The sequence below is a fragment of the Somniosus microcephalus genome, unplaced genomic scaffold (assembly GCF_052327205.1).
Source record: "Somniosus microcephalus isolate GS21.2 unplaced genomic scaffold, FLI_Smic_1.0 unresolved_chr1, whole genome shotgun sequence".
NCBI classification, from domain to species: Eukaryota; Metazoa; Chordata; class Chondrichthyes; order Squaliformes; family Somniosidae; genus Somniosus; species Somniosus microcephalus.
Genome location: NW_028225179.1, coordinates 44,416,477 through 44,487,770, shown reverse-complemented (window position 1 = coordinate 44,487,770; position 71,294 = coordinate 44,416,477). Strand labels below are relative to the sequence as shown.

Sequence of the window (71,294 nt, the reverse complement as noted above, 5' to 3'; positions counted from 1 at the left end):
GCTTTAAAGGAAGCGGTTGGAGTTTTCTGGGTCTGCACCCCATTATTCTCTCCTCTCTTTGATTGGAAAGTCCCGCCATGTTGCTGTCGGTCAGAGTGAAGAAAAGCCCCCACCTCCCTCCGGGAGCAGTTTTGTTGTGGGAGGAGGAGCGTTTGTGATCGATCGTACTTTTTTTTTGATCACAGTCAACCATTTTGAGCAGCGTGGGGGGGAAGCTCTGAGCTGCCGCCCATGTCGGGACGCAGTATGAGTTCCAACGAACGAGGTTCCTTTTTCCTTTCTAATAAGTTCAATATTTTTACGCAGTGCCTGAGGATGACGGTTATCTCACTTTCCATGCTTTTTAAAAAATAAAAAAAAAATGCGTGGAGCCTGACCGACTGGGCGGCCATTTTCAACGAGGCAGCCACCGTTTATTTAGGCCATTCCTTTCCCGCTACCCCCAAACACCACCAACCCCCCACCCCGCCCAACCCCAATTTGGAAGTGATGTGGTGAGGAACTAAAAAAAAAGAAAGTTGGGGGGAATTTAAAAGTCGAACTGTTGGCTACAGATTTTTAATTTATTGTTTTTCTGTCGGGCGCTGAGAAAAGTGCTCTGTGTTGGTCTCTGCTATTTTTACTTTTTGTGTTGCTGCCTGAATAAATCTGAAGCTGCCACCACTTGTGTCACTCGGCCTGTTACTTCCTTTCCTCACAAAGATAGACTTGCATTTCTACAGCGTCTTTCACGACCTCACGGACGTTTCAAAGCGTTTTACAGCCTTTAAAAGTGTGGTCCCTGTTCTAATGTAGGAAATACCTCGGCCAATTTGCGCATAGCAAGCTCCCGCAAACAGCAATGAGATAAATGACCGGATAATCTGGGGGGTTTTTTTAGTGAGGGTTTTTGGGATAAATGTTGGTCTGCTCTTCTTAAAAATGGTAGCCAGCGGATTTTTTACGTCCACCTGAGAGGGCAGATGGGGGCCTTCGGTTCACCAACTCGTCCAAAAGACGACACCTCCGACTGTGCGGCGCTACCTCAGTACTGCCCCTCCGACAGTGCAGCGCTCCCTCAGTACCGCCCCTCCGACAGTGCAGCGCTCCCTCAGTACTGCCCTTCCGACAGTGCGGCGCTCCCTCAGTACTGCCCCTCCAACAGTGCAGCGCTCCCTCAGTACTGCCCCTCCGACAGTGCAGTGCTCCCTCAGTACCGCCCCTCTGACAGTGCGGCGCTCTCTCAGTTCTGCCCCTCCGACATGCAGCTTTTCCTCGGTACTGCCCCTCCGACAGTGCAGCGCTCCCTCTGTGCGTTTCCTCAGTACTGCTGTGAGGGAATACGCCATGTCTCAGACAGATACACCATAATATGAACAGAATTCTGATAATACATGATATACTGGGTTTAAAAATGTAAAGCCTCAGAGACACAGGCTGTAAACAGAACAGGCTTCTGAAATAAAGATCAGTTGATAAAGTTGTAAACAAGCTTTGAAATGGGAATTAGTTAAAAATACTAGAACAATGAAAGATTGAAGCAAACCATTGGTGCTTCCGAAAGGTCTACGGTTTGCAACGAACACCATGAGCATGCCCAGTTTAAAGTGTTAAGAGCTAACATGTAAAACAGAAACACAAACACTAAAAGAACCATGTGCCTTTGAAAACATGACATCAAGTAAAAGAAACACCTGCTGGTCAAATAGTTTTATGTTAAACTTGGAAGACAGGAAACACGATTAAATATGCAACCAAATGAGATAGCTAGAAATGCATGAAACACTCTGGTCAAAGTGTCTTTAATAAATACATAGTAAAAACCATACCAACAAAAAGACTTTGAAGATATGACTTCAATAGAAGCACCAACCAATTACATTGTGTTTGTATTGAACTTGGAGCAGCACAGAATCAAAATGTCTGCTAAAAACCAGTAAAGCCAATATTAAGAATTGAAAGAAAGCATTTTGTAAGAAAGACATCAAACAGAAACCATAGCTGTCATTGCTTTTATGATGGTTTTTGGAACACCTAAAGGTAGAGAAATAATTTATGCATTCAATAGTTGAATTGACAGTAATAGAAAGCATTCGAAAGGTATCAATAAAGACAATTAGTTGACATCAGCAGAGAACTTCAAAGAAGAAACCACTGCCAAAAGAGTATAAAACATAGACCTCTTCAACAGAAAGGCAGAACTCGCTGAACAGACAAAGCATTTCTCAACTCTTCAGAGGCAGCTCTGTAAGTCTTTGAGTCTCGGGAAGTCAAAGTAATTGATTTGGTGGATATTCTGGATTTAGAAATAAGTAAGAAATGTAACGAAGTAAAGATTTGAGAATAAGGATCTCTGAGAAATAAATGTAAGCTATCTGTATTTTGAATTTTTAATGTTGCGACTGATTCAGCAGATGTTAAATGAATGTCGGCTCTTAAATAAAACTTTTTAGAATTGTCTCAGAGTAATTCTGTATAAACTCGCGAACCCAAGTTCTGTACACTCTTTTGTAAGCAGTTGCAGAATTCTGGGGGGTATTCCGGACTCTCATAATATCCGGAAGGTTACAGTCTAGTTCAACTTATTAAAAGTACTATCTGGAGGACGGTAACATCTTCATCTTCTAAAAGGTCTAAGAGTGTTAAAAAAAACAAGCCTGAAGGCTTTGGCCTAGAAATTCGGTATAGCCGCGTTTGGGCCGCTAGTCCTGGCGATGCGCAAAGTTTAGCGCCAGGCGCAATTTAGCACCACCTAGCGCGATATTGGGTTGCAGCGCCCCTAAAGGTGATTGCGGCACTAAATCAGGCGTTGCACGCTACTCTTAAGGCACTAACCCGGCGGTGCAACACAATTTCGCAGCGATGGTGCTGTCAATAATCACTTACCCTGAGACACACTGGCGCCGACCAGCTCTTAAAGGGGCAGGTCAATTGGCATCACCAGACACACTCACTGACTTGTAGGCCTTCAAAGCGGTGGGAGCCTACCTGTGGCGCACCAGCCTAGCAAGACATGGAGAGGGTGAGGCAGAAGGCGGAACGCCTCACTGATGGGGCATTGGATGCTTTGGTTGGTGCAGTGGAATCAAGACCAAGGAAGATGGTCGGAATGTGATTTATGTTTTGTACAGTCTCCCGGGTGTGAGAGGCAGTTATGTGTCAGTGTATTAGTTTTGCTTTCTGTTGCCATAGCTTTCTCATGTTTGAAGGAACCACATTTTGTGTAATGAAACACTTTCTTCATTTACACTGGCCATGCCTGCTATTTACATGCATCTTGCCCTTCACAGGCTTGGGGGTATCAGACTGGTTCCATTCCTGTTCTTGGAATGGCAGCAAGCATTCCGTGAGAGGGGCCGAGAAGCTACTTCTGAACAGCCTCTGACGCGCAGCCTGAGAAGAGCCGCTCGCGTAGAAGTTCAGGCCAGCAGGCATCTTCTCAGCCACCGACAGAGATGTCCTGCACCTTATCTGAGGCTGCAGATCTGGCTGAAGCAGCTGGCACAGCTCAGTCACCACCTCCTTTCTAAATCGCAGCCTTCTGACACACATGTTCATGTTGGAAAACCCTGCCAGCATAAGGTCTGCTGTGGCAACGTCTGTTGGCCCTCCTCCATCTGGCCATGCTCGCCCCCCTCTCCCAGCGTCTCAGTGCCCTTTCCAGATGACTCAGCAGCAGAACATTCCCCTCCAATGCAGCCCCCATAATAAGTGCCCACAGGAAGTTCCCCATTGTCAAGGCTCACCAACAGCAATCTGATGGTCAGAAGGCTGAAGATCGTCTGCCTGCGCTGGCTCAGTGGTCAAATGGCTCTCAGTGTGCAGCTCAGCAACTCTTTGTAGCTCTCGAGGAAGTTGTGCTCCAAAAATGGCTGCCGCTTTTAAACCACACCGGTCCCCTTTAAATAACGCTCCTCCAGCCCGAGAGCGACTTGGTAAGGTTCCAGGTAAGCTGTCACTATTAGCGCCAGGCACTACGGAGGGGGGCGCCACTGAATTTCCGGTCCGGGACGCCCAAAAGGCGTTGCACACTCAAATTATGTCATAATCAGCCTGCGCCCATGAGCGGGCGCTAAGATTTAGCGCCGGTGCTAAATGCATGCTCAATATGGGGCTAGGCGCCCTGCACCCACCTGGAAATTGGCTAGCGCCCCACTTCTCGGCCTCTTTAGGCGTTAATCGGTGGAGCTAACAACTGAATTTCTCCCCCTTTGTGTCTTAATGCGAGGAGCATTCGTAATAAGGTGAATGAATTAGCTGCGCAAATAGATGTAAACGGATATGATATGATTGGGATTACGTAAACATGGCTCCAGGGTGACCAAGGCTGGGAACTCAACATCCATTCAATATTCAGGAAAGACAGACAAAAAGGAAAAGGAGGTGGGGTAGCATTGCTGGTTAAAGAGGAGATTAACACAATTGTAAGGAAGGATATTAGCTCTGATGATATGGAATCTGTATGGGTAGAGCTGAGAAATACCAAGGGGCAGAAAATGTTAGTGGGAGTTGTATACAGACCCCCAAACAGTAATGCGGAGGTTGGGGATGGCATTAAACGGGAAATTAGAGACACGTGCAATAAGGGCACAGCAATTATCATGGGTGACTTTAATCTACATATAGATTGCTCTAACCAAATTAGTAACAATACTGTGGAGGAGGAATTCCTGGAGTGTATGCGGGATGGTTTCCTGGACCAATATATTGAGGAACCAACTAGAGATCAGGCCATCTTAGACTGGGTATTATGTAATGAGAAAGGAATAATTAGCAATCTTATTGTGCGAGGCCCCTTGGGTCGGAGCAATCATAATATGACAGAATTCTTCATTAAGATGGAGAGTGAGGTATTTGACTCCGAGACTAGGGTCCTGAATTTAAATAAAGGAAATTACAATGGTATGAGGCGCGAGTTAGGTCGGATGGATAGGGGAATGTTACTTAAAGGGTTGATGGTGGATAGGCAACGGCAAACATGTAAAGATCGCATGGATGAACTACAGAATTTGTTCATCCCTGTTTGGCATAAAAATAAAACAAAAAAGGTGACTCAACCGTGGCTAACAAGAGAAATTGGGGATAGCATAAGATCCAAGGAGAGGACATATAAATTGGCCAGAAAAAGCAGCAAACCTGAGGATTGGGAGCAGTTTAGGATTCAGCAAAGGAGGACAAAGGGAATAATTAAGAGGAGGAAAATAGAGTATGAGAGTAAGCTTGCAGGGAACATAAAAACTGACTGTAAAAGCTTCTATAGATATGTGAAGAGAAAAAGATTGGTGAAGTCAAGCATAGGTCCCTTGCAGTCAGAATCAGGGGAATTTATAATGGGGAACAAAGAAATGGCAGACCAATTAAATACATATTTTGGTTCTGTCTTCACAAAGGAGTACACAAATAACCTCCCAGAGATGTCGGGGAACATAGGGTCTAACGAGAGGGAGGAACTGAATCAAATCAGTATTTGTAGGAAAATGGTGTTGGGAAATTGACGGGATTGAAGGCCGATAAATCCCCAGGGCCTGATAATCTACATCCTAGGGTACTTAAGGAAGTGGCTGTAGAAATAGTAGATGCATTGCTGGTCATCTTCCAAAATTCTATAGACTCTGGAACAGTTCCCATGGATTAGAGGGTAGCTAATGTTACCCCACTATTCAAAAAAGGTGGTAGAGAGAAAATGGGGAATTATAAACCGGTAAGCCTGATGTCGGTAGTGGGGAAAATGCTAGAGTCCATTATAAAAGATGTAATAGCAGAGCACTTGGAAAACAGTGACAGGATCGGACAAAGTCAACATGGATTTACAAAAGGTAAATCATGCTTGACTAATCTACTGGAATTTTTTGAGGATGTAACTGGTAGAATAGATAAGGGAGAACCAGTGGATGTGGTGTATTTGGACTTTCAGAAGGCTTTTGATAAGGTCCCGCATAAGAGATTAGCGTGTAAAGTTAAGGCACATGGGATTGGGGGCAAAGTACTGACTTGGATAGAGAACTGGTTGGCAGACAGGAAGCAAAGAGTTGGAATAAACGGGTCTTTTTGCGAGTGGCAGGCAGTGACTAGTGGGGTACCGCAGGGATCGGACTAGGACCCCAGCTATTCACAATATATATTAATGATCTAGACGAGGGAACTAGATGTAATATCTCCAAGTTTGCAGACGACACAAAGCTGGGTGGGCGTGTGTGCTGTGAGGAGGATGCCGAGAAACTCCAGTATGATTTGGACATGGTTGGGTGATTGGACAGATGCATGGCAGATGCAGTATAATGTGGATAAATGCGAGGTTATCCACTTTGGTGGCAAAAACAGGAAGGCAGATTATTATCTGAATGGCAATAGATTGGGAGAAGGGGAAGTGCAACGAGACCTGGGTGTCCTTGTGCACCAGTCGCTGAAGGTAAGCATGCAGGTGCAGCAGGCAGTTAAGAAGGCAAATGGTATGTTGGCCTTCGTAGCGAGAGGGTTCGAGTACAGGAACAAGGATGTCTTGCTGCAGTTGTACAGGGCCTTGGTGAGACCACACCTTGAGTATTGTGTGCAGTTTTAGTCGCCTTATCTGAGGAAGGATGTTCTTGGCATGGAGGGAGTGCAGCGAAGATTCACCAGACTGATACCTGGGATGGCAGGAATGACATATGAGGAGAGATTGGGTCGATTGGGCTTATATTCGCTAGAGTTTAGAAGAATGAGAGGGGATCTCATTGAAACTTATAAAATTCTAACAGGACTAGACAGACTAGATGCAGGAAGGATGTTCCCGATGGCGGGGCAGTCCAGAACCAGGGGTCACAGTCTAAGGATAAGGGGTAAGCCATTTAGGACAGAGATGAGGAGGAATTTCTTCACCCAGAGAGTGGTGAACCTGTAGAATCCTCTACCACAGAAGGCAGTAGAGGCCAATTCATTAAATATATTCAAGAAGGAGTTAGATATATTTCTTAATGCTAAAGGGATCAAGGGATATGGGGAGAAGGCAGGGACAGGGTACTGAGTTTGGATGATCAGCCATGATCTCCTTGAATGGTGGAGCAGGCTCGAGGGGCCGAATGGCCTACTCCTGCTCCTATCTTCTATGTTTCAGTTGTTCCTTTCCTTTAGCGAGAGATAGCCTGAACCTTTAGACCCATTTAAGCGTCTTATGGAATTCGGCTATCTCTAACTTATGTTGTGGGTGAACATCTAGGAAATACGCCTGATCTGGGATAGCCCAAAAGGGCTAGGACTGTAATTATCCCTTCACTGCCCCTCTGACAGTGCAGCGCTCTCTCAGTACTGCCCCTCCGACAGTGCGGCGCTCCCTCAGTACTGCCCCTCCGACAGTGCGGCGCTCCCTCAGTACTGCCCCTCCGACAGTGCGGCACTCCCTCAGTACTGCCCCTCCGACAGTGCGTCACTCCCTCAGTACTGCCACTCCGACCGTGCAGCACTCCCTCAGTACTACCCCTCCGACAGTGCGGCACTCCCTCAGTACTGCCCCTCCGACAGTGCGTCACTCCCTCAGTACTGCCACTCCGACCGTGCAGCGCTCCCTCGGCAGTGGCACTGGGGAATGTCGGCCTGCATTGTGGGGCTCGAGTCTCTGGAGTGGGGCTTTGCAGATGCTGCAGAATTCCTTTGTCATCTGGCTCGGGTCTGTCACGTTGGATTACATAGAAACAGGCCATTTTCCAACAGGTCCCTAAGGTGTTTCTGCACCACATGACCCTCCTCCCACCCCTCTTCATCTCACCCCATCAACATATCCTTATATTCCTTTCTCCCTCGTGTGATTATCTAGTTTCCCCTTATTCGCCTCAACCGCTACTTGTGGTAGCTAGTTCCACATTCTCAGCACTCTGGGTAAAGAAGTTTCTTCTGAATTACCGATTGGATTTATTCACCATTTGCACCGCCCACCATTGGCGGCGTGCCTTCAGATGGCTGGACCCTAAGCTCGGCAATTCTCTCCCTAAACCTCTCTACACCTCTCGCCCCCTTTAAGGCGTTCCTTCAAACCTATCTCTTTGACCAAGCTTTTGGTCACCTGTCCTAATATCTTAGCTCGGTGTCAAATTTTGTTTTGACAACGTAACTGTGAACTGTGGTGAGACGTTTTACTACTTTGAAATCGCTATATAAATACAAGTTGTTATATCAGTGACTGTAGTGTATGTGCCTTTAAGTCAGAACTACTTTTACAGCTCCTGTATACTGTAGTACCGGCAGTGACCACACCGGTATATAAGCTTTGCGCATGCCTCTGTACCCCCTGTCTTGAGACTATCCTCCTCCAGTAAAGACCTGTTTATTGTTCATGTACAGCATCCGTATGATTATTTAATAACAGTATATCCTCTGAATCACGGATCCAACCGTGGCGACGAGTGTCGATTCGAATCTACCTGCAACATAAAAAAAAAAATAGTCGAAGCCAGGAACACGGGTGTCGACCACGAGCAACCGCCCAGCCGTCAGGCAGAGATTGAACTTCGCAGGGGAGGCTGTGGAGAGCCGGGCTTGGTTCCCCAGCCACGACGAGCAACAAGAGACCGACGACAGGTCCAGCGCAGACCCTTCCCGAGCAGCGGCGGCTGGAGCCGACCGACGGCGGAGAGAAAGCCGAGTAGCGTCGACGGGGTAAGACAGAGGGTGAAGAGCGCAGGGTGCAGCCGGGGGTTGAACACCGAGCGACGTCGAGAAAAAGAAAACAAACCGGAGAGAGAGAGGGTAGAGAAACAGCCGGGTTCTAGACTGAGCGGCGTCGTAAAATATAAAAAGAAGAACGCGCAGAGCACAGCCAGGGCTCACGGGCTGAACAGGGTCCGCGGGGCAAAGAAAGGGGAGCGCGGGAGGCGCCATTGAGCTGCGGAGAAGAAAGAAGAGCGCGGGAGATGCCATTTTTAGAAGCTGCAGCGGAGAAGAAGGGCGAGCGCGGGAAGGAAGGAAAGCGCGGGAGACGCCATTTTGTGCCAGCAGAGAAGAAGGGGAAGCGCGGGAGGCGCCATTTTTGACAGTTAACTCACACCCAAGGATGCCGAAGAGTGGCAGTATCTCTACGTTCGACAATGAAGTCGAAGATTGGGCGACATATGTGGAACGTATTGAGGTGTACTGCAGGGCGAATGAAGTGCCAGATGCTAATAAAGCACTGGTTCTGTTAAATTCCATGGGTGCAAAAACTTATGGGTTACTGCGAAATCTAATAACCCCAGAGAAGCCGGTAAACAAGAATTTTGAAAGCATAGTAGAAATCCTACAGGACCACTTAAACCCCACACCGCTGCTGATAGCAGAACGATTTAAGTTCCATAAAAGGAACCAACACAAAGACAAAAGCAATGCTGAGTACCTAACGGAACTGCGCAAGCTATCGAAACACTGCCAGTTTGGAGCGGGACTAGCAGATACGTTAAGGGACAAGTTTGTGTGTGGGCTACAAAGTAAAGGAACCCAGAAACGGCTTCTATCAGAAAAGGATCTTACGCTGGACAAAGCTTTCAGTATGGCAGTATCACACGAAGCAGCCGCAAGGGGCGCTGCAGAGATACAACGGAGACCGCAAGAATATGGCACTAATGAAATGTCCTATGGAACAGGGAAGTGCTATCGCTGCGGCAGAACAACACATGACCAGAAAGATTGTTGGTTCAAGGACCAAGTGTGCAGACAGTGTGGGAAAGCAGGACACATAGCAAGAGTCTGCAGGTCTGGGAAGAAAACCAACAGTAAGAAATCTCCACAGGAGAAGTACAAAAAGGTACACCAGGTGATGGACAGTGGTTCATGTAAAGTCTGTAGGTATTATGGCGAATTAATACACAGACTACAAGAGTAACTTTAACAGGACTTTACTATTCGAAGGTCAGGGCGAATCTGCCCAATAAATCCTGACACAGCACTTATATACCGGTGTGGTCACCGTCGGTATTACAGTATACAGCAGCCAAGATAAAGTAGTGCCACACCTAAAATAGTTCTCTTAAAGGTGGACGGTTACATACAATAGTTCTCTTAAAGGTAGAACAGTTACATACACTACAATCCTCCCTTTTTAGCTTACAACATACTTATTCCCCATTAACATAACATCATAACATATATACAACTTATGCAAAACAGTTCACAGATTCAGTCTCTCTGGAGGCTTCCTGACTCTGTCCGGATAACGCCTCGGTGGTGTAGTAGTTTTCGGCAGGGTAGTAGGTTCTTCTGGCAAGGTCGATTCGGCTTGAAGGACAGTGTCAGGTTCATCTGATTCCAGTATTACCAGATCGGAGGTAGGTGCTCTGGGTATCTCTGCTTCAACATTAGCCGTGTAAGGTTGTGGAGTAGGTTGGTCCTTTGGGGATGACCCTATGATCTGGTCAACATGGCGCCTTATTATGCTGTCACCAATGTCCACGGTATACATCAGCGGCCCTAGCCTTTTCCCAATAGTTCCAGGCTGCCATTTCTCGGTACGGTAGTCCCGGGCCAAAACTTGTTGACCTATCTGAAAGGATCTAGTTGGCCTTTCATTCATGCCCTGAAATTGCCGGTTCTCTACGTCCCTTCTGACGTTTGGCTTAATCAAATCCAGCCGGCACCTTAGTCTTCTATTGAAAAACATCATGGCGGGAGTTTGGTTTGTGACCGCATGTGTTGCATTCCTGTACGCCAACAAGAAGTTATCTACCTTATGTTGTAGGTTGATGTCGTCATTACCCATGGCCTTTATGGCCTTCTTGAAGGTCTGGACAAACCTTTCAGCTAATCCATTGGTGGCGGGATGGTATGGGGCTGACGTGTAGTGCTTGACCCCATTCCTTTTTAAGAACTTCCTGAATTCTTTGGACACAAATTGCGGTCCATTATCAGAACAGATCTGTTCCAGCAGCCCATTCCTGGCAAATATGGTCCTTAATACTGTGATGGTTTTTTCCGTGGTGGTGGAGGACATCTTTATTACCTCCGGCCACTTGGAGTGTGCATCCACCGCGATTAGAAACATTGAGTCCATAAATGGACCAGCAAAGTCGACGTGTACCCTTTGCCAAGGAGATGAGGGCCACTCCCATGGATGCAGAGGAGCTTGTGGTGGCGCGTTTTGGACCTTCTGGCATCCTAGACAGCTCTTGGTTATTTCTTCGATGTCTCCATCAATACCTGGCCACCACACAAATGCTCTTGCTAGGTTCTTCATTTTCACTCCACCCAGATGCCCCTCGTGAAGCTCCTTTAGCACCTTATGCTGAGGTTTGGGTGGAATCACCACTCTAGATCCACACATCAAGGTTCCTCGGCACACTGACAGCTGTTCTTTTCTTTGCGAAAATGCGGGCAGCGTTGGTTCGCCATGTGCTGGCCATCCCTCCACTGTGAAATCGTAGACTCGTGAGAGAGTCGGGTCATATCTTGTTTCATTTTCGATCATCGAATTTGTTACTGGTAGACATTCCACTATGGATGAGTGGAACATCTCTACCGGGTCCACTGTAGCCGCCTCTTCTACTACTGGCAACGGTAGGCGCGATAACCCATCAGCATTTCCATGCTGTTTGGACCTTTTGTATTCGATGTCATATTGGTGTGCCCCAAGTAACACGGACCACCTCTGTAGCCTTTGCGCTGTCATAGTGGAAACGGCCTTGTTAGGGTTGAATATGGACACCAACGGCTGGTGGTCTGTCAGTAATGTGAACTTCTTGCCCTGCAGGTAATGATTGAATTTCTTTACTCCCCACACAAGGCTGAGGGCCTCCCTATCTATCTGAGCATAATTTCGCTCAGCGGAGGTCAATGATCGGGACGCAAATGCGACTGGCCTTTCCAAGCCATTTGGTAACTTGTGTGAAAGTACTGCTCCAATTCCATAAGGGGAAGCATCACAAGCTAGACGAAGAGGTAACGTTGGGTTGAAATGAGCCAACACTTCCTCAGAGGTAATCAACGCCTTGCTTCTGCGAAAGGCCTTCTTACAGTCCTCGCTCCACTTCCATGGTACTTCTTTCCGCAACAGAGCATTCAGCAGATGCAGCACCGTGGATAGATTTGGCAGAAACTTGTGGTAATAATTAATCAACCCCAGAAACGATCTCAACTGTGATACATTTTCCGGAGCGGGGGCCTTCACGACAGCTTCTATCTTGTCAGGTGACTTGTGCAGCCCCTCTTGGTCAATGACATGACCGCAGTACGAGATCCGTTTCTGGAAGAACTCACATTTCTGGCGATTAACTCGAAGGCCATATTCCTTCAACCTGGTGAGCACCAGTTTCAAATTTGTGAGGTGTTCCTCCTCGTCTTCTCCCGTAATCAGGATATCGTCCAAGTAACACTGCGTGCTTGGAATACCCTGTAAGACCTGCTCCATGGCCCTCTGCCAAATTGCTGGAGCCGAAGCTACTCCAAAAACCAGTCTATTATAACGATACAAGCCTCTGTGCGTGTTGATTGTGAGATACTGGCGCGACTCTTCCTCGACTTCCATTTGTAAGTATGCTTGTGCCAGGTCTATCTTGGTGAAGTGTTTCCCGCCAGACAATGAAGCAAAGATATCCTCAATCCGCGGAAGCGGGTATTGTACCGTGTGAAGCACCGGATTAACTGTGATCTTGAAGTCTCCGCAGATGCGGACCTTTCCCGGTCCCCCTGGCTTGTTACTTGATGAAGACTTCATGACGGGAACAATGGGCGTGGCTCACTCACTCCAGTCCACCTTAGACAGTACCCCTGAACGTTCAAGCTCTTCCAGTTCTGCCTCCACAGCAGGTCGTATCGCGTAAGGTACCGATCTGGCTTTGAAAAATTTTGGGCTCGCATGTTCTGCAATCTTGATTTTTGCTTTAATTCCTCTCAGTGTTCCCAATCCTTGCTGGAATACCTCTTTAGCTTCATCCAATATTCTGGACAACCGTTCAGGTTTGACATCTTCCTTTCCGGAATCTACCGTCATTGTGTTTAGTGAATGCCAGTCTATCTTTATTTTCCTGATCCACTCCCGTCCCAGAAGTGGTGGACCTCCCTTGGGCAGCACATACATGTCCATCCCTTGGTGATCTTTGTCCTTGTATCTCACCTTGACTTTTATCTTTCCGATGGGGTATACTTTGTGCCCCGTGTATGTCTGCAATACTATCTCCGTATCCCGTAGGGGAATATGTTTGAATAACTTTTTGTAATCTTGCTTATTCATGACCGTCAACGCCGATCCGGTGTCCACTTCCATCTTCACTTGGACTTTTGCAATCTGTAGTGTGACCCAGATAGCTTGTCAGTCAGCTTCTTTACTCACATTGTGAATCCTCAGACTACCCAGTTCCTTGCTGTTGGAGTCTGAGTCCGAATTCTGTTCATCTGGACTCTTCCCAGTCACCTTATGTACCTTTCTGTACTTCTTCTGCGGTGACTTATTATTGCTGGTCTTCTTTCCTGACCGGCATACCTTAGCTATGTGATATACCTATCAATTCATCCAATGAAAAGCGACGAGTTAAGAAGGTAACTATAGGTTTTTATTGGCTAAATAACAGAGCCCACCCTCATGGGTGATCGGATCCAACAAGGAGGAATACCAGCCAGTCGACCACCTTTATACCTGGGCAGGTAGGTGGAGCCATGGGCGGAGTCAGCAGTGGTCAGCCCAGGTATAACAGCGTGACAAGAGGCGACCTCGTGTAGTGATACAACAGTGCAAACAGTGATAACCATAGTGTAACAATATAGCAGTGATAACCATAGTGTAACGATAGTGAACGATAAAAGTGGTTTACCACATTCACCCCTTGTTTAGATTTGAGTCCGGCGGGGTGAAGTGTGCTACCAGTTCGGGTATGTCAGTCTGTCCGGAGGCCTCGTAAGCCTTTCTGATCGGCGCAGCAGCGGCGGCGGTGATGCAGTATCCGACGTTAATGCTGGTGTCTGCGTGGTCGGCGAAGGCTCATGGGGTTCCGGCATGCCGTCTACCTGGGCTGGATTTGGGGGGGTGGTGGGGGGTAACGGTGGTGTCTCAGGGATGCCCGAGGGTGCGAGGTCTCGTAAGGAGACTGTGTCCTCCCGCCCGTCTGGGTATGCCACATAGGCGTACTGGGGGTTAGCGTGCAGGAGGTCCACCCTCTCGACCAGGGGGTCCATTTTATGGGCCCTCACGTGCTTTCGCAGCAAGACGGGCCCCGGAGAGGTCAGCCAAGTTGGTAGCGTGGTTCCCGTAGTCGACTTCCTGGGGAAAACAAACATTCGTTCATGGGGGGTGGCGTTAATGGCAGTGCAAAGCAGTGACCGGATGGAGTGCAGCGCTGCCGGGAGGACTTCCTGCCAGCGAGAGGTTGGGAGGCCCTTAGACTTTAAGGCTAAGAGAACGGCCTTCCAGACAGTCGCGTTCTCTCTTTCCACCTGGCCGTTCCCCCGGGGGTTGTAGCTGGTGGTCCTGCTTGCAGCAATACCTCTCGCTAGTAGGAACTGGCGAAGTTCCTCGCTCATGAAGGAGGAGCCCCGGTCGCTACGTATATAGTTCGGGAACCCGAACAAGGCGAAGAGGTCGTTCAGGCATCTGATGACCGTGGTACTGGTCATGTCTGGGCAGGGGAAGGCAAAGGGGAAACGGGAGTACTCATCAATAATGTTGAGGAAGTACACATTACGGATCTCAGGGCCCTGGAGGGTCCTTGAGAAGAAGGCCACTGGTCTCCCCTCCTGGTTAAGGGTTGCGGCCAGGGCGAAGTCGGATGCATCGCTCTCCACTTGGAAAGGGATAGACTCATCCACCGCGTGCATTGTGGCCTTAGCAATGTCTCCCTTAATGAGGGAGAAGGCTGCGCACGCTTCTGCCGTCAGGGGGAAGGAGGTGGACTTCATGAGGTGTCTGGCTTTGTCCGCATAATTGGGCACCCATTGGGCATAGTAGGCGAAGAGCCCCAGTGTTCTCTTCAGCGCCTTTGGACAGTGGGGGAGGGGGAGCTCCATGAGGGGGCGCATTCTTTCGGGGTCGGGGCCGATGACTCCGTTCTCTACTACGCAGCCGAGGATGGCAAGGCGCGAGGTGTGTGATGAAATATTCCATTCATCACTGCCTGTGACTGTGGTTGGTTTCAGGTTTCCCCTCACCATTGTATTGCCTGTGACTGTGGTTGGTTTCAGGTTTCTCCTCACCATTGTATTGTATATTGGAATGTATGGAATGTGTTGTGTGTAGGGCTCCGCCCATACCTGGCCTCTATGTAAGCCAGCTCAGTCTGGCCTCATATCCAGTACTGCAGAGCTCCAGATGGAAGATACCTCTCTCCACTGCGTGTTATCTTCTAAGTTAATAAAAGCCTTGTTTTGTTCCGCTAACATCGAGTCTCGGGATTATTGAGTCACATCAATTTTATTAACTTATTTTTCAACACAATGGATCAACTCCTGAAACCCGAACGTTTGGATTTGGATCAGCATGCTCCGGACGCATCAGCACGCTTCGGACACTGGTTTATGTGTATGGAATTCTTCCTGGACAATTCCGCAGCCGTCAAAGACGCTACGGACGCTGCGAGTATGAAACTCGGAATTCTGCGGAATTGGGTAAGCCACCGGGTTTACCCCCTCATCCAAGACGCCGACACGTACCTGGCCGCCTGCGACATCTTAAAGGCGCATTACCAGCAGCCTACGAATGAGGTGTATGCTAGGCATCTGCTCGCCACTTGCGCACAGCGACCTGGGGAATCGGTGGAGGAGTTCCTAGGCACCCTGAAAATGTTTGGCAAAGACTGCAAGTGCCAAGATGTAAAAGCCGCAGTGTACACCGACGAGCTTGTTCGCGATGCCTTTATTACAGGCCTCAGCTCCACTTACATCCGGCAAAGACTGCTGGAAAAAACGGGATTGGACCTGAAACAGGCTGCGGACACCGCGCGATCCCTGGATGTGGCCCAGAGAAACTCGGACACCTACTCTTCAGCCCGCGCCGTCCACGCCGCCACGTGTACACCAAGGGCGCCGCCATCTTGGAAGGCATCTTCCCCGCCCGGCAGCCCGACACCGTCGGGGCCCCGCTCTCCCCCCAGAAGCCCTACGACAGCCGCGACGCGTCGGGGACCCAACTGCTACTTCTGCGGGCAGCCAAAGCACACCAGAAACCTGTGCCCGGCGAAAGGCACCACCTGCTTTAAGTGCGGTAAGAAGGGGCACTTCAGGAAGGTGTGCAGAGGGAACCCCGCCGGAAAACCAAAACCCGCCACCGCCGCGTGTGCGCCGTGGGAGCGGCCATCTTGGACGCCATCTTGCCCGACCTCGTGGGGTCCGCCATCTTGTGAGCAGACAGCGTGGACGCCACCTTGTCTCGATCAGGGCCCTACAGTGGCATCGGTCACAGTGGACCAGACCAGGCCCCACCCGCTATCCAAATCAATGGTGGACATCGAGGTAAACGGGTGCGGGGTTAAATGTTTAATTGACAGCGGAAGCACGGAGAGTTTTATCCACCCTGAACTGGCACAACAACTCTCCCTAAAGGTGGTCCCTACTCGGGGTACCATCTCTATGGCTGATAAAACCCAGACATCGACCATTATGGGTTACTGCACGGTACAATTGTCCGTTAACAGGACTGTATACGATAATTTTAAAGTATTAATCATGAAGAATCTATGCGCGAGCGTGATCTTGGGCCTGGATTTCCAGTGCAACCACCAAAGCATCACGCTCAAGTACGGTGGGTCCCAGCCGCCCCTCACAGTGTGCGGCCTGGCTACCCTGAAGGTAAAGCCGCCTTCGCTATTCGCGAACCTTACCCCTAACTGCCGGCCAATAGCGACCAAAAGCAGGAGGTACAGCTGGGAGGACAGGCGGTTTATCGCGACCGAGGTAGACAGGCTCCTGAAAGAGCGCATTATTGAATGCAGCAATAGCCCGTGGCGCGCCCAAGTGGTGGTGGTAAGGGGTAGTGAGAAGAAACGGATGGTGATCGAATATAGCCAAACGATCAACAGGTACACCCAACTAGACGCCTACCCGCTACCCCGCATATCAGAAATGGTGAACCAAATCGCCCAATACCGGGTGTTCTCCACCATCGACCTCAAGTCAGCGTACCACCAGCTCCCTATCAGACCAGAGGACCGCCCGTACACCGCCTTCGAGGCAAACGGACGCCTCTACCAATTCCTCAGAGTCCCCTTTGGGGTGACGAATGGGGTCTCGGTCTTCCAGAGGGAGATGGATCGCATGGTCGATGACCACCACTTGCAGGCAACCTTCCCCTACCTCGACAACGTCACCATCTGCGGTCACAACCAGCAGGATCACGACTCGAACCTCGAGAGGTTCCTGAAAACCGCACAAAAACTCAACCTCACCTACAACGAGGACAAGTGCGTTTTCAACACCACGCGCCTCTGCATACTAGGCAGCGTGGTGGAGAATGGGGAAATCGGACCAGACCCCGACCGATTGCGCCCCCTACGGGAGCTGCCCCTGCCCAACACTCCCAAAGCCCTGAAAAGGTGCCTGGGGTTATTTTCTTATTATTCCCAATGGGTCCCCAACTACTCCGACAAAGCCCGCCCCCTCTTGAAAGCATCCTCTTTTCCGCTCTCTGCTGAGGCCCACGCCACCTTCAAAAGCATTAAGCAGGATATTGAGCGGGCCACGCTACAGGCAGTGGACGAGAACACTCCATTTCAAGTGGAAAGCGATGCGTCTGACTTTGCCTTGGCGGCCACCCTCAACCAGGCGGGGCGGCCCGTAGCTTTCTTCTCGAGGACCCTCCAAGGGCCCGAGATCAGACACTCCTCCGTGGAAAAGGAGGCCCAAGCCATCGTGGAGGCAGTGCGCCACTGGCGCCACTACCTAGCCGGCAAACGCTTCACCCTACTTACCGACCAGCGGTCAGTAGCGTTTATGTTCAATAATAAACAGAGGGGGAAGATCAAAAATGATAAGATTCTTAGGTGGCGGATCGAGCTCTCCACCTTCGAGTATGACATCATTTACTGGCCAGGGGCCCTTAATGAATCCCCAGATGCCTTCTCACGAGGGATGTGTGCCAGCGCCACCGGGGATCGGCTACAGACCCTCCACAACGACCTCTGCCACCCAGGGGTCACGCGGCTGTTCCACTTCATAAAGGCCCGCAACTTACCCTACTCGATTGAGGAAGTTCGGTCTCTGACCAGGAACTGCCGCACTTGCGCTGAGTGCAAGCCTCGGTTCTACCACCCTGATAGAGCCCACTTAATCAAAGCTACACGGCCCTTTGAGCGGCTCAGCTTAGATTTCAAGGGCCCCCTCCCGTCCGTCGACCGCAATGTTTACTTCCTGAACATTGTGGATGAATGCTCCCGGTTCCCATTCGCCTTCCCCTGCCCAGACATGACCAGCGCCACGGTCATTAAATGCCTCAACAGCCTGTTCTGCCTGTTCGGTATGCCGAGCTACATCCACACGGATAGGGGGGCGTCCTTCATGAGTGAAGAGCTACGCCAGTACATGCTGTCCAGGGGTATCGCCACGAGCCGTACCACCAGCTACAACCCCCGGGGTAACGGTCAAGTGGAGCGAGAGAACGGGACAGTATGGAAAGCAGTCACTCTAGCTCTAAGGACCAAGGGCCTCCCTATCTCCCGCTGGCAGGAAGTCCTCTCAGATGTGCTCCATTCGATACGGTCGCTATTGTGTACTGCCACTAATGCCACGCCTCATGAACGAATGTTTAGCTTTCCCCGGAAATCCACCTCAGGCGTATCCATGCCGTCATGGCTCTCCACCCCAGGTCCGGTATTCGTGCGAAGGCATGTGAGGGGCCATAAGACGGACCCTCTCGTGGAGCCAGTGCACCTACTCCACGCCAACCCCCAATACGCGTATGTCCGGCACGCCGACGGAAGGGAGGACACCGTGTCAATAAAAGACGTCGCCCCAGCCGGTAACGACAACAACCACGGCAATAGCAGCAACAACGACCACAGCAACTCTTACCCACCCACTACTCTTTCATCACCCCCGGAAGAACATCGACCAACGGCACCCCCACCAACTACCCCTTCAACAACCCTGGCGGCACCCCCGGCAGAGACCCAGGAGGCCACCGGGGACACCCAGCCAACACCCGCGACACCACAACAGCCACGTCGGTCGCAGAGGACTACCAAACCCCCAAACAGACTAAATCTATAGAAGGGGTGAATGTGATGAAATATTCCATTCATCACTGCCTGTGACTGTGGTTGGTTTCAGGTTTCCCCTCACCATTGTATTGCCTGTGACTGTGGTTGGTTTCAGGTTTCTCCTCACCATTGTATTGTATATTGGAATGTATGGAATGTGTTGTGTGTAGGGCTCCGCCCATACCTGGCCTCTATGTAAGCCAGCTCAGTCTGGCCTCATATCCAGTACTGCAGAGCTCCAGATGGAAGATACCTCTCTCCACTGCGTGTTATCTTCTAAGTTAATAAAAGCCTTGTTTTGTTCCGCTAACATCGAGTCTCGGGATTATTAAGGCACATCAAGGTGTTAAACACACATTTCTCCTTATTGTAGGTGAGGTTCAGCCGCTGGGCCGTACGGAGGAATCTCTCCAGATTAACATCATGGTCCTGCTGGTCGCGGCCGCAGATGGTGACGTTATCTAGATAGGGGAACGTGGCTTGCAGCCCGTTCTGGTCAACCATCCGGTCCATCTCCCTTTGGAAGACCGAAACCCCGTTGGTGACGCCGAAGGGAACCCTCAGGAAGTGGTAGAGGCGGCCATTCGCCTCGAAGGCGGTATACTGGCGGTCCTCAGGGCGGATAGGGAGTTGGTGATAGGCCGACTTAAGGTCGATGGTAGAGAATACACGGTACTGTGCAATCTGATTGACCATATCAGATATGCGGGGAAGGGGGTATGCGTCCAGCTGGGTGTACCGGTTTATGGTTTGGCTGTAGTCGATGACTAGGCGGTTTTTATCGCCGGTCTTGACGACTACGACCTGGGCGCGCCAGGGGCTGTTGCTCCTCTCGATGATGCCCTCCTTCAGGAGGCGCTGCACTTCAGAGCTAATAAAAGCTCTGTCCCCGGCGCTGTACCACCTGCTCTTGGTAGCGACGGGTTTACAGTCGCGGGTGAGGTTGGCGAACAGGGAGGGAGGCGGGACCTTGAGGGTGGATAGGCCGCAGGTGGTACGTGGTGGGCGGTTTAAGGGATGCTGGTTGTCGACTGTGAGTGGGGGGAGGGGTCCACCGTATGCTAGAGTGACACTTTGAAGGTGGGATTGGAAATCCAGCCCTAGTAGGACGGCAGCGCAGAGTTGGGGCAGGACGAGAAGTTTAAAATTTTTATACTCCGTGCCCCTAACCGACAGGGTCACAACACAGTAGCCGCTGATGTCTGTAGAGTGGGACCTAGATGCCATCGCGATCCGGTTGCGCGTTGGCCGGACAGTGAGGGAGTAGTGGCTCACCGTGTCTGGATGGATGAAGCTCTCCGTGCTTCCACTGTCGAACAGGCAGGTCGTGGTGTGGCCGTTTACTTCGATGTCCATCATGGACTTGGACAGGTGATGCGGGCGAGCTTGGTCCAGTGTGACGGAGGCTAGTGTATGGCTGAGCGAGCTGCTGTAGTCTGCGGGTGAGGCGGTGGTCGGGTCTGGAGGCAAGGTGGCGGTTGAGTGTGGTGGGCAAAATGGCGGCGCCCACGAGGTGGAGTAAAATGGCGGAGAAGATGGCTGCCCCCGCAACTCACATGTGGCACTGCTGGTGTCGGTGGCCTTGATCAAAGATGGCCACCCCCACGACTCACACGAGGGGATACTGGCATCTGTGGCCTTGATGAAAGATGGCCGCCCCCACAGCTCGCATGAGGCACTGCTGGTGTCTGTGGCTCTCCCTCTGCAGGCCTTAGCGAAGTGGCCTTTCTTCTGGCAACTGGAGCAAGTTGCGTTTCTCGCAGGGCAGCGCGACCTCGGGTGTTTCGCCTGGCCGCAGAAGAAGCAGCCGGCGGCCCGATCGCAGGGCTCCGATGTCGCAGCCGGTACCGGGGGTGGCGGTCCCGATCGGGTCCGGGACGCCGACGCTGAGGTAGGTCCCGGAGGCGGCGCTGCGAGGGGTATTGCGGTCGGGGTCGGTCCCGAGTCCCAGGGTCGCGAATTACAGTACCTGGAGTACGCCTCGAGGTCCCGATGGGCCACTTCTAGAGAGCGAGCGAGGGCTGCAGCTGTGTTCAGGTCGAGGTCCTTTGATTCAAGCAGTCTTTGCCGTGCGTAGTCGGACCGCAGGCCTTTCACGAAGGCGTCTCGGATATTATCTTCAGTATTTTCTGCCGCCGTTACCGCTTTAAAGTCACAGTCCCTGCCGAGTGTTTGTAGCGCCCGTAAAAATTCATCTACGGACTCTCCTGGCTGTTGCGGGCGGGATCTTAGGAGATGTCTGGCATACATGGAATTTACCGGGCTCCGGTACTGTTGTTTCAGCAGGTTGATGGCGGCCTCGTATGTAGTAAGGTCCTGGATGAGTGCGAATACTTTAGGGCTCACTTGGGCGGTCAGAACTCTTAGCTTGGATCTCTGAGGCACGCCGGATTCTCCCAGGTAGGATTCGAAGCAGCTCAGCCAGTGTTTGAAGTCGAGGGCTGAGTTTGCTGCCTGTGGGTTTAGATCCAGGTACGGCGGTCGGAGGGCTCGCAGCCAGGCCAGCTGCTGTGGCTGTTGTAGCTGGGCGTCTGACTGGTCGTTTGGCTGCTCCGTCGACTGGTCGTTTGGCTGCTCAGGTAACGACATTTTAAAAATTTAGCCAATAAAATTGATATACCTATCAATTCATCCAATGAAAAGCGACGAGTTAAGAAGGTAACTATAGGTTTTTATTGGCTAAATGACAGAGCCCACCCTCGTGGGTGATCAGATCCAACAAGGAGGAATACCAGCCAGTCGACCACCTTTATACCTGGGCAGGTAGGTGGAGCCATGGGCGGAGTCAGCAGCGGTCAGCCCAGGTATAACAGCGTGACAAGAGGCGACCTCGTGTAGTGATACAACAGTGCAAACAGTGATAACCATAGTGTAACGATATAGCAGTGATAACCATAGTGTAACGATAGTGAACGATAAAAGTGGTTTACCACACTATGTGACCAAGCTTGCCACATTTTCTACATTCCTGGTTTTTAAACCAGCATTGGTTCTGGTCGTGTGTTGTCTTCCCACAACGATAACATTTCGTTGTACCCGAAGTCATTTGATCCACACTGAGTACCGCTGTCTTCCGCTGCATTTCCGCCGTGCCTCTCGCTGCGGCTTCGTGCGATGCTGCAATAAGGACAGCCTTATAAAGTGTAAGATCGTTCTCTTCGAGCAGTCGTTTTTGTGTTCCTTCCTTCGACATCCCGCACACGAACTTGTCTCTCAGTGCCTCTGTCAGATTTACCCCAAACTGACAGTATTTTGCTAGCCTACGCAGTTCAACCAGGTACTCCGCGTTGCTTTCCTCTTTTCGTTGCGTTCTCACGTAAAATTTAGATCGTTCCGCTAACATCAGCGGTGCGGGGTTAAAATGATCCTTCAGGACAGCAACAATATTAGCGAAAGACTGATCCGCCGGTTTAGCTGGTGATAGAAGATGCTTCAATAACCCGTATGTCTTCGCACCCATTGAGTTTAGTAAGGTTAGAGCTTTGTCATAATTTGCTATCTTATTGACCTTACAATATATCTCGATGCGTTCTACATACGTGGCCCAATCTTCCACATCGGAATCGAAACCGTTGATGTTACTACGCTTAGGCATCTTCACACTCCTCCTGAGAAACAACAACGAAATAATTCTTTAACTTTTTTTTTTCAAAATGGCGGTTTCCCGCGCTTGTCTTCTTTCCCCGCCCACTTTCAAAATGGCGGTTTCCCGCTTCTGTCTTCTTCCCCGCCTACTGGCGGCTTCCTGTGTTTCTTCCCCTGGCGGGAGGGGTAAGCTTTTCCCTCGGGCGACGACCGCTGGCTTTCGGGGTTCGCAGCCTGCGCGTCGGCTTCAGTGTGTTCCTTGTTCCCTTTTTTTTTCGGCAGGGCAACCGGCGCTGGGTACAACCCGTTGACGGCGAACAGTTTCAGCCGCTGGGCTGGATCTCGCTCAGTCTCCCTCGCTCGGGCTCTGTCTCTCCCGCTCGCTCGGGCTCTGTCTCTCCCTCAGCGGCTTCCAATCGCACCTCCCAGCCCTCTCGCAGTCCGGTGCTTTCCGCCCCGGCTGCGGCTGAGTTCTCCGCGATTTATTTATTTTTATATCTTCCCGCGCCTTACGATCCCGGTCGCAGCGCTTCGTGGCCTCGGTCGCTGCCCGGCCTTTTTCGCCGGTCGCGGTCTAGCTGTCTCACGACGCCGTTGCGTCTCCCAGCCCACTTGTACCGCGGCTTCCGTGCTCCACGCTGCCCCAGTCTCAGCGCCTCTGGGCCCGACTTCTGTCCGGCTCCTTTCCCCCGACCGTGGTCGAGTTCACCGCCCTTATCCTCCGTTTATTTTTTTATTTTCCCTTTACTCACAGTCACCGTGGCCGACTTGCTTCTCGTGCTGATCGGCTCACTCACCACCGTGGCAGAAGGAACAATCAGTGCCTATTGCTGATGGAAGGCTTCATGTCTGAATTCTTCCTTCTTCCTTGCTCTGCAGACTCGAGTTTTCTCTCAGCAGAACGACGAGGGCGGGTGCCTCTTCTCGACGCTCGTTCACTGCTTCGGAAGTATTGTTGCCGCAGGGTAAGATCGAACTCGTCGCCACTGTAAAGTCTGTAGGTATTATGGCGAATTAATACACAGACTACAAGAGTAACTTTAACAGGACTTTACTATTCGAAGGTCAGGGCGAATCTGCCCAATAAATCCTGACACAGCACTTATATACCGGTGTGGTCACCGTCGGTATTACAGTATACAGCAGCCAAGATAAAGTAGTGCCACACCTAAAATAGTTCTCTTAAAGGTGGACGGTTACATACAATAGTTCTCTTAAAGGTAGAACAGTTACATACACTACAGTTCAGATGAACAGAAAAGTCACACAGACTCCGGAAGCAAGGAGCTGGGTTGTCTGAAACTACATAAGGTAACCGAAATGGAGGATCACCAGACTATCTGGGTTACACTCAAGATAGACGGAGTCCAAGTGAAAATGGAATTGGACACAGGGTCAGCTCTAACAGTCATAAATCAAAGAGACTACAAGCGGCTATTTTCATACATACCCTTGAAACCTACAGAGATTGTCTTGAAGACGTATACGGGGCAAAAAGTCTACCCCAAAGGAAAAATAAGGGTGAAAGTGACATATAAAGGCCAGGAAATACCTAAAATGGATATATATGTATTACCAGATGGAGGACCACCACTGCTAGGACGTGAATGGATCCGGAAGATACAATTAGATTGGCATTCCATACAGGCACTGAAGGTTGAGGCCAAAAAGGATGACGACGTCACACCTGGACGACTGTCAAAAATGCTAACTGACGCAAAAGAAGTGTTCCAGGAGGGACTAGGAACACTAAAAGGAATAACAGCAACGATTAAAATAGAGGAAAATGCAAGCCCAAAGTTTCTGAAGGCCAGACCAGTGCCTTATGCGATCAGACCAGCTGTTGAAGCAGAGCTGGAAGGGTTGAAACGTTCAGGAGTACTGTCCAAAGTGGACTGGAGCGAGTGGGCTACACCCAGCATTCCTGTAATGAAGAGGTCGTTGAGTAATACGCCTGGGGAACCAAAGAAGGTCCGCATCTGTGGGGATTTTAAGGTGACAGTGAACCCAGTCCTTCACACGGTACAATATCCGCTTCCACGAATTGAGGATATTTTCGCCTCGCTATCTGGAGGTAAACGCTTCACCAAAATTGATCTAGCCCAGGTGTACTTGCAAATGGAGGTAGAAGAAGCTTCGAAACAATACCTTACGATCAACACTCATAAAGGTCTCTATCAATACAACTGGCTGGTGTTTGGAGTAGCCTCGGCTCCGGCTATCTGGCAAAGGGCGATGGATCAGGTCCTGCAAGGGATTCCAGGGACCCAGTGTTATTTGGACGACATCTTGGTCACGGGCGAAAATGACGGTGATCACCTCGCCAACTTGGAGAAGGTGCTCACCAGATTAAAGGAGTATGGGCTACGAGCTAATTGCCACAAGTACGAGTTTTTCCAGAAACAGATCTCATATTGTGGCCACGTCATCGATGAAGAGGGGTTACATAAGTCCCCTGACAAGATTGAGGCAGTAGTCAAGGCTCCAGCACCGGAAAATGTGTCACAACTGAGGTCGTTCCTTGGGCTGGTAAACTACTACCACAAGTTCTTACCAAATTTGTCTACGGTATTACACCCACTGAACACCCTACTGCAAACAGGGGTACCATGGAAGTGGGATGACAAACGTAGACGAGCTTTCCAGAAGTGTAAAGTATTGATCACATCAAAAGAGGTGTTGGCCCATTTCAACCCAGCACTACTAATTCGTTTGGTATGTGATGCATCACCCTATGGTATTGGAGCGGTGCTGTCGCACAAATTCCCAGATGGGTTGGAGAGGCCAGTAGCCTTTGCGTCTCGGTCACTAACCTCAGCTGAGCGCAACTACGCCCAGATTGACAGGGAGGCCCTCAGCCTAGTATGGGGAGTAAAAAAATTCAACCCTATCTGCATGGGCAGAAGTTAACCTTGCTGACTGACCACCAACCACTTGTCTCCATCTTTAATCCTAAGAAGGGCGTTCCAGTGATGACTGCACAGCGGTTACAAAGATGGTCCCTGTTTCTAGGGGCGAATCAATATGAAATAGAATATAAAGGCACGAAACAGCATGGGAACGCTGATGGGCTATCACGCCTGCCACTGCCTACTGTGGAGGAAGCACCAGCAGTGGACCCTATCGAGATATTTTATTCATCAATAATTGAACGATTGCCAGTAACAAACGCGGATATAGAGAAGGAGACCCGAAATGATCCGACGCTGTTGCGGGTATATGAATTGACGGTGAGGGGATGGCCAACACATGGCGACTCGCTGTTGCCAGCATTCTCATCCAGAAGAGAACAGCTGTCATATATGCCAGGGGACAGTGATGTGTGGATCCAGAGTGGTGATTCCACCCAAGTTAAGGGAGAGAGTGCTAAATGAGCTACATGAAGGTCATCTGGGGGGAGTGAAAATGAAAAGCCTTGCTAGGGCTTATGTGTGGTGGCTGGGAATCGATCAACAAATCGAAGACCTAACTAAGAGCTGCTTAGGATGCCAGAAGGTCCAAAATGTACCACCACATGCCCCTCTACACCCATGGGAGTGGCCCTCCTCTTCATGACAACGGGTGCATATTGATTTCGCTGGTCCATTCATGGACTCAATGTTCTTAATAGCAGTGGATGCTCATTCAAAGTGGCCTGAGGTGATAAAAATGTCTTCAGCCACTACAGAGAAAACGATTGCAGTCCTACGGACCATATTTGTCAGAAACGGTTTGCCAGAGCAGATTTGCTCTGATAATGGACCACAGTTTGTGTCCGATGAGTTCCAAAAATTTATGAAAAGGAATGGGGTAAGGCATTACACATCCACCCCGTATCATCCAGCCACAAATGGATTGGCTGAGAGGTTCGTACAAACCTTTAAGAAGGCGATAAAGGCCATGTGCGATGATGAAATTCCACTACAGCATAAGATGGACAATTTCTTATTTGCCTACCGAAACACGACACATGCAGTTACCAACCAGACCCTGGCCATGATGTTCTTTAACCGAAGGTTGAGATCTCGTCTGGACTTGCTCAGACCAAATGTGCGAAGAAATGTTGAGGACAAACAATTCCAGCACATCAATGAGAAGCCGACAAGGAGCTTCAATGTAGGGCAACCAGTCTTGGCCCATGACTATCGAACAGAGAAATGGCAACCCGGAACGATATGTACAAGGCAGGGGCCATTAATGTACACAGTGGATGTCGGGGAGAACATTGTGAGACGCCACGTCGATCAGATCTTAGCATCACAGGAGCGCGTCAACCCCATGTCTCGAGTACCTGGGGATAAACCCGACATACCGGTAGCATCTACTTCAGACCCAATAGCAGTGGAACCCGATGAACTACCCAATGAAAAGGGGTCAGAATCGCCTCTGCACCAAGAACAAGAACCTCCGGAAAGGCGCTATCCCGAAAGGGTCAGGAAGCCGCCCCAAAGACTGAATCTATAAATGGACTTTTGTTGTTTAGTGTACATGCTGAAATGTTAATTGTTATTTGAATATTAGGGGTATTACTAATCTAAAAGGAGAGGAATTGTAGTGTATGTGCCTTTAAGTCAGAACTACTTTTACAGCTCCTGTATACTGTAGTACCGGCAGTGACCACACCGGTATATAAGCTTTGCGCATGCCTCTGTACCCCCAGTCTTGAGACTACCCTCCTCCAGTAAAGACCTATTTATTGTTCATGTACAGCATCCGTGTGATTATTTAATGACAGTATATCCTCTGAATCACGGATCCAACAGTGACTATCTTCTATTGATGACCCCTAGTTCTGATCTCGTCCCCACAAGTGGAAACATCTTCTCTATGTCTAGCCTATCGAACCCCTTTCATAATCTTAAAGACCTCTATCAGGTCACCTGTAGTGTATGTACTTTGCAGAAGGAACTATATTCTGCAGCCCCTGTATACTGCAGTACCAGTAGTGACCACCCCTCTATATAAGCCTGTGTAGTAACATTTGCATAGTAGTTCCAGGTTGCCTCCATTCAGTAAAGACCTGTTATAACCAACTCCTGCAGTCCGTGTCTCAATTATACACGGACATAATATCACCCCTCAGCCTTCTCTTTTCTAGAGAAAAGAGCCCCAGCCTATTCAATCTTTCCTGCTCGGTATAACCTCTCAGTTCTGGTATCATTCTAGTAAATCTTTTCTGCACCTTCTCCAGTGCCTCTATATCCTTTTTATAAGATGGAGACCAGAACTGTGCCCAGTGCTCCAAGTGTGGTCTAACCAGACCAGAACTGTGCACTGTACTCCCAGTGTGGTCCAACCAGACCGGAACTGTGCACAGTGCTCCAAGTGTGGTCTAACCAGACCAGAACTGTGCACAGTGCTCCAAGTGTGGTCTAACCAGACCAGAACTGTGCATAGTGCTCCAAGTGTGATCTAACCAGACCAGAACTGTGCACAGTGCTCCAAGTGTGGTCTAACCAGACCAGAACTGTGCACTGTACTCCCAGTGTGGTCCAACCAGACCAGAACTGTGCACTGTACTGCCAGTGTGGTCTAACCAGACCAGAACTGTGCACAGTGCTCCAAGTGTGGTCTAACCAGACCAGAACTGTGCACAGTGCTCCAAGTGTGATCTAACCAGACCAGAACTGTGCACAGTGCTCCAAGTGTGGTCTAACCAGACCAGAAATGTGCACAGTGCTCCAAGCGTGGTCTAACCAGACCAGAACTGTGCACAGTGCTCCAAGTGTGGTCTAACCAGACCAGAACTGTGCCCAGTGCTCCCAGTGTGGTCTAACCAGACCAGAACTGTGCACTGTACTCCAAATGTGGTCTAACCAGACCAGAACTGTGCCCAGTGCTCCCAGTGTGGTCTAACCAGACCAGAACTGTGCCCAGTGCTCCCAGTGTGGTCTAACCAGACCAGAACTGTGCACTGTACTCCAAATGTGGTCTAACCAGACCAGAACTGTGCACAGTGCTCCAAGTGTGGTCTAACCAGACCAGAACTGTGCACAGTGCTCCCAGTGTGGTCTAACCAGACCAGAACTGTGCACTGTACTCCCAGTGTGGTCTAACCAGACCAGAACTGTGCACAGTGTTCCAAGTGTGGTCTAACCAGACCAGAACTGTGCACAGTGCTCCCAGTGTGGTCTAACCAGACCAGAACTGTGCACTGTACTCCCAGTGTAGTCTAACCAGACCAGAACTGTGCACTGTACTCCCAGTGTGGTCCAACCAGACCAGAACTGTGCACTGTACTGCCAGTGTGGTCTAACCAGACCAGAACTGTGCACAGTGCTCCAAGTGTGGTCTAACCAGACCAGAACTGTGCACAGTGCTCCAAGTGTGATCTAACCAGACCAGAACTGTGCACAGTGCTCCAAGTGTGGTCTAACCAGACCAGAAATGTGCACAGTGCTCCAAGCGTGGTCTAACCAGACCAGAACTGTGCACAGTGCTCCAAGTGTGGTCTAACCAGACCAGAACTGTGCCCAGTGCTCCCAGTGTGGTCTAACCAGACCAGAACTGTGCACTGTACTCCAAATGTGGTCTAACCAGACCAGAACTGTGCCCAGTGCTCCCAGTGTGGTCTAACCAGACCAGAACTGTGCCCAGTGCTCCCAGTGTGGTCTAACCAGACCAGAACTGTGCACTGTACTCCAAATGTGGTCTAACCAGACCAGAACTGTGCACAGTGCTCCAAGTGTGGTCTAACCAGACCAGAACTGTGCACAGTGCTCCAAGTGTGGTCTAACCAGACCAGAACTGTGCACAGTGCTCCCAGTGTGGTCTAACCAGACCAGAACTGTGCACTGTACTCCCAGTGTGGTCTAACCAGACCAGAACTGTGCACAGTGTTCCAAGTGTGGTCTAACCAGACCAGAACTGTGCACAGTGCTCCCAGTGTGGTCTAACCAGACCAGAACTGTGCACTGTACTCCCAGTGTAGTCTAACCAGACCAGAACTGTGCACTATACTCCCAGTGTGTTCTAACCAGACCAGAACTGTGCACTGTACTCCCAGTGTGGTCTAACCAGACCAGATAGCTGTAACCTCCCAGTTCTGGAATCATCCTCACTCTGTTCTGTCCTGGAGCCTTATTCCGAGTTGCGGAGAGATCCTTTCATTCTTGCGCATGGATCAGTCAGACCGCAAAACAGGCACACTCTGCACGGGGTGGGGTAAATCTGCAGCCTGAATGCTCTCTTCTAGCGAGGAGCCTGGTGTTACCTCATCCACCACCTTAAACATTTGTTCGCTCCACCACCGGCGCACTGTGGTCGCAGTGTGCACTGTCCACAAGATGCACTGCTGCAACTCGCCAAGGCTTCTTCGACAGCACCTCCCAAACTAAGGACAAGGGCAGCAGATGCATGGGAACATGACCACCTCCAAGTTCCCCTCAACGTCACACTCCAGCCTGACTTGGAAATATATCGGGCCTCGCTGGGTCAAAATCCAGGAACTTTCTCCCTAATAGCGCCGTGGGAGCATAGAAACATAGAAACACAGAAAATAGGAGCAGGAGTAGGCCATTTGGCCCCTCGAGCCTGCTCTGCCATTCAATGAGATCATGGCTGATCAACCAAACTCAGTACCCTGTCCCTACTTCCTCCCCACATCCCTTGATCCCTTTAGCCTTAAGAAATATATCTAACTCCTTCTTGAATATATTTAATGAATTGGCCTCAACTGCCTTTTGTGGTAGAGAATTCCACAGGTTCACCACTCTCTGGGTGAAGAAATTCTTCCTCATCTCTGTCCTAAATGGCTTACCCCTTATCCTTAGACTGTGACCCCTGGTTCTGGACTCCCCGACCATCGGGAACATCCTTCCTGCATCTAGTCTGTCTAGTCCTGTTAGAATTTTATACGTTTCAATGAGATCCCCACTCATTCTTCTAAACTCCAGCGAATATAAGCCTAATCGACCCAATCTCTCCTCATACGTCATTCCTGCCATCCCAGGTATCAGTCTGGTGAATCTTCGCAGCACTCCCTCCATGGCAAGAACATCCTTCCTCAGATAAGGCGACCAAAACTGCACACAATACTCAAGATGTGGTCTCACCAAGGCCCTGTACAACTGCAGCAAGACATCCTAGGGATGGGCAATAAATGCTGGCCTTGCATGCGATGCCCACATCCCATAAAAATGAATTAAAAAAAAAGATGGATAGATTTTTGTTGGGTAAGGGGATCAAGGAATATGGAGCAAAGACGGATTTGGTCACCTTATCTGAGGAAGGATGTTCTTGCCATGCAGGGAGTGTGGCGAAGATTCACCAGGCTGATACCTGGGAAGGCAGGAATGACGTATGAGGAGGGATTGGGTCGACTGGGCTTATGCTCGCTGGAGTTTAGAAGAATGAGAGGGGATCTCATTGAAACTTATAAAATCTCTCCTGCAAGTTGCCACCTCCGACAGTTGGTACCTCCCTCATTACTGCACTGAAGTGCCAGCCTAGATTTTGTGCTCAAGTCTCTGGTGTGGGGCTTGAACCCACAACCTTCTGATTCAGAGGCAAGAGTACTACCCACTGAGCCACAGTTGACACTTGTCGTACGGCGGAACAGGCTCGATGGGGCCGGATGGCCGCCTCCTGTTCATATGCACAGATCAGCCACAATCTCATCGAATGGCGGAACGTGACAGACTGGTCACGAAGTTAAAAGCCCATGGGATCCAGGGCAAAGTGTCAAGTTGGATTCAAAACTGGCTCAGTCAGGAAGCAGAGGGTGATGGTTGATGGGTGTTTTTGTGACTGGAAGGCTGTTTCCAGTGGGGTTCCACAGGGCTCAGTACTGGGTCCCTTGCTTTTTGTGGTATATATCAATGATCTAGACTTGAACATAGGGGGTGTGATTAAGAAGTTTGTAGATGATACTAAAATCAGCTGTGTGGTTGATACTGAAGAAGGAAGCTGTAGACTGCAGGAAGATATCAATAAATTGGTCAGGTGGGCAGAACAGTGGCAAATGGAATTCAATCCGGAGAAGTGTGAGGTAATGCATTTGGGGAGGGCTAACAAGGCGAGGGAATACACATTAAATGGTAGGACACTGAGAAGTGTAGAGGAACAAAGGGACCTTGGAGTGCATGTCCACAGATCCCTGAAGGTAGCAGGCTGTTAAGTCTGTGAATTATTTAGTTAATTAAAACACAGACTAATGAGTAACAATAAAAACAGGTCTTTACTGGTTGGAGGTAGGGACTACACTGAATACAAGATTACTGCACAGTGCTTATATACCGGTGTATTCACCCCCGGTATTACGTCTACAGCAGCCTGAGAAAGTAGTACATCTCTTAAGGTGGAACAGGCTTAAGCTCTCTTAAGGTGGAACAGGTTACATACACAACACTCCTCCCTTCTTAGCTTTATAGTCATCCCCCCCATTTAACATAACGTAATAACATATATACATATATAACTTCATGTTTAACGTAACATATCACAGATTCAGTCTCTGCGGAAAACAGTTCACAGATTCAATCTCTGTGGTGTAGTCGGTTCACGTTACTCATTCAATAGTCCTTTCATGGATTTAACAGCTTGAACTTCCGAACTGATTTGGCTCCGTTCGGAGGGACCACGTGTGTGATCTGGTAGAGGTGATAATGGTTCAGATGGGTCATCTTCTGTTTTTACTTTTCCTTTTCTGCTTCTTGGAGACTCTCTGGGCTCCATTGTCAGTTGCCACAGCTGCCAGCTGCATGCGCAGTTCCTCCTTCTCTTCCTCCTGTTTCCGTCGTAGAGCCAGCTTCTCCCGATGTTCCGTAGACTTTTGGTGCTCCTCCATGATTTCTGCACTTTGGGAGTCGAAGTTACAAGCTGGGCAGGACAGGACAGCGTAATATTCGGTGTCGTCCACCAGGTCATGGTAATATTCGGTGTCGTCCTGAGCTAGACCAGTGAGAGGGTCGTCTATTTCCTCCATACCCAGCTGGACGTTAGCCAGCTCTTGTTCCAAATCCAGACATCTTTCCTGAAGAGACTTCTTCATGTGTACCTCTGCATCCAGCTTTTTCTGGGCTTTCAGCAAGTCGTTTACTAGTGACCTCATTTGTGATTTTAATACTTCAACTTCCTTTGGAGATTGATTGATCGGACTATGCAATCTGTCTACCGGAGCAGCTGTTTCAGCGGTCTGTTCTTCTACATTGACGTGAGTCAGCGTACTTTTGGCATCCAATGGCTGCTCTGTTGCAGTCGTTTCAGTCTGTGTCGTCACATCAGCCATCTCAATGACTTTTGAGAGCTCCGAACCCTTTTCCTTTGAAGATCGCAGCTCGTGTTCAAGTTTTTCCCATTTCAGAGTCTTGTCCCTCAGCATATGAAGGAGTTGGCTGACCGTTAACTCTTCTGACACCAGATTATGGCACGCACCTTCAGAACCTGAATCAGCTTTGATTCGTTCGGCCTCCTCGCGCAGATGGTTGGTGTGCTCCTGCTCCATTTTCTCCATCAGTTGCTTCTGTTGCCTTTCCAGATTCTCCCACTCTGTAACAAAGAACTTTTTTATTTCATTCATCTCTTGCTCAAAACGGCGAATCATTTGTTCTAATTGCTGTTGTAGTTTGAAATGGAGTTGAGTTCGAGCCCAGTGTCCCTCAAAAATGTGCATATCAGTAGACTTGACAGACTCAGAATTCTCTGTTAAACTATGTTGTTGTTGCTCAGTGGAATTCTGTGCTGAAACTTTGTCTTTTGCACATGGGTTGGTCTTACCATCATCAGTTCTAGAGTCTGGGCTGATTATCTGCACCGAGTTCTCACTCTTTATGGCTTTTAGCGAATGCCAGTCCATATTTATGTTTCTAAACCACTCCCGGCCTAGTAGTGGTGGACCTCCCTCCGGTAGCACATATAAGTCCATTATTTGACTTCCTTCGCCCTTGTTGGCCACTGCAACCTTTATTGTCCCGATGGGGTACACTCTCTGCCCCGTGTAGGTTGTCAATATAATCTCCGTATCCTGTAGGGGAATATGTTGGAATAACCTTCTGTAATCTTTCTTATTCATGACCGACAATGCCGATCCAGTGTCCAATTCCATTTTTACTTGGACTCCTTCTATCTGAAGAGTAACCCAAATTGTCTGGAGGTCTGCACCCTTACCAACGTTGAGTACCCTTAAGCTAGCCAGTTCAATACTGCTTGCGTCTGAATCGGACTCCTGTTCGGCCACCTTGTGTACCTTTGCGTATTTCCCTTGCGGTGACTTCTTGTTGCTGGTCTTCTTCGCTGACCTGCATACTCTAGCTATATGTCCAAGCCTACCACAAGTTCTACATTCTTGGTTTTTAAACCAACACTGGTTCTGATCATGCGTTGTCTTTCCACAACGATAACATTTGCCAGAACTCACACCCAATTTGTGTGCACTGAGCTCCGGTGACCGTAGCTGCATTACTGCCGTGCCTCTCGCTGCGGCTTCGTGTGCTGCTGCCATAGTGACCGCCTTCTCAAGCGTCAGCTCATTCTCCTCGAGCAGTCGCTTTTGTGTATCCTGTTTAAATAAACCACACACAAATTTGTCTCGAAGTGCCTCTGTCAGTCCCGTTCCAAACTGGCAATATTTCGCTAATTTACGCAATTCCAGCAAATATTCAGCATTGCTTTCATGCTGTAGCTGCCTTCTGTCGTAAAATTTAAATCGTTCCGCTAGCATCAGCGGCGTGGGGTTTAGATGATCTTTCAGGACAGTAACAATCTCATCGAACGTCTTATCCGCCGGTTCATCTGGTGATAACAGGTGTTTCAATTGCCCGTATGTCTTCGCACCCATTAAATTTAATAACGTTAGAGCTTTATCTTGGTCACGAATTTTATTGGCCTTACAATAATTTTTTACTCTTTCAACATATATGGCCCAATCTTCGAGGTCACTATCAAAGGTGCTAATATTCCCGTGTTTAGGCATTGTAGATTTGCAATTTCTCAGATTTTATTTTCTTTACTTGTTATCAAAGATGGCGGCTTCCCGCTCTTGCCGTCGTCCTCCGCCCACAAAATGGCGGTTTTCCCGCGCTTGGCGGTCTTCACCCGTCCCCCGACGCCGTCTCCCTTCAGCCCCCGAGTGCGGCCCTTATCAGCGGATGCGATCGATGGCCCAGCTGCGCCTCGCACTTGAAAGCGGCCCGGCCCTTATCTGCCGATCGCTATCGCCCTGTACCTCTCTCTTCCCCAGTCCTGTCTTCTACTCCGGTTCACAAGCTGATGGAGGCTTCAGGGTCCTAATGCCTGTCGCTTCCAGTGGGGTGGTGAGTGGTGAGGTTTGAAACCTCTCTTCAACCGCCGTGGAATAACTGCCGCAGGGTAAGAACCTGACTCATCGCCAGTGTTAAGTCTGTGAATTATTTAGTTAATTAAAACACAGACTAATGAGTAACAATAAAAACAGGTCTTTACTGGTTGGAGGTAGGGACTATACTGAATACAAGATTACTGCACAGTGCTTATATACCGGTGTGTTCACCCCCGGTATTACGTCTACAGCAGCCTGAGAAAGTAGTACATCTCTTAAGGTGGAACAGGCTTAAGCTCTCTTAAGGTGGAACAGGTTACATACACAACACAGGCCAGGTAGATAAGGTGGTTAAGAAGGCATACGGAATGCTTGCCTTTATTAGCCATGGCATAGAATACAAGAGCAGGGGGGTTATGCTTCAACTGTGTAAAACACTGGTTAGGCCTCAGCTAGAGTACTGCGTGCAGTTCTGGCCACCACATTACAGGAAGGATGTGATTGCACTAGAGAGGGTACAGAGGAGATTTACAAGGATGGTGCCGGGAGTAGAGAATCTGAGCTATGAGGAAAGACTGGATAGGCTGGGTCTGTTTTCCTTGGAACAGAGGAGGCTAAGGGAAGGGGTATAAAATTATGAGGGGCACAGATAGAGTGGATAGGAAGGACCTATTTCCCTTAGCAGAGGGGTCAAAAACCAGGGGGCACAGATTTAAAGTAATTGGGGGGAGGTTTAGAGGGGATTTGAGGGGAAATCTCTTCACCCAGAGGGTTGTGGGGGTCTGGAACTCACTGCCTGAAAGGGCGGTCGATGCAGGAACCCTAACCACATTTAAAAAGTACTTGGATGTGCACTTGGGAGGCTCTAACCTGCAGGGCTACGAACCAAGAGCTGGGAAGTGGGATTAGACTGGATAGCTCCTTGTTGGCCGGCGCGGACATGATGGGCCCAAATGGCCTCCTTCTGTGCTGTAACTTTCTATGATTCTATATAAGCTCGAGGGGTTGAACGGCCTCCGGTTCCTATGCACGGATCAGCCACAATCTCATCGAATGGCAGAACAGACTCGAAGGACTGAATGGCTTCCTCCTGTTCCTAGGTACAGATCAGCCACAATCACGTCGAAAGGCAGAACAGGCTCGAGAGGCTGAATGGCCTCTTCCTGTTCCGACATACAGATCAGCCACGATCCGATTGAATGGTGGTGGAACAGGCTCGAGGGGTCCGAACGGCCTCCTCCCATTCCTATGTACAGATCAGCCACAAGCTTATCGAATGGTGGCGGAACAGGCTCGAAAGGGGCCGAATGACCTCCTCCTTGGGGCGGGGGCGGGGGTGGCGGGGTGGGTAGGTGCTGCTTCTGGCTGTAGGAAAAAATATAAGCAAAAAAAACATTGGACAAAGGCAAGAAAACACACACATATATATATATATATATATATAAAAACATAAAACATTCAGCTCCTCGAGCCTGCTCCGCCATTCAATAAGATCATGGCTGATCTTCTACCTTATCTCCACTTTCCTGCACTATCCCCGTATCCCTTGATTCCCTTAATATTCAAAAATCTATCGATCTCTGTCTTGAATATACTCAACGACTGAGCCTCCACAGCCCTCTGAGGTAGAGAGTTCCAAAGATTCACCACCCTCTGAGTGAAGAAATTCCTTCTCATCTCAGTCCTAAATGGCCGACCCCTTATTCTGAGACTGTGACCCCTGGTTCTGGACTCCCCAGCCAGGGGAAACATCCTCCCTGCATCTAACCTGTCAAGTTCTGTAAGAATTTTGTATGTTTCAATGAGATCACCTCTCATTCTTCTAAACTCTAGAGAATATTGACCTAGTCTACTCAATCTCTCCTCATAGGACAATCCCCCCATCCCAGGAACCAGTCTGGTGAACCTTCGTTGCACTCCCTCTATGGTAAGTATATCCTTCCTTAGGTAAGGAGACCAAAACTGTACACAATACTCCAGGTGTGGTCTCACCAGGGCCCTATATAATTGCAGTAAGACGTCTTTACTCTTATACTCAAATCCTCCTGTAATAAAGGCCAACATACCATTTGCTTTCCTAATTGCTTGCTGTACCTGTATGTTAACTTTCAGTGATTTGTGTACAAGGACACCCAGGTCCCTCTGAACACCCACATTTCCCAATCTCTCACCATTTAAAAAATACACTGCTTTTCTATTTTTCCTGCCAAAGTGGATAACTTCACACTTCTCCACATTATATTCCATTTGCCATGTTCTTGCCCACTCACTTAGCCTGTCTATATCCCCTTGAAGCCTCCTTGCATCCTCCTCACAACTTACATTCCCACCCAGCTTTGTATCATCAGCAAACTTGGGTATATTACATTTGGTCCCCTCATCCAAATCATTGATGTAGATTGTGAATAGCTGAGGCCCAAGCACTGATCCTTGCGGTGCCCCACTAGTTACAGCCTGCCAACCCGAAAATGTCCCGTTTATTCCTACGCTCTGGTTTCTGTCCATTAACCAATCCTCAATCCATGCTAGTATATTACCCCCAATCCCATGAGCCCTTATTTTGTTTAATAGCCTCTTGTGTGGCACCTTATCGAGTGCCTTCTGAAAATCCAAATGCACCACATCCACTGGATCCCCCTTATCTATTCTGCTAGTTACAACCTCAAAAAACTCTAACAGATAGGTCAAACACTATTTCCCTTTCATAAATCTGTGCTGACTCTGCCCAATACTATTATTATTTTCTAAGTGCCCTGTTACCACGTCCTTAATAATAGATTCTAGCATTTTCCCTACTACCGATGTCAGGCTGACTGGTCTGTAGTTCCCCGTTTTCTCTCTCTCGTTTCTTAAATAGTGGGGTTACATTTGCCAGCTTCCAATCCAGGGGAATGACTCTAGAATCTGTGGAATTTTGGAAAATGACAACCAATGCATCCCCTCTCTCTATAGCCGCCTCTTTCAAAACCCTAGGATGTAGGCCATCAGGTCCAGGGGATTTATCGGCTTTCAGTCCCATTAATTTCTCTAGTACTATTTTTTTACTAATACCAATTTCTTTCAGTTCCTCATTCTCGCTAGAGCCTTGGTTCTCTATTATTTCCGGGAAGTGTTTTGCGTCTTCTTCCGTGAGGACAGACACAAAGTAATTGTTTAATTTCAAGCCATTTCTTTATTCCCCATTATAATTTCTCCTGTCTCAGCCTGTAAGGGACCCACGTTTACTTTCGCTAATATTTTCCTTTATACATACCTATAGAAGCTTTTACAGTCTGTTTTTATGTCTCTCGCTAGTTTACTCTCATATTCTATTTTCCCTCTCTTTATCAATTTCTTGGTCCTCCTTTGCTGAATTCTAAAATCCTCCCAATCCTCAGGCTTACTGCTCTTTTTGACAACATTATCAGCCTCTTCCTTTGATCTAATACTATCTTTAACTTCTCTTGTTAGCCATGGTATCAGGGGTATTCAATATTCAGGAAAGACAGGCGAAAAGGAGGTGGGGTAGCATTGCTGGTTAAAGAGGGGATTAACACAATTGTAAGGAAGGATATTTGCTCTGATGATGTGGAATCTGTATGGGTAGAACTGAGAAATACCAAGGGGCAGAAAACGTTAGTGGGAGTGGTATACAGACCCCCAAACAGTAATGCGGAGGTTGGGGATGGCATTAAACGGGAAATTAGAGACGCGTGCAATAAGGGCACAGCAGTTATCATGGGTGACTTTAATCTACATATAGATTGGGCTAACCAAATTAGTAACAATACTGTGGAGGAGGAGTTCCTGGAGTGTATACGGGATGGTTTCCTGGACCAATATGTCGAGGAACTAACTAGAGACCAGGCCATCTTAGACTGGGTATTATGTAATGAGAAAGGATTAATTAGCAATCTTGTTGTGCGAGGCCCCTTGGGGCGGAGCGATCATAATATGATCGAATTCTTCATTAAGATGGAGAGTGAAGTAGTTGACTCAGAGACTAGGGTCCTGAACTTAAATAAAGGAAACTACGATGGTATGAGGCGCGAGTTGGGTAGGATTGATTGGGGAATGTTACTCAAAGGGTTGACGATGGATAGGCAATGGCAAACATTCAAAGATCACATGGATGAACTACAGAATTTGTTCATCCCTGTTTGGCATAAAAATAAAACAAAAAAGGTGACTCAACCATGGCTAACAAGGGAAATTAGGGATAGCATAAGATCCAAGGAGAGGACATATAAATTGGTCTGAAAAAGCAGTAAACCTGAGGATTGGGAGCAGTTTAGGATTCAGCAACGGAGGACAAAGGGGAATTTATAATGGGGAACAAAGAAATGGCAGACCAATTAAATACATATTTTGGTTCTGTCTTCACAAAGGAGGACACAAATAACCTCCCAGAGATGTCGGGGAACATAGGGTCTGATGAAAAGGAGGAACTGAAAGAAATCAGTATTTGTAGGGAAATGGTGTTAGGGAAATTGATGGGATTGAAGGCCGATAAATCCCCAGGGCCTGATAATCTACATCCTAGGGTACTTAAGGAAGTGGCCCTAGAAATAGTAGAGGCATTGCTGATCATCTTCCAACATTCGATGGAATCTGGAACAGTACCCATGGATTGGAGGGTAGCTAATGTTACCCCACTATTCAAAAAAGGTGGTAGAGAGAAAACGGGGAATTACAGACCGGTAAGCCTGACATCGGTAGTGGGGAAAATGCTAGAGTCCATTATAAAAGATGTAATAGCAGAGCACTTGGAAAACAGTGACAGGATTGGACAAAGTCAACATGGATTTACAAAAGGTAAATCGTGCTTGACTAATCTACTGGAATTTTTTGAGGATGTAACTGGTAGAATAGATAAGGGAGAACCAGTGGATGTGGTGTATTTGGACTTTCAGAAGGCTTTTGATAAGGTCCTGCATAAGAGATTAGCGTGTAAAGTTAAGGCACATGGGATTGGGGGCAAGGTATTGACTTGGATAGAGAACTGGTTGGCAGACAGAAAGCAAAGAGTTGGAATAAACAGGTCTTTTTCCGAGTGGCAGGCAGTGACTAGTGGGGTACCGCAGGGATCGGTCCTTGGACCCCAGCTATTCACAATATATATTAATGATCTAGACAAGGGAACTAGATGTAATATCTCCAAATTTGCAGACGGCACAAAGCTGGGTGGGAGTGTGTGCTGTGAGGAGGATGCCGAGAAACTCCAGGATGATTTGGATAGGTTGGGTGATTGGGCAAAAACATGACAGATGCAATATAACGTGGATAAATGTGAGGTTATCCACTTTGGTGGCAAAAACAGGAAGGCAGATTATTATCTGAATGGCAATAGATTGGGAGAAGGGGAAGTGCAACGAGACCTGGGTGTCCTTGTGCACCAGTCGCTGAAGGTAAGCATGCAGGTGCAGCAGGCGCTTAAGAAGGCAAATGGTATGTTGGCCTTCGTAGTGAGAGGGTTTGAGTACAGGAGCAAGGATGTCTTGCTGCAGTTGTACAGGGCCTTGGTGAGACCACACCTTGAGTATTGTGTGCAGTTTTGGTCGCCTTATCTGAGGAAGGATGTTCTTGCCATGGAGGGAGTGCAGCGAAGATTCACCAGACTGATACCTGGGATGGCAGGAATGACGTATGAGGAGAGATTGGGTCGATTGGGCTTGTACTCACTGGAGTTTAGAAGAATGAGAGGGGATCTCATTGAAACATAAAATTCTAACAGGACTGGACAGACTGGATGCAGGAAGGATGTTCCCAATGGTCGGGGAGTCCAGAACGAGGGGTCACAGTCTAAAGATAAGGGGTAAGCCATTTAGGACAGAGATGAGGAGGAATTTCTTCACCCAGTGAGTGGTGAACCTGTGGAATTCTCTACCACAGAAGGCAGTAGAGGCCAATTCATTAAATATATTCAAGAAGGAGTTGGATATATTTCTTAAGGCTAAAGGGATCAAGGGATATGGAGAGAAGGCAGGGACAGGGTACTGAATTTGGATGATCAGCCATGATCTCATTGAATGGCGGAGCAGGCTCGAGGGGCCGAATGGCCTACTCCTGCTCCTATCTTCTATGTTTCTACAGAAGCTTTTACAGTCTGTTTTTATGTCTCTCGCTAGTTTATTCTCATATTCTATTTTCCCTCTCTTTATCAATTTATTGGTCCTCCTTTGCTGAATTCTAAAATCCTCAGGCTTACTACTCTTTTTGGCAACATTATCAGCCTCTTCCTTTGATCTAATACTATCTTTAACTTCTCTTGTTGGCCATGGTTGGACCTCTTTTCCTGTGGGTTTTTTGTGCCTTTGTCACATATTTTGTCACAGCCCCCCCCCCCCAAAAAGTGATGAAAGCTCAAGTGGGCTTCTGGAGTGGAACCTATTGACGGGGCAGCCATCTGCGCGCCAAATCAGTCATTAATTCATTCATAAAATGTGACCTCTGGTAACCTCGGGCAACCAGCTCCGCCCCCTTCACCCACCCAGGAGTAGGGACAACCATTCATCATCGAGGGGGGAAGCTATACAAACTTGGCGCATTGATCGGTGTTTTTGAACAAACTATTTTTTAAGAGAAAGCAGCATAATTAAGAACGCCTGAGAATTCCCATCGGTGATTACCATCATTTAAAATACGCCTTTGAAAGTAAGTTTTGTTAATGCATTTCCTCATTCCTACACCCCTCTCTCTCCATTATGGCAGAGTCCGTCGACTTGATTCCGGCGCGGCTCATTTAAAATGCAGGTGGGGGGATATCGTCCATGAAAAAATAAAACTTTTTATTAAAAAAATTCAATGGTTCACCTTCTACTTATATATTTTGGTAAGTATACATCAACCTACGTGGTAGTAGACTTATCACAATTTCGAGTAAATAATTATTAATTATTGGTCTTGCTGTGGTGTCCCCCCCCGACGATCCGGTGGTAGAACCCATTGTCTCCGGCCCGCCGGAGAGAGATCACGTGGGTCCGGGTGCGCGTCGCGATCACGTGGGTCCGGGTGCGCGTCGCGATCACGTGGGGCCGTGCGCTGGTTGAGATCACGTGGGGGTCCATCTTCAGGCTATACCAACATTAAGGGGAGAGAGGGGGGAGAAGACTAAAACATTCACCTAAAAAGGCGTAAATGCGAGAATAACCTGTCATAGGACACTTTATGCGATCTAAACATGTTAGAATTACTTTCCCACCTCGCCGCAAGTGAAATCAAGTTGACGAAGCGTCGCAGGCAGGTTGGCTGTGTGGCCGGTCCCCCCCTGTCAGGGCATGGCAGCGTCCGGCCGCTAGACCCGGCGCCGCTCGGGGGGGCGCGGCTCAGTTGGAGTCGGAGCCGCAGCCGAGGCAACATTATGGCGTCGAACGGTAAGAGGAAGCTGGCGGCCTCCTTTTCTTACCACCCCCCCCCACCCCTTTCTTCGCGGGGAGATCGGATCGAAAGCACAGACGCTTTGCTTAAAAAAAAAGCCCCCCCAAAGAAACATTTTTTAAAGGGAATCAGAGAATGGGGGTGACGATTATTTCCATGTCCGCCATTTTGTTGATCCCCTTCCCCCCCCCCTTTTACGGTATAGGCGCCATTTTGTCCCCCCCCCCCCCCCCATATTCCTTTAGTTTTACTTTTTTTTATCTTTACAAGATGGAAATGATTAATGTGTGTGTGTATATAGAGATAGAGGGGGCAAAACTGGGAGATTTGGGCCCAAGTCTTGCCTTTTCGGTGGAAATAAAAAGTGCGCAATGCGGTTGCCGGGGCGAAGGGGGAAGGATGGCCGCCATTTTGTTGGCAGGACCGTCGCCGCTTTCGGACAAATAGCACTGCTTGGAGTTGGGGGGTGGGGCTTTCATCGCCTTATGGCTCCTTTATTAATGTTATAATCGGTTTTGTGTATCGGAGGATTAGTAACGGTTAGTCATGAAGTTCACAAAGGGAGAAAGGAGAGAGGGAGCGCGCGAGAGATGCCGCCATTTTGTTTCGGGATAACGTTCCCACCACCAGCGTCAAGGCATCGAACGGCATCGCAACGCGGAATCCCTCTGCCTGGCGTGGGATTGACCTCTACCCGGGTCCTGGCTCGACGTTTTTGCGTGAAGGGGACGGTGGCTACCTGCTCCGCCGGCGCGGATGGCGGCGGATGATGAACCGGGGCGGGATGGGCTGGCGTTCTGCCCACAATGGCTGCCGCCGACGCCGTTTGGGGGGCTGACGTTACGTAGTGCGTCCCTCTGCTCGGCGTCTACGTATTGCGTCATGACGCAAGGGGCTAGTGTTCCCCATGATCACCCAGGCAGAATGGTCTTTAAATTCCTCTGTGCAAAGAGTGTAAGCTGGGTGCATTGTGGTCATGTTATTAGACGAATGATCCGGAGAACAACAGAAGATGCTGGAAAAACTTAGCTGGCCAGGCAACATCTGTGGAGAGAAATTAAGAGTCGACGTTACGGGTCTAAACCCTTTTCAAAACTGGAAAGGAAATGAAATACAGGAAACTTTCGTTTATCCGGAGGTTAAATGTCCGGAAAGCTCTTATCTACCGGCAAAATTCAGGAGTCTGTTCAAATTTTTTTTCTTGCTTCTTCTCCAGTCCTGGCTCTGTAAGGGTCTCTGTAGCTAAGCAACAGCTTCAGCTAGACGCAAGCTGCGCCAATTGTTTTGAAGCTGTTGCTAACCAACAGGGTTTGTTGCTTCACACGGAGCTCTGAGCTCCGTATGTTTTAACATTAGCGCTGATTTCTACGGCAGTTTTGATCTAACGGCACCAACTCGGTCCCGTCGGTGCCGGATACCAGAAAGTTTCCTGTAGATCGAAAGGCGGGCTGGGGAGGGAACAAAAGAAGTGAATAGACATTAAGAGGTATTCAAAACGAGACGAGATGGTGATGGGACTAATGAAGACAAAAGACGGCTTAGATTTGGTGTGAAATGTACTGGCAGAATGAGACAGCTGCCATGTCAATAAAAGAGGGGAGGGGGGGGAGGGAAAACCCAAAACAAAGGGGTGGGGAAAAAAATATAAGTAAAAATGTAATAGGGGCCGAGGTGATGATCTGAAATTGTTGAACTCGATATTGAGTCCGGAAGGCTGTAAAGTGCCTAATCGGAAGATGAGGTGCTGTTCCTCGAGTTTACGCTGAGCTTCCGTGGAACAATGCAAGAGGCCAAGGACGGTGAGGTCCGAGTGGGAATGGAGCGGTGAATTAAAATGACAGGCGACCGGAAGGTCAGGGTCACCCTTACGGACTGAACGGAGGTGTTCCTGTTAGTTCCGATTTCCAGCATCTGCAGTATTTTGCTATCGTGCTAATGATCCGGAGATGCGAGTTCAAATCCCACCGCAGCAGCTGGGCGAATTTAAATTCAGTTCATTGAATAAATCTGGAATTAAAGAGCTAGTGTCAGCAATGGTGACCTTGAAACTACCAGATTGTCGTAAAAACCCCATCTGGTTCACTAATGTCCTTTGAGGGAAGGAAACATAGAAGATAGGAGTAGGCCATTTGGCCCCTCTAGTCTGCTCTGCCATTCAATGAGATCATGGCTGATCATCCAAATTCAGTACCTGGTCCCTGCTTTCTCCCCATATCCCTTTAGCCGTAAGAAATATATCCAACTCCTTCTTGAATATATTTAATGAATTGGCCTCTACTGCCTTCTGTGGTAGAGAATTCCACAGGTTCACCACTCTCTGGGTGAAGAAATTCCTCCTCATCTCAGTCCTAAATGGTTTACCCCTTATCCTTAGAAGGAAATCTGCCTGGTCTATGTGACTCCAGACCCACGTCAATGTGGTCGACTCTTAACTGCCCCTCTGAGATGGCCGAGCAAGCCACGCTTAGGGATGGGCAATAAATGTTGGCCACGCCGGCGACGTTCACATTCAGTGAAGGAATAAAAAGAGTGATAGGAGCAGGAACCCGCCTCTGCCGCTACCTCAGCTCACAGGAACAGGAGGAGGACATTCAGCCCCTTGAGCCTTTTCTGCCATTCAATGAGATCATGGCTGATCTGCAACCTAACTCCATCTACCCACCTTTGCCCCTCATCCCTTAATACCTTTGGTTAACCAAAAGCTACCAAGCACAAAGGAAGGTGGTTGCTGGTGGTCAATCATCTCCACCCCAGGACACTGCTGCAGGAGTTCCTCAGGGCAGTGTCCTCGGCCCAACCATATTCAGCTGCTTCATCAATGACCTTCCCTCCATCGTAAGGTCAGCAGTGGGGATGTTCGCTGATGCTTGCACTGTGTTCAGTGCCATTCGCAGCTCAGATAATGAAGCAGCCCGTGCCTGCATGCAACAAGACCGGGATGACATTCAGGCTTGGGCTGCTAAGTGGCGAGTAGCATTCGTGCCAGGCAATGACCATCTCCAACAAGTGATAGTCTAACCACTGCCGCTTGACAGTAAATGACATTACCATCACCAAATCTGTTGTGGGACATTTTACTACATTAAAGGCGCTATATAAATATATAAGTTGTTGGAGTAGGCCATACGGCCCCTCGCGCTTGCTCCGCCATGCAATAAGAACATAGAATGGATACAGTGCAGGAGGAGGCCGTTCGGCCCGTCGAACCCATGCTGTCTCGGCAAGAGTACTGCAGCTAGTCCCACTCCACCTGCCCTTTCCTTGTAGTCCTGCAAAAAAAAAAATTCCTTCAGGTACAGGGAACTCTGTTACCCGGGACCGGCGTGGTGCCAGTTTATCAAAGTCCGGATTACAGAGAGGTATAGTTAAAAGGTACGAGAGCTCCGTACACAGCAACAAATCCAGGCTTCCCTGTTGCTTAGCAACAGCTGCAGGAACCCCGGCCACAGACCAAGCGTCCCTGATGCTTAGCAACAAGTGCAGGAACCCCGATTACACAGCTCCAGGAACGGCCACTAATATGAAGTAAAACTTAGCCGAACCTACTCCTGAATTTTGCCGGTTAACAGATTTCTGGTTATTTAGGTGCCGGTAAATTGAGAGTTTCCTGTACTCCTCCAATTCCCTTTTGAAAGCCACAGTTGAATCTGCCTCCACCACCCCCTCATGCAGTGCATTCCAGATCCTAACCATTCGCTGTGTTAAAAATTTTTTTTTTTCCTCATTTCACATTTTGCCAATCACCTTAAATCTGTGTCCTCTGCTTCTCGATTCTTCCATCAATGGGAACAGTTTCTCTCTACTGTCTAGACCCCTCATGATTTTGAACACCTATCAAATCTCCTCTCAGCCTTCCCGGCTCTAAGGAGAACAAATCTATTCATGTAATATGGCTGATCTTCAACCTCAACTCCACTTTCCCTCCTGATCCCTTGATTCCCTCAGTGTCCAGAAATCTATCGATCTCAGCCTTGAATCTACTCAAAGACTGAGCCTCCACAGCCCCCTGGGGTAGAGAATTCCAAAGATTCACAACCCTCTGAGTGAAGCAATTTCTCCTCATCTCAGTCCTAAATGGCTGACTCCTTACCCTGAGACTACAGCCCCAGTTCTAGACACTCCAGCCAGGGAGAACAGCCTCTCGGCATCTACCCTGTCAAGCCCTCTAAGAATTTTAAACGTTTCAATGAGATCGCCTCTCATTCTTCTAAACTCCAGAGTATCGGCCCTTCTACTCAATCTCTCTTCATAGGACAGCCCTCTCATCCCAGGAATCAACCTAGATTGTCTATGTAAACACGTCGCACGGTGACTGCACGTACCTGCCAGTGGGCGGGTGCCATGATGTTACATGGGCACATTTTGTTGTGCAAGACAGGGTGGCTATTGACAACACGGCCGTCCTGCATTGCCCGTGACAGTGCAGGGGTCGTCGGTACCGTAGGATTTAGGGTTGGTTTTTGGGCTTATGTCTTCCCTCTTTTTATTATCGTTGTCAATAGCCAGCACGCCCATTGTAAGCTCAAATTGTTTGCCTTTGAGAGGGGCTGAATTGCAGCTTAGAACCCGCCCTCTAACCCAAGTCACCCAAAGACTCTGCCGTTCGATTGCCGTGTGTGCAGCGCCATGGTAGGTTGACTGATGTATTCCATATGGGCAGCTCCATTCTGTAAATTAGTTTTACAGGAAATTTTCGATTTACCGACACCTAAATAACCGGAAATCTCGGTTAACCGGCAAAATTCAGGAGTAGGTTCAGGTAAGTTTTATTACTTGCCTTCCTCGATCTGTTGCTGTACAAGGGTGTAGCTGCAGCTGTTGCTAAGCTACAGAGACGCTTGGAACTTGTGGCCATTGTTCTGAACCTGTTGCTAAGCAACAGGGTTTGTTGCTTTATACGGAGCGCTCAGCTCCGTATCTTTTACTATAGCTTTCGGTTATCCGGAATTTTTGATGAACCGGCACCACGTTGGTGCCGGATTAAAAAAAATCCTGTACTCTTTCTATTAAAGGATGGGAATTGTCCCACGGGCAGGTGCTATACCCTTCACTTATAAGTAAATTCTGAAATCTGTCAAGAGCAGGTCAGAGGCTGGGTATTCTGTGCCGAGTGACTCGCCTCCTCACTCCACAAAGCCTTTCCATCATCTACAAGGCACAAGTCAGGAGTGTGATGGAATACTCCCCACTTGCTTGGATGAGTGCAGCTCCAACGAAACTTAAGAAGCTCGACACCATCCAGGACAAAGCAGTCCGCTTGATCACCCCACCCACCGCCTTAATCATTCACTCCCTCCACCACTGGCGCACCGTGGCTGCAGTGCGTACCATCTACAAGATGCACTGCACCAACTTGCCAAGCCAACCCGCGACCTCTACCACCTAGAAGGACGAGGGCAGCAGGTACGTTGGAGTGCTACCACCTCCAAGTCACGCACCATCCTAACTTGGAAATATATTGCTGTTCGTTCTGTAGCTGGCATCAGTGGTGGTGCGAAGGGATCAGGAAGGATATTAGCCATGCAAAATCATGGAACTCCCTAACAGCACTGTGGGAGCACTTTTACACGGATTGCAGCGGTTCAACAAGGCAGCTCACCACCACCTTCTCGAGGACGATTAGGGATGGGCAGTAAATGCCTTGTCAGCGACGCCCACATCCCAGGAACTAATAAATAAAAATACAATATCAAATGTACAACCTATTATTTGCTACCACAGGGAGTGATTGAGGTGAATAGCGTAGATGTTTGAGGGAAGCTAGAAAAGTATATGAGGGAGAAAGGAATAGTAGGGTGGGATGGGAGGAGGCTCGTGTGGGGTATAAACACTGGCACAGACATGTTGGGCTGAATGGCATGTTTCTGTGCTGTCAGTTCTATAATACGGCATTAAAGGGTTGTTGTGTGCATGAGAGTTTAGGCGGAGCCTCACATTGGATATATTGTGGTGGTATGGGTGGAGAGATGCCTCGGGGGCAAAGAGCAGGGATAAATAGTTCTTTTGGCACGGGGTGGGTGTGGCTGCTGTGCAAGGCGAAAATGCCAGTTAAAACAAAATGGGATTCTGGGTTTTATACACACCCAACATTTAGGATAAAAGGAAGGATTTGCACAAAGCATTGGTTAGCCCAGTGAAGCTCCGTCCAGTTCTGGGCACCCCATTGTCCCAGCAACTTGCATTTATGCAAGAGGCTTGAGGTTTAGGAGAAATTCCCCAGCTTAGAGCCGAGATGGCTGATGGCGCGGCCAACAGTGGTGGTGCGAAGGAATCAGGAAGGGTATTAGAGCTGTGGAAAGTGCTCACGTGCGGTGATCATGCTGAGGGAGAAATGTAGCTTTTTTCCGATGGGAAGGGTTAAGTGAAAATATTTTCTAAATCTAAAATTATGAATTAGTTTTTTGAGTGCACAAATATTGGAAGATTTATTGTTTGAATTATTAATGAGGAGGGACTGATTCAGGGTTGTCTCGCGGAGGGGCTAATTAATGGAGGGATGTGGGTAGGGTGCTAGGATTTGGAGTATGAAGCAAATCAGGAGTGTCGGGGTCAATAAGTCTTGGGGAGGGTGTGGTGGGGTTTCATGGCCGGGAGGAAAAATGACAGCCAACAAGAGATCCCCTGGTGTCCATCCAGCCTGTGTCTCGCATCTGCAATGCCTTCTGCATCACAATATCTGCACTCCCAGGGCCCTGTAATCTGCGACAGGTGAGAAACCAGGTAAATCCACCCGGGCTCCCTCACCCAGATGCCTACCTTTCGTACGAGGTGATCTCCGCCCCAGCCAGAAAACCGGTCCAGCTCTCGCTTGAAGCAATTGAACGAATTGGCATCGACCACACGAGCCGGCAGCCTGTTGGGTCGGGTCCATTGTTCTCCGGGAACAGAACCACCTCCTCATAGCTAACTTGGTTCTGGCTGGACATAATTTGAGATTGTGACCCCCCGCCCCCTGTCCTGAGCCAATTTAGATGAGATGAGCTGTCCCCACCTTCATCTTATGAACCGCGAGAGAATCATTGTGTTTTCTTGAGTTGGCTGATCTTCTGCTTCAACTCCACCTACCCACCCAATCCCCATATCCCTTGATTCCCTTGGTATCCAAATATCGATCTCCGTCTTGAATATGCTCAACGACTGAGCCTCCACAGCCCTCTGAGGTAGAGAATTCCAAAGATTCACCACCCTCTGAGTGAAGAAATGTCTCCTCATCTCAGTCCTAAATGGCCGACCCCTTATTCTGAGACTGTGACCCCTGGTTCTAGACTCCCCAGCCAGGGGAAACATCCTCCCTGCATCTATCCCGTCAAGCCCTGTAAGAATTTTGTATGTTTCATTGAGATCACCTCTCATTCTTCTAAACTCTGGAGAATATAGGCCTAGTCTGCTCAATCTCTCATAGGACAATCCCCCCATCCCAGGAACCAGTGAACCTTCGTTGCACTCCCTCTATGGCAAGTATATCCTTCCTTAGGTAAGGAGACCAAAACTGTGCACAATACTCCAGGTGTGGTCTCACCAGGGCCCTATATAATTGCATAAGGCGTCTTTACTCTTGTACTCAAATCCTCTTGTAATAAAGGCCAACATACCCTTTGCTTTCCTAATTGCATGCTGTACTTGCATGTTGACTTTCATTGATTCTTGTACAAGCCAAAGATCAGTCTGGTGAACCATCATTGCACTCCCTCTAAGGCAAGTATATTCTTCCTTTGGTAAGGAGGCCAAAACTACACAATACTCCAGGTGTGGTCTCACCAAGGCCCTATATAATTGGAGTAATACGTTGCAGGGACGCCTGGATCCTGGCGGCAATCTTTAAATGCATATCGTCTTCCTTCTGCACCTGCTTCCCATGCTATTGATAAGGTAGGGCGGGAGGGGGCTCGTGCTCTTAAGATTCTATGTAAGCCCCTTTCTGTAATTCCAGAAAAAACAGGGACGTACGCACCCTCCCCTATAAGCGCGCCTCAGCTACTCCATCCTAGCCTCTTCATTCCCCTCCACGTTCCGTGAGACCCTGCTGCCAGAATCCAGCTGGGTGCGAGGAGTCTCCTAACCTGTGCCACACATTCCACCGCCCCCGGTGCGACTAGATCCATGGTTCTCCTCTGCCGTACTGCGGCATCCTAGAATTCTCCTCCAGACGCTACTCATGCCCCATAATGCTGCTAAATGCCATACACCTCCCACCAGCTATACCTTGCCTACCATCCCTTTCTGAGCACGTGCGGTAGAAATGAAATATTTTTAATAAAAGGAATTGAATAATTGTGATTTACGAGTCCTGGAAATTGATCAGCCTAGCAGCTTGAGCAATCTCAGAATATCGTGTCAGTCTTGACATTGGGATCCTGATTGTGCGTCGCTTGTTATGTGGCGTAGCACTGTTAGTGTTGTGAAAAATATTATCTGACTCTCTCTGAAGAAAGCTACAGTCGATCCACTAGTGATTAATGTAATAAAGGCTTGTCTCACTTCAAAAAGAATACACAAGGACCACTACAGGAGGCAGAATGCCGATAGTCTCAGTTTGCTTCTGTGTGAACTCGCCGAGTGTTTGTTTAACACCAGCAGCGCCGTAGTTTGACATTTGGCAGCAATTAGTCTGCGTGGTGAGAGGGGCGCACATAAAACGTACCAGGGGCCTAACCGATGTCTTGCTGGTGTAGCTTAATGCGAGCAGTGCCGTGCAAGATTTGTAAGCTGTCAAAGCCTTGTACCCGATGTGTCACTTTTCTGCCAACGTTTATCGGTGACGCCCCATTTGTTAGCGAACACCCTGTCCGCCAAGTAGCAATGCTGTAGGAGTGTGTGTAAACGGTATGTCTAGTGAGCACTTCAGGCTTCTTGTCACATGTGAAAGAAAGGTAATCATTTTACATGGGCAGTGTACAGAGCCTCAGAGTTGAGAATCTTCGAATGAATTCACCACATCAGTCATGCTTTGTAGCCCTGTCGGTACACAGGCTCCCCTCAGCAGAACATTGCTGCGTGATCGAAAGCGGCTGAGCACAACAATTAGTGGTGAGTGATGGGGAGTAACATTGCAGGCAAACCAGGGCTGTTGGGAGTGGAGTCACTAACTGGCGGTGCTTTCCACAGCCTCGACCCTCTATAAATAGGCTTCTCCTGCTGCTGTGTCCGATATAACTTGTTTGTGATCTTGGATCAATGCTCCCCTCGTAATGACTGACAGCCAATTTCTAGACGCTCCTTAATTGAAGTTGTGATAGTTTATCCACTCATGTTTCATATATTTCCGAAGTGATGTCGGAGATTCAGGAGCCACAATCACGGTTGCAAAGTACTGAATTTCCCCTCCTTTGTTTCTCTTTTTACAGCAGATCTTGGAAATTACGGACAACCTGCTCCCCAGAGGTAAGTCTCGCTCGTCAGTGACTTTTATCTTTTGCCACTTTCTGCCGTGCATTTGTCGGTGCTGGTTTTAACCCGCCGATGCGTTCTCTTGCCCACAGCTACGGGGCCTACAATGCCCAGCCTGGACAAGGAGGCTACACGCAGCCTCCCCCTCAGGGCTACAGCCACCAGAGCTACAGCGGGTACGGCCAGTCCACTGACACCCCTGCGTACGGGCAGAGCGGCGGCGGCGGTGGCGGTGGCTATGGGTCATCCTACAGTCAGACGCCGGCTGGTATGTTGCAATTAATTCCGCATGATTTGTGGGGGGCGGGGGTGTGGTGAGAGGAAGGGGTGAGTGGGCTTTTAATGGGCGCGACGGAATATCACCCGCCCGTTGCCTTGGTTTATGAATTGATGGGTCTTGTCGCTGTGTTTGTGGTGGGTGATGGGGAAACTGACACTGGTAACCTATTGAACATTTGTGGGGGGTGGGGGAGGGCGGACCAGTGAAGGTGGCCTTACTGTTGTAGTCAAGTGTTACTAGATCACGGCAACAAGAAATGGATGTGACGCAGGACGTGTCTCGAGTATTTTCTGCGTATAGGGCATGCCCCTCCCGTCCACGAGCCTGGCTTCCTGTTTTTAGGCCAACTTTCTGACGGGGTTTAAGTTGTCGACATTTCCTATTCACTTTTGCTGTAATCTACTGTCACGCTGTAGTTCCAGGATCTGGTCTCTAGGTGGCTCCGTGGAGGGATGTTTCTGAAGTCTCCAGGCTCCTTCACTGCCACCATGTATGTGGTCAAACCACCCAAAAGTCAACTGATGGCGGGCAACGCTGATTCGAATCGTGCAGCCTGTGCCAACTCTGGGAACCCCACTACCCCCTGCTCCTTTCCTGTAACCCTGCAGATTTTTCAAGTGTTTATCCAATTCCCTTTTTGAAAGTTACTATTGAATCTGCTTCCACCGCCCTTTCAGTCAGTGCATTCCAGACCATCATAACTCGCCGCCTGAATTGAATCTTCCCCTCTGGTTCTTTTGCCAAATAAGTCTGCGACCTCTGCTTAATTACCTTCCTGCCAGTGGAAATAGGTTCTCCTTATTTACCTGGTTTATAATTGTAATTTGTATTCATATTTCAGCAGGATATGGGACCCAGCCAGCCTCTCAAGGCTACAGCCATTCCAGCCAAGGTGGCTACAGCTCTACTGGTTATGGAAATGCCCAGACTCCCCAGAGCTCATATGGACAACAGTCATCTTACCCGAGCTATGGCCAGCAGACACCATCAGCCACCTCATCTGGGAGGTAAGTTCTTAGGGAGGGGCCTGGGCCACCAGTCCCAGTACTGGAATACGCAACTTTTGAGTTACTGGGTGCGTGTTTGTTAAATGTATATTTTGTTTTCTTGAGTTGGGGCGCTCGTGCTTTATTTTCTCCTCTGTCCTGAACACTTTCACTCCTTGCTGTGGTACAGCGTTTCTGGCCTCTGGTGCATCATCCTAGTGTGTCCCAAAGGGGGAAAGGGACAGTATCTAACATACTGTGACACCCGGTCCCAAAGGGGGAAAGGACAGTGTATCTAACGCACTGTGACACCCGGTCCCAGAGGGGGAAAGGACAGTGTATCTAACGCACTGTGACTCCCGGTCCCAGAGGGGGAAAGGACAGTGTATCTAACGCACTGTGACACACGGTCCCAGAGGGGGAAAGGACAGTGTATCTAACGCACTGTGACACCCGGACCCAGAGGGGAAAGGACAGTGTATCTAACGCACTGTGACACCCGGTCCCAGAGGGGGAAAGGACAGTGTATCTAACACACTGTGACACCCGGTCCCAGAGGGGGAAAGGACAGTGTATCTAACGCACTGTGACACCCGGTCCCAGAGGGGGAAAGGACAGGGTATCTAACACACTGTGACACCCGGTCCCAGAGGGGGAAAGGACAGTGTATCTAACACACTGTGACACCCGGTCCCAGAGGGGGAAAGGACAGTGTATCTAACGCACTGTGACACCCGGTCCCAGAGGGGGAAAGGACAGTGTATCTAACACACTGTGACACCCGGTCCCAGAGGGGGAATGGACAGTGTATTTAACGCACTGTGACTCCCGGTCCCAGAGGGGGAAAGGACAGTGTATCTAACACACTGTGACTCCCGGTCACAGAGGGGAAAGGACAGTGTATTTAACGCACTGTGACACCTGGTCCCAGAGGGGGAAAGGACAGTGTATCTAACGCACTGTGACACCCGGTCCCAGAGGGGGAAAGGACAGTGTATCTAATGCACTGACACCGAGGGGGGGAAAGGTTCTACTGCAGTTAGCTCACAACCAGGCTGTACCTTGTGTACCATTTAACTAAGTGTATTTCCCCCCTTCTGATAACAGCTACGGGGGGACAAACACGCAGACGACCACTTATGGACACCCCCAGGGAAGTGGATACAGCCAGCAGCCGAGCTCCTACAGCCAGCAGCCGAGCTCCTACAGCCAGCAACAGGGCTCCTACGGCCAGCAGCCGCAAGGGGGGTATCAAGCCCAGCAGGGAGGATATGGGCAGCAAGGACAGTACGGTGGTAGTGGCGGAGGTGGATCAGCAGGAGGTAAGTTCAGAAGAGTCACTCTGCTTGGGGCATTGGCGCACTTAAATAGTTTAAACCAGAGGTTAGCTGGAGTGTGCATTGACGTCACTGTCAGCCAATGAGTTGTGGCAAGACTCGCAACAGACAGTCTATTTACGGCAAGCAGAGTCTCTACGAACTGCAGCAAACTGAACTTGTGACCGAAAGAGGATAATACATAACACACACTGTGCGTAGGCTCGGTCCCAGTAACTTACAGCAGGCTTAAATTGGCTGGGGAAATGACCCAGTAGTCTCCATTCTGCCTGGGGCTTGTGAAGCGCTGTGGCCTGTTTTATTTATCAAGCACTCTCTAATTTCATTTCATGAAGTGAAGTAGTCGTAAGACAGGAGGACTGGTGTGGGGTGGGAGGGGTGCTTTGATTCACGGGTGAGCCTTGACTGCAAATAATTCGGTTTGGGGGGTGGAGGGGGTGCAGTTCTGAGGCCCACATGCTCAGGATGCAACCGGTGACCCTGGACGAGGCCAGTCGTGCATCAGTTTAGTGCGGATCGAGTCTGTGCTGCACGGTTTTAATGTTGGTATGTTTCCCCAAGTAACCTGGGATCTTACTGTGCCCTCTTATGTTGTTGCTGAAGCTGGATACGGCCAAGACACGAGCCCCGCGAGTGGTTACGGCAACCAAGAGCCGGGTGGATACGGAGGGCAGCAGGACGGCCGAGGCAGAGGCCGAGGAGGTTTTGGCCGCGGGGGCGGCTTTGAGCGCGGCGGCGCAAGAGGAGGCCGTGGAGGTCGCGGCGGGGGCATGGGGTAAGGGTCGGCGCCTCTTTAACCTCTTAACCGAATGTTGACTAATTATCCGTCTTTCTCTCTGGGGCGATTTGGGGGCTGGGGAATAGGAGATATTTTGAGATCGTTGCTTAGAGAAACGTTACATGCCTGTGCTGGTTATTATGAGAAACTCGGCCCGGTGACGGGCGTCGGGGAAACTCGGCCCGGTGACGAGCGCCGCGGAAACTCGGCCCGGTGATGGGCTCTGGGGAAACTCGGCCTGGTGACTAGCACTGTGGAAACTAGGCCCGGTGATGGCCTCTGGGGAAACTCGGCCCGGTGATGGCCTCTGGGGAAACTCGGCCCGGTGATGGGCTCTGGGGAAACTCGGCCTGGTGACTAGCACTGTGGAAACTAGGCCCGGTGATGGCCTCTGGGGAAACTCGGCCCGGTGATGGCCTCTGGGGAAACTCGGCCTGGTGACTAGCACTGGGGAAACTCGGCCCGGTGATGGCCTCTGGGGAAACTCGGCCCGGTGATGGCCTCTGGGGAAACTCGGCCCGGTGATGGGCTCTGGGGAAACTCGGCCCGGTGATGGGCTCTGGGGAAACTCGGCCCGGTGAAGGGCTCCGGGGAAACTCGGCCCGGTGACGAGCGCGGCGGAAACTCGGCCCAGTGATGGGCTGTGGGAAAATTCGGCCCGGTGATGGGCTCTGGGGAAACTCGGCCCGGTGATGGGCTCTGGGGAAACTCGGCCCGGTGATGGGCTCTGGGGAAACTCGGCCCGGTGAAGGGCTCTGGGGAAATTTGGCCCGGTGACGAGTGCCGCGGAACCTCGGCCCAGTGATGGGCTCTGGGGAAACTCGGCCCGGTGACGGGCTCTGGGGAAACTCGGCCCGGTGACGGGCTCTGGGGAAACTCGGCCCGGTGACGGGCTCTGGGGAAACTCGGCCCGGTGACGGGCTCTGGGGAAGCTCGGCCCGGTGACGGGCTCTGGGGAAACTCGGTCCGGTGATGGGCTCTGGGGAAACTCGGCCCGGTGACGGGCTCTGGGGAAACTCGGCCCGGTGACGGGCTCTGGGGAAGCTCGGCCCGGTGACGGGCTCTGGGGAAACTCGGCCCGGTGACGGGCTCTGGGGAAGCTCGGCCCGGTGACGGGCTCTGGGGAAGCTCGGCCCGGTGACGGGCTCTGGGGAAGCTCGGCCCGGTGACGGGCTCTGGGGAAACTCGGCCCGGTGACGGGCTCTGGGGAAACTCGGCCCGGTGACGGGCTCTGGGGAAGCTCGGCCCGGTGACGGGCTCTGGGGAAGCTCGGCCCGGTGACGGGCTCTGGGGAAGCTCGGCCCGGTGACGGGCTCTGGGGAAGCTCGGCCCGGTGACGGGCTCTGGGGAAGCTCGGCCCGGTGACGGGCTCTGGGGAAGCTCGGCCCGGTGACGGGCTCTGGGGAAGCTCGGCCCGGTGACGGGCTCTGGGGAAGCTCGGCCCGGTGACGGGCTCTGGGGAAGCTCGGCCCGGTGACGGGCTCTGGGGAAACTCGGCCCGGTGACGGGCTCTGGGGAAGCTCGGCCCGGTGACGGGCTCTGGGGAAGCTCGGCCCGGTGACGGGCGAGATGAATTGTTGTTAAGGTTGAACGGATTCTTGGTTTTCTGGGTTTTTCATACTCTGCTTTATTTGAACAAAACCTCTTGCGAAAGTCGCTATCTCAGGTCTGTTACTAATCCCTGTAAAAACTATGAACTGTGGTCAAGGTTTCAACGTGAAACAGTACTGTAAAGGCTCGATCCAGCCTGTTCCTGGTTGGCGCTTATATGTGCCTGTGTTTATATGTTCACTATACAAAGTGACCAGTGATGCCCTGTTCAGGGTTTAAATGAATGGAAGGTTAACATGTTTAATATGTCGGGTGGGGGGGAATAGGAGCCTGCATGTAGAAAGGTGATACATGCCCGCAGCTCTTGTTTGGGGGTGGGAGGGTTTACAACTGTGATCCGGTGACCCTATGAGGTGTGTGCGTGTGTGACAACAGTAACGATGGCGTGCCCAGTGACCCGCCGTCCTGTGAAATGGGCTCCGGCCACGAGACAGGTTTTGGGTTATCGATTTGGTGACGTGTTTTGGAACTTGTGACGAGAGTGGTGTGTGTTCCTGGAGCGTTGATGGGAAATCCCGCCCGAGGTTTCAGGCAGGGGCGGGCTGCACTCTTGCCTTGTGCTCTGTAACCGTACGGGCTGGGTGGTTCTGAGTTTAAAATGCCCAGTTGCACCAGGAGCCTTGTTAAACTCTGGATAGCTAACACACCCACGCTCGGGTTAGATTTGTTACAGGGTACAACCAACGGCAACGCGTCCTTTGCCGGTGAGTATCTCGGGGGCGGGGTGGGGAATGGGGGCAGTTGCTTTTTTAAAAATATATAAATCAATATATAAACACAGTGCTTTCACTTGTTCTGCTGTTTGATGTTAACAAATTCTGCAATTTTGTGTGCCACAGGTTTCAAAGTGAAATGAACTATATCACTTCTCCACCTTCCACACTAGTTTACATAACCAATCTTTTTTGTTTAAAATCAAGAAAAATGCATGTTTTACACAAAAGTTAACGACATTACAATTAGCTGGTTCAGCCGATAAGGTTAACGCAAGTCTTAAAAAGGATGTCTTGTATACACATAAAACTCTGCCGTAGCAACGGTCTCTGTTAAGACGTGAACTGAAAGGTAACAAAAGGAAAAGTGTACTATACGACAGACTCACCACGGTGTAGATCTATATAACTACTTGAGTCCTCTGTTATATATACATATATATTTTATATATATATAAAAAACCGGTGTGAAGGGCTGTTAATGGTAAAATTGGCTCCAGCTTAGGTCTGCGATTGTCCTTTTTAACAAGGTTTGGTGTTAGCGAGTACATTTTACGGTGGAATTTTGACAGTTGAGGGCTTTCTGGAGAGCTGGAGGAATTTCAGTAGACCTGCGGGAAGAGATGGTTTCGGTTGCCAGTGTCATAAAAGGTCTGTTTTAAAAAAAACCCAAAAAAAACGATATATTCCGTAGGCCTTAAGTTGACACACACACACGCACACACACGTGGAAAAGCTTCAATGTCTTCAAATTTGTCTCCTCAGCGGTGGTGAACGAGGTGGATTCAATAAGTTTGGTGGTAAGTGAAGAGTTAAGCAACTCAAAAACAAAAAAAAAAAGCAAAAAAAAAAACTAAAATTAAAATAAAACATTCAATGTGTTAGTCTGTGATATGAACCAAAGCCACCGTTATCAGGATATAACCTATGGGAGTGACACTTTGGGATTGGAGGGGGGAGGGGTGGTGGAAGTGGTTTGCTACTCGGATGATCACGCAAAGCAGTGTGTCGCACCTGCGTGCCTCCTGTGAACACTGATGTGTACGGTACGGAGTGTTGATGCTTCAATTGAAAAGTTGGGAGGGTTGAAAAACCTAATGTGTATCTTTTTTTTAAAAAAACCAAACAAAAAGGTAAACTGGGTTGAGGTGTTACTGGAATGCATGTATACAGATACTAGTGTTTTTATTAAAAAATAAAAAAAAATCTGGCGGCGTTCAATGGTGGAAACGCTACCGAGTATGGGTTACATTTTTGAACAGTTGTCGATTTGGGTCTGGAAAAAATAAATAAAGTCTCTTCCTAATGCAATGGGTCTGCAAGTTCAGTACCTGAGGTATTCAAATTTGTTTTTTCCCCACACTCAGCAGAGTAGGCTTCCCATGGGTTATTCATGAAAAGGGTCTGGTCTGTGTATGTTTCTGTGTATATGAGCCATTTACGCTCTCGGGCTGGTCGGGTAGAGTGGCGTACCAATGTTGGGCATGTGCGGCCTGTACTCCCACATTACGGGTTGTGGGGAGCGGGGTGGAAATGGGTTACGCCTAGCTCGAACTTTAAAAAAAAAAAAAAACACCAACCCCTTAACCGTGGACCGAAACACCTGGTTGCTGATGTCAGCCGCAGCGCTTTACGGACAACTTGCCATGCGGCATGTCAGCTGCTCCAATCGTGCAGAAATGTCCGTTTTCTCTCTCTCTCTCTCTCTCACCCTCCTTTCTATCTCCTCCCCCCCCCCCCCCCCGGCCTTTCCATTGGGTTCCGCTGTCACAAATAAACAGACGACCTGCCTGGAATGTAGCTCTGCGAGCTGGTGAAAGTGCGCCCGGAACTCTGGGCTTGTCCGAATGAACGCCCCCCCACCCCGAGGCGCGTACTCTTATTTTGAGATTGGTTTCTGTTTGCTGGTAAGAGGCCTGCTGGTGGGCTGGCCTCATCTTCTGCCACTGCATAGGCAAGCCGAAGCCTGCGTTGCAAGGGTTAGACCCATTCTAGGGCACTGATAGGTCTGGGTGAGGAGTGCCTGTGGTATGAAATGCTTTATATAAAAAAAAAGCACGATCTTTTGGTACACAAGATTATCACGTGTTTTTAAGAATTCAACTGTATTGGGCTGCTTCCTGGCCTTAAGATACCAGAGGTTTTTTCTCTTACGAAGTTTGCGAATTGAGTGACACGCTGAATATCTAGATAAGTCGACCAGCACGAGTGCGACGGAAGTCGACCAGCACGGGTGGGGTGGGGGGGTGGTGTTTAAAATGTTTTTGCACTCGTGACCGCCCTCGCCCATTCCAGACTGTGGTCTGGTGTGGCCGTCTCTTTGAAACAATGTGCTGGGAGAGTTTGCACAGTGGTTGGGCTGCTCCCGCTTCATAGCCAAGCCCAGGCCTGTGCTGTAACGGTAGATCTGCTCTAGGTTGCTCGGGCAGACTCTTAAAGCTTATGCTGGGTGCTGATCACCGTTGGCTGTGTCTGATTTTTAAGTTTACAAGGTGGAACACAGTTTTGAAATCATGATATCGATGTGGTAGGGTGCCTTTTATATAAAAAAAAAAAAAAAATCTTAAACACACACGCACACACACTAAAACTAAACTACTGTTTCATGAATGTGTTGCCGTTGGCCAGTGCGTCAAATGCTGGGACTGTTGGGAGTTTTCAGTGCTTCAAACTGAGGGCTTTGGCCGAGGATTTTCCCAGCTGCACGCTTGGGTGCCACAGTTCTGAACTAAAGTAACGACTTCCAACCGGTTACGGACCAGTTGAGTTTGAGGAAGGGGCAAAAACTTTTTTTTTAATATATATATATATATATCTCTCAAAAAGAAAAGACACGACTACACTTTGGGTCCTGTGTGCTTGATGCTAAACAAAATGGTACTTATAAAATAAAATAATGGTCACTTCTCTGTCGATTTGGAATCTATCGTAGCTGTTGTGGAAGGACTGGAATTCAGGCAGGAGGGTTCTTCTTTGTAGAGCAAATTTGCTATCACTGGACGCACGTCCTGGAGGCAACTGTGAAGTTGGCAAAAGGTTGATTATTTCACTCTAGTCTTAAGCACATGCGCCAACATTGGATCTCGACACTTGTGGTTGCATTTACATGCGTGTTCTGTGCTGCGTGATTTACAGACGTGGGGCGGGGGGGAAAGAGGGGGCTGTTCGGTCAAAGCCCAATTTTCCCTGCTAAATCCCTTTCTCTTTTTTTTCAAATTGAAGGTCCCAGGGACCAAGGACCAGGAGCCCCAAACCCAGGTGGGAGAACTTTTTCCGGTGCATGTTTTAGCCATTGTTTTTTCCAAGCCGTACGCCGTCTTGGTAATTATATATTTTTAAAAAACAACAAATGTGCATAATTTTCCCATCTGCTCGCAGGATCTGATCAGGATAATTCCGACAACAACACCATCTTCGTCCAGGGGCTGGGTGAAAATGTGACTGTTGAGACAGTGGCTGACTTCTTCAAGCAGATCGGTGTGATCAAGGTAAACAATCCCTTGGACGTGTGTGTGCATGCGCAACTAACGGCCGCTCATGAGCGCAAGGTCCTCATGCCGCGATTGCACTAACCCGAGGGTATACCTATCGGGAAAGGATGAGCAGGCTGGATCTCTTCCCTTGAAAAGAGAAGGCTGAGGGGTGACCTAATTAGAGATCTTTTAAAATTATGAACATTTTTGATATAGCCAGTGTTTCCACTTGTGGGGAAGAGCAAACTAGAAGCCATCAATATAAGATAGTCACCAAAAAATCAAATGGGGAATTCAGAAGAAATTTCTTTACCCAGAGTGGTGTGAATGGAACTTGCTACCAGAAGGGAGTGGTTGAAGCAAGCAGTACTGATGCACTTAAAGGGAGGCTAGATAAGCATATCAGGGAGAAGGGGATAGAGGGTTATGCTGATAGTTAGATGAGGAAAGACGAGAGGAGGCTCGAGTGGAGCATAAACGCCGGCATGGACTGGTTGGGCCGAATGGCCTGTTTCTGTGCTGTATATCCTGTGTAATTCTATGTCTTAACGTGATACTGCTCTGCCTGATCGCGCGCTGGTAGTGATATTTAGAGGCCATCGCAAGGGTTGCGTGGTCCTGACCCTGCTGACGTCAATGGTAGGCCTGTTCAAGGTGAGGGATGTTGGTGCTGGAACTAGTTTCAGGCACCTGAGGTATCTGCATCGAGCATTCCCAGGTCAGGCATCGCGCAACCAGTTCGAGTGCCTCAGTCCCAACACTCGAGTCGCCGACTGCCAGTGTGACATTCTCCACCCCCCCCCCCCCCCCCAAATTTCACACCGCCCATCCCTGCCTGAGATTGCCCGTCCGTGTCGGATGGGGGATAGTTTTTCTGCTCTTGTCCCAGGCCAGCTAATACCTGTATTGAGACTGCCCCGTGCTTTCCTTTTGTAGTCCTTGTAGCCCTCGGCATCGGAGGAGGCCATTCAGCCCATTGTTCCTGTACACCTCTGTGAAAGAGCTATCCAATTAGTCCCATCGCTCCACACATTTTTCCAATTCCCTTTCAAAAGTTGCTATGAATCTGCTTCCACCACCCTTTCGGGCAGCGCCTCCCAGATTGTAATAACCTGCTGTGTCCAAAAAAAAAAAAACTTTTCATCTCCCCTCTGGTTCTTTTGCCAATAACCTTAAATCTGTGTCCTCTGGTTACTGACCCTCCTGCCACAGATCAGTTTCTCATTTACTCATCAAAACCCACCATGATTTTGAACACCTATCAGATCTCCTCTTGACCTTCTCTGCCCTAAAGAGAACAACCCCAGCTTCTCTATTCAGAGGAGACTTCATTTCACCAATTCTAGTTGGATTAAGCCCAGCTACCATGTTTCCCCCCACCCATGCGTTGATAATTAAATGCCAACTCTTCTTCTCACTGCTGATTTGAAAAAGTTAGTTACAGTGCAAGGTGGGGGTGGGGGGGGGGGTGTGTAGATGTAAAACCAACAGAGCGAGGGCTGGAAATCATGAAGGGGATGCAATGTAAATTAGCAGCAGAGCAGCTAGGTGGATTGTACAGGTTGAAACGAGAGAGAAATTGGGGCCCCAGGGCAGGACGGGTGGCGATTTCACATTGGCCCCTTGTCTTCACAGGATTCGGTTGGGGGTGGGGGGGGGGGGGGTTGTTTTATACACGGATGTGTCTTACAGAGCCTGGCCTCCCCTTGTGCCTTCCCGCCAGATTAACAAGAGGACTGGCCAGCCAATGATCAACCTGTACACGGACCGCGAGACTGGCAAGCTGAAGGGGGAGGCGACCGTTTCCTTCGATGACCCTCCTTCTGCCAAGGCGGCTATCGACTGGTTTGACGGTGAGTTACCAAGCACTGCCGCCTCTCCGTTGGCTGTCTGTGGAGGCTTGTGCAATGTCACTGTTGCCGTCTGTCAGAAGTTTTAAGCATAGAAGGAGCCCACGGTGGGAGTTTCTTGTCCATTTACCCTGTCGTTTCTTTTGGACTCGCCTCAGTACTTTAAGGTATTGTCTTTTTATTCATCTTTAATAAGAACATAGGAATTAGGAGCAGGAGTAGGCGATACGGCCCCTCGAGCCTGCTCCGCCATTCAGTAAGATCACGGCTGATCGTCGACCTCAATTCCACTTTCCCACCCGATCTCCATATCCCTTGATTCCCTTAGAGTCCAAAAATCTATTGATCTCAGCCTTGAATATACTGAAAGACTCAGCATCCACAGCCCTCTGGGGCAGAGAATTTGCAAGATTCACAACCCTCCGTGAAGAAATTCCTCATCTCGGTCTTAAATGGCCTACCCCTTATCCTGAGACCGTGCCCCCTAGTTAGACTGATGAACAAGGTCAGAGAATGTGGAGTCAAGAGGACAAGTAGCAGAATGGCTAGCTGGCTGGCTTCAGGACAGAAAGCCGAGAGTAGGGGTAAAGGGAAGCTGTTCACCGCGGCAGAAGGTGGGTAGTGGTGTTCCACAAGGATCAGTGCTGGGACCACTGCTGTTCACAATTTACATTAACGATTTAGACATGGGAATCAAAAACACCATTTTGAAATTTGGGGGGGATAGTGTATATTGAGGACTGCAACAAGTTACAGGAGCGCATTAATAAACTTGCAGAATGGGCATATAATTGGCAAATGAAGTTCAACACAGATAAATGTGAGGTATTACATTTTGGTAGGGAGACTAGGGAGGTCACATATCACCTTGGAGGGTGGGAGTCTGGGTGGGGTAGAGGAACAAAGGGATCTCAGAGTACAAATACACAAATCACTAAAAGATGTGACACAGATTAGCAAGGCCATAAAAAAAGCAAACCAAGCACTAGGGTTTATTTCTAGAGGGATAGAGGGAAAAGTAGGGAAGTTATGCTAAAGCTGTATCGAACCTTGGTTAGACCACACTTGGAGTACTGCGTACAGTTCTGGTCGCCATATTATAGAAAGGATATAGAGGCACTGGAGAGGGTGCAGAGAAGATTTACAAGGATGATTCCAGAAATGCGAGGGTACACCTACCAGGAAAGGATGAACAGGCTGGGTCTCTTTTTTCTTGAAAAGAGAAGGCTGAGGGGTGACCTAATCGAGGTCTTTAAAATGATGAAACATTTTGATAAGAGTGGATAGAGAGAATGTTTCCACTTGTGGGGAAGAGGCCGTCAATATAAGATAGTCACCAAGAAATCCAGTAGGGAATTCAGAAGAAACTTCTATACCCAAAGAGTGGTGAGAATGAAACTCGCTACCACAGGGAGTGGTTGAAGCAGATAGTATCGATGCATTTAAGAGGAGGCTAGACAAACCTATGAGGGAGAAGGGAATAGAGGGTTTTGTTGATAGATTTAGATGAGGAAAGACGGGAGGAGGCTGGAGTGGACCATAAATGCCGGAGTGGACTGGTTGTGCCGAATGGCCTGTTTCTGTGCCGTATATCCTCTGTAATTTTTTGATGCACTGCTACCGTTGAACTCTCTGTCCCTTCCTCTCTTATTTTTACCCAAATTGCTGCACTGCTCTATTGCCTTGACTTTGCTCTTTAGATTTCTAAATTTCCCCCCCCCTCTCTCTCTTCCCCTGCTCAAATCCCTTTTTTAGTTTAAAGCTCTATCTACAGCTTTAGTTACTTGATTTGCCAGGATGCTGGTCCCAGCCCAGTTAAGTGGTCCTGACGGAGCAGCTCCCTCTTCCCCAGTACTGGTGCCAGTGCCCCATGAATTGAAACCCCTTCTTCTCATCACTCTTTGAGCCACGCATTTAACTCTGATCTGCTTGACCCTATGCCAATTTGCGTGTGGCTCAGGAAGGATTATTACCCTTGAAGTTCTGTTTATTAATTTCGACCCTAGTTCCTCAAACTCACTCCGCAGAACCGCATTCTTAGTTCTACCTATGTCGTTGGTCCCTAGATGGACCACGACAACTGGACCCTCCCCCTCCCACGCCGTTCTTCTCCAGCTGCGAGGAGATATCCATAGCCCTGGCACCGGGGCAAGCAACACAGCCTTCGGGACTCGCTTTCGCGGCTGCAGAGAACAGTATCTATCCCCCTGGCTATACTGTCCACTAACACGTTCCTTCCTTCTCCCCCCCTACTTGGATGGCCTCCTGTACCACGATGCCATGGTCAGTTTGCCCATCCTCCCTGCAGTTGTTTTCTTTATCCATACAGGTAGCAAGTACCTCGTACCTGTTGGATAAGGTCACGGGCTGAGACTCCTCCATCACTTCATCCCGGATCGCCATAACTGCCTGACACGCAGTCACCCCCTCCTGTCCCTGACTAACTCTAAAGTACTACTTAACCTAAAGGGTGTAACTGCCTCCTGGAACAAAGTGACCAGGTAACTCTCCCCTCCCTGATGCATCGCAATGTCTGCAGCTCGTACTCCAGCTCAACAACTCTGAGCCGAAATTCCTCGAGTTGCAGACAATTACTGCAGATGTGGTTGCTCGGGATCACTATGCTCTCCACAAACTCCCACATCCTTAAGCCTCGTAGTTGTCTCGTGTCTCTGTTCCCCTTGTTAACATCACCCAACAGTGGAAATAATCTTTTGGAGTTTCCCGTTTTACAGTATTGAATCCTCCCCCCCCCCCCCCCCCCCCACCCCACACACACACAAACTGTCCTTGCTTTGGTGAATGCTCTTAACACATAAATCTTTGCCATGGCTCCAATAGTGCACGACGGCACACATTACTCTGTGTGGCAAATACCATTCTGTACAGACTTGTTAGGAGACTGTGCTTTTTTTATTCACACTTTGCTTCCCGCCCACAATGCAGCTTTATAGCATCTCGGTCAGAAGATGCCCATGGTATGAGTACTGGCGCCAACTTGGCTCCAATGATATTGAGGGGTTTTCCCCAATGTCCTTGGGCCAATATTTGCCCATCAAGCAACGTCAAAAAGCAGGTTATCTGGTCATTATATTGCTGCTTGTGGAAGCTTGCTGTGCGCAAATTGGCTGCCGCGTTTCCTATGTTACGACAGTGGCTACATTTCAAAAAGTCATTCATTGGCTGTGTCAGCACTGGGGGATGTCCTGAGGTCGTGAAAGGCGCCGTACAAATGCAAGTTTTTTTTTCCCCTCACGGCAACTAGGGTCAGGCAATAAACATTGGCCTTGTCGGCGACGCTCACTTCCCGAGAACGAGTAATAGAAAAAATCCAAACATGATTTCACTTAGTCAGTAGCATGATGGGCTCAAATCAAGCTTGTATCGGACCTTATCTCATCCTCAGGACACCCTTAGCCACTTCACAACTAACATCTGTATGTGGATTGGAATTGCTGTTTTCATCCTGTGCCGCATTAGCGATGGTTCTCCTTTCCCCCCCCCCCCCCCCCCCCCCCCCCCCAAGCACCCATCACAAGAAACCTCAACTGTGCCCCTTTTGCCTTTCAGGGAAGGAATTCAACGGAAATCCGATCAAGGTGTCCTTCGCTACACGGAGGACCGAGTTCAGCCGTGGTGGCATAAGAGGCGGAGGAGGGCGAGGTGCTGGTGGTGGTGGTGGTGGAGGACGCGGTGGTTAGTTGCATTTTAATTGTAGCCGCATTGAGGGCCCGAGGCCCAACTCTTCCTTCCCCCCCTCCTTCCCTCCCTGCTGTTTGAGGGTTTGTAGTGTTTTGACGAGAAGGATGCCTCGTGCAGTTGTGACCAGTGGCCGGTCTTGTGTACACCCGCTGTGTGCAGCACTCTGGGCGTGCCTACCAATTTAAATTTCCCCCCTTCCCTCCGTTCCCACCCCCCCCCCCCCCCCTTATTTTTGTTTCAGCAGCTACTGGAGTCCCCTCGCAGTGACTTGAGACTCTTATACTGTACCAACCATTTTTTGTATTGATAGCACCAATGGGCCGTGGAGGATTTGGTGGTGGTCCCCGCGGTGGCTTCTCTAGTGGTGGTGGAGGTGGTGGAGGAGGAGGAGGAGGCGGTGGCGGTGGCGGTGCTGGTGGCGGACAGCAGAGAGCCGGGGACTGGAAATGCACAAATCCGTAAGTAGAGCAGAGCCGGTGGGGGTAGGGGTGCCTGAGGGCCACTTCCCCCAGCGTTGCTAGAGCCCCCATTCCGCGTTCGTGTAGTGCCAGGTGGGACGAGTGCCGGCAGTCTCTGACGCCCTGCCTTGTGATAGAGGGAGAAGCGGACTCCACTTTCTGCACTCGCATGGTATTAGTTTGTTTGGGGGGGGGGGGGGGTGTTATGTGCGGGCCCCATGATAGCGGGCAGGGAAGCAAAGCCTGGTTTTCCCCGCTCATGTCGTGTTAGGTGAGGAGAGGTTTGGGTGGTGGCTAGGTGTCTGCCTTTGGTTATCCTGGCAGGGAAGGGTAATACTGTAGCGCAGAAGGAGGCTGTAGCCCTAGAGTGTGAGCATTCGTGGAGACTGGCACACATCCCCTTTTAAACTGCCCCTCAATTTGTGGCCGTACTAGCTCGGATAAAAGACTGGCGATATTAGCGGACGGAAGCTTAAAAGGCTCTTCCCGTGGAGTTCTTTTTTGTAAGGCAGGTGTTTATTCTCGAGTGGTGTAGCGCTTCTCACAGAAGGATAACGTTCCCCTTGCGGTGTCGTTTTTAGGCTGCAGTTGGGTGGGGAGCTAGCGATGCGATTGTTAATAGATGCATTGGCCACTCTGAGCTGCAGCAGTCGGTGGTTTCCCCCACTCTAGCGCTGGTGCCGTGTCACTCATTACTCACCCAAGGTCTTGTAGCTGGGTGTTTGGGTGGGAGTCGGTGGACGGGAAGAAGAGTGCAGCTCATTTAGTAAAGGCACAGGGGTCTAGGCGTTATCTAAGTTGGTCTCCATTGTCTTGTCGGCAGGACTTGTGGCAATATCAACTTCTCGTGGAGGAACGAGTGCAACCAGTGCAAATCACCCAAGCCCGAAGGAGCTGGAGGCCCACCACCAATGGGTATGCGAGGAATTCAAGCCGCCAGTGTTCTTTTCTTCCGATTTGGTGTTCTTTACAAAAAAAAAATGGTTGTATGGTATAATGAGGTCCACAGAACTGCACAACTCCCAAAGCCCTATCCGTTGGTTTTTGCGTGCTTGGTATTTGTTTTGCTTTTTCTTGTCGTCGTCTCCTCCTTCCACCACACCCACCCACCCCCCAAATCTCTGCCTCATGCACATTGAGCATGAAAGCCAAGTGAATTTGGCTCGAGGCTTTTTTTGTTTTCTATCTTGCATGTCCTAACTCATTACAATTGTTGAAGCGTAGAAGCTTTACTCAGTATCTAACCCCGTGCTGTACCTGCCCTGGGAGTGTTTGATGGAACAGTGTAGAGGGAGCTTTACTCTGTATCTAACCCGTGGTGCACCAAACCTGGGAGTGTTTGGGATAGTCTAGGAGCTTTACTCTATTATAGATACTTCAGATATGCGTTTCGAAGTCTGTTGCTCAGTAATTATGTAACCGTGTTTGAAAGTTCTTGTTTTAGGCCGTTGTGTTGCAGTAGTTTTCTCGATGGCCGAAACAAACCATTTTCACCCTGGATAACAGAAGCCGTGTGTGTGTGCGTGTGTGCGTGTGTGTGTGTGTGCGTGCGTGCGTGCGTGCGAGCGAGCTTCTCGCCTTGTGTTGCCCGATCCTCCTTGGGTTTAGACTGGAACGTTTGTGCCGTGTGTACAGGTGGCTTCGGAGAGCGCGGCGGCGGCGGCGGGGGCGGTGGCGGCGGTGGCGGTGGCGGTGACCGTGGCATGCGGGGCGGCTTCGACCGAGGCAGTTTCCGGGGCCGTGGAGGGGACCGAGGTGGCTTCCGTGGCAGAGGCGGTGACCGAGGTGGCTTTGGCATGGGTGCCGGCAAAATGGACTCCAGGTAAGCAGTGTTAGTGGTGGCTGGAGGCTGCCCGTGAAGTGTGGCGGCTTTCCGTTGTGTCTCTCTCGGTGCGTTTCTGCGCCTCGAGACCAAACACCTGCGATTGTTGAGGCTCCTGTGGCCAACAGTATTTCGCCTTCGAGGTGGGACGTTAAACCCAAGGGACCCCTGAAGAGCAATGGAGGAGTTTTCCTTGGTGTCCTCCCTCGCCCAGCAGCCCTCCTGGGCTCCTCCCTCGCCCAACACCCACTCTTTTGTACATTGTGCTTTTTAAGCCTTCCCCACGACATGAGATTTTTACAGCACCGAAACAGGCTATTCGGTCCAAGTGGTCCATGCCAGTGTTTATGCTGCACATGAGCCTCCTCCCAACCTTCATCTAACCCCATCACCAATATCCTCCTATTCCTTTCTCCCTTGTGCTTATCTAGCTTCCCCTTAAATGCATCTATGCTATTTGCCTCAACCACTCCCTGTGGTAGCGAGTTCCACATTCTCACTCCTGGGTAATGACATTTCTCATAAATTCTTTACTGGATTTATCAGTATCTGTGGCCCCCTAGTTTTGGGCTCCCCCACACAAGTGGAAACATCTCTACGTCTACCCTAATCGGACCCCTTCATAATCTTAACGACCTCTATCGAGTCGGCTCTGGAGAAAGGAGCCACAGCCTGTTCAGTCTTTGCTGATGGTTGTGAGAATCTAACCCTTGTTCTCTCTTGTTTAAGGAGTGATCACAGACAGGACCGGCGCGAGAGGCCATATTAGATCGTGTACATATTCATTGGGACCATGGGATTTCTACCTTTATTTTTTATTTTATATACCGTTACTGTGTTGATTTGTGCAGCGAACTTGTGTAATAATAACCGTTACATCGTGTGAGAGGAGCCCTTTTTTTGTATTTGTTGGATTTTACCTGTATTTTCACAAAAAGTTGACATTAAACTTCCAACTGTTTTAACAAACCTCGTTAATTGTCCTTGGGAAGAGGTCGGTTTTGCGTTTCTTGCCGAGGCCACTCTTGCGCAAACCAGTCCAATGCGTCGACTGCTCTCCGATGACGGTGTTGTGCCTTCCGGCTGTGGCTCGCAGGGCCCCCCGGTTAGAAGGGAGGGGGGGCACGTTGGTTGACTGCTCATGATGGGACGCCCTTGCAACATGGGACAGCGTTCACAAGCCTTTTTAATCGCTCTGATTCGGGGACGCTGGGGCCTGGCGGCTAAATTAAGTCGAGTCTCATTTCCGCTGGGGAGGGGTGGCTGGATTTTAATGTTGAGTGTTTCGAAGATCACTCCCTGCGGATTCCGTGGAAGATGCGAAACTAACCGGCCTTTCTCATCGCCCTTCCTCTCCGCCCCAGGTATGGTTAGGAACATTCTTGCTTCTGGATGTTCTTAAAAGCTGTGAATCCTGTACAGAGAGTGCCAAAACAACCACCAAAAATAACGTTCTGGGAAATTTTGAAGCGTTGCAACCAATCTGCCCTTTTTTTGGGTTGTGCGCCCCATTCAAAATTCCGCGCATGTGCGGTTTTTCCATTTATGCGCCGGCTGTGTGCGGCCGTGCAGCTTAACCGGAACATTGGTTGCAACTGATTGGCAGCGGAGTACTGGCTGTGTGTTCTTTACGGCATGACTTCATTTCCGGTTCAATCTATGGTGGCATGATGACTTGGACAATATCATTTTTTTTTTTTTTGAGTTGGCTTTAGTTAACACAGGTTAGTGGCACGTCGAGTGAACTGATGCAGGTTAGCAGCTAGTAAGTTGGGCAGTCAGCGGTCCAACGCCAGGAGTGGGGAGTCGCCCATACTAACGCACCGTGGCGTCGCCTGTTGCCCAGAGGCCAGCACTGCCGAGTAAGTAACTGGAGCTCTTACTAGATTTGAAGCATGTTTGCTAAATGTTGATATAAGCAGGAAGTTTAATATGCAATAGCTGTTAATCTGGTTCATGGGGGCTGCCCCAGTCGATAGCAATTCCCCAGCCCTCCAAGTTAGTGAGGTTGCAACAAACAAGTATTAAGGCTGTGGATACGTGGGAGCAATTGGAGCTTTCAAGACAGATCGACAGATTATTTGCTTGGGTAAGGGCATCAAGGGATATGGCACTAAGGTGGGTAATATGGAGTTGGCCATGATCTGATTGAACGGCTCTGGTTTACATGCAGGCTGAAGGGGCTGAATGGCCTCCTCCTGTTCCTTTCAAAGGCAGACTCCACAAGGTGTCGGCAATGCAGCTGATATGAATGCCCTGGGAAGTGCTGATTGAGACTCCCGACAGCGCCAGGAGTTTGGCTAACTACAGAGATTGGCCATCTCTGGAGGCATTTAAGAGTCAACCACCTGCTGTGGGACTGGAGTCTTGGTAGGCCCAGACCAGATAAGGGTGGCAGGTTCCTTTCAGTGAATTGATCCAGTTAGGTTTTTATGACAGTCCAGTCCGGTCCCGTGCAATGTTACCCCAATTTTTTTTTTTTGGGGTGTGTGGCCCATTCAAAGCTTCGCCCGTGCGTGAGATTTCACATTTGAAAAGCCGGGACTGGCAGGCAGCCGCACAGCTGAGAGCACTGTTGGCCTTGTGCTCATTTTCTGGCGATAACCCACAAATGACCAGATCCATCACAGTGGACTGATGGCTATGGTTTG

General features: G+C 49.5%; 2 protein-coding genes across 7 annotated transcripts in view; both read left to right on the top strand.

The window, feature by feature from the left end:
- LOC147094881 (E3 ubiquitin-protein ligase BRE1B-like) overlaps window positions 1-663 on the top strand; it is a 143,344-nt gene extending 142,681 nt beyond the window's left edge. The window contains exon 16 of the mRNA XM_085974503.1: window positions 1-663. This exon is cut by the window's left edge and continues 2,050 nt beyond it. The gene's annotated coding sequence lies outside the window, so the exon portion shown is untranslated.
- Window positions 664-42,170: 41,507 nt separating this feature from the next.
- Window positions 42,171-69,612, top strand: fus (FUS RNA binding protein). 6 transcript variants are annotated; one of them, XM_085974497.1, is made up of 15 exons: window positions 42,215-42,242; window positions 51,591-51,627; window positions 51,726-51,901; window positions 52,758-52,920; window positions 54,007-54,221; window positions 54,840-55,011; window positions 58,104-58,138; window positions 60,561-60,596; window positions 60,717-60,826; window positions 62,535-62,664; window positions 66,232-66,357; window positions 66,674-66,821; window positions 67,645-67,736; window positions 68,457-68,643; window positions 69,373-69,612. In XM_085974497.1, the coding sequence occupies exons 1-15, from the start codon at window positions 42,230-42,232 to the stop codon at window positions 69,410-69,412; spliced, it is 1,680 nt and encodes a 559-aa protein (XP_085830623.1). In that variant the 5' UTR covers window positions 42,215-42,229; the 3' UTR covers window positions 69,413-69,612. The 6 variants fall into 6 exon arrangements, with proteins under 6 accessions (XP_085830627.1, XP_085830628.1, XP_085830623.1 ...); XM_085974496.1 differs by having other exon boundaries at window positions 52,755-52,920; XM_085974501.1 differs by lacking the exon at window positions 58,104-58,138 and having other exon boundaries at window positions 42,171-42,242.
- Window positions 69,613-71,294: the final 1,682 nt, after the last annotated feature.

Bases quoted from the DNA above. Each gene is read 5' to 3' on its own strand.
- fus (XM_085974496.1), top strand. The intron at 51,628-51,725 runs GTAAGTCTCGCT...TCTTGCCCACAG, and splicing joins GGACAACCTGCTCCCCAGAG to CTACGGGGCCTACAATGCCC. The intron at 51,902-52,754 runs GTATGTTGCAAT...TTCATATTTCAG, and splicing joins CTACAGTCAGACGCCGGCTG to CAGGATATGGGACCCAGCCA.